The sequence below is a fragment of the Talpa europaea genome (assembly GCF_964194135.1).
Source record: "Talpa europaea genome assembly, chromosome: 9".
Classification (NCBI taxonomy): Eukaryota; Metazoa; Chordata; class Mammalia; order Eulipotyphla; family Talpidae; genus Talpa; species Talpa europaea.
This window is the reverse complement of record NC_140076.1, coordinates 5,722,229-5,790,453: the sequence shown is the minus strand read 5'-3', so window position 1 is coordinate 5,790,453 and position 68,225 is coordinate 5,722,229. Positions and strand designations below refer to the sequence as shown.

Below are 68,225 nucleotides of genomic sequence, written 5' to 3'. Positions count from 1 at the left end.
TGAGCTGTGGGGAGGACAGAGAGCCCAGGTAAGCACAAGGCTGAGTCTGTGGATTGTTCCCGCCGCTCACACAGGGACACTGCATTCATCACCACCAGCTGGGGCCAGAGGCACGGGGTGGGGACAGTGGGGGGGGGGGCACACAAGACCCAGATGGCTAGGGATGGCGTAGGGTATGGGGGCAGGCAGAGGAACAAAGCAAAGTGAAACTATCTGTATTCTCAAAGGAGCCAGTGTCCCTCCCATGACTGGGTCCCCATGATGGGAACACTACTGCCCCCCCCCATAACCGCATTCCACCAGCTTTGGGGTCATATTTTTAGGGAGTCCACCTTTGGAATTCAGGTTTATAATTTTCACGTCCCTCACCAAGCCTGTCTGTCTCTGCCAAATTTTATCCTTGGACCTTCAGCAAAGAAACTCACATGCAGAACGGAATCATTCAGCCATCCAGGGGATAGTTCCTGACACTTACTTGGGCAAACAGCCGGGAGTGGAATGACTAAATCACATGATGGGTGTAGACTGAAATTTTACAGACTTACCCAACTGTTTCGCAAGCTGTCTGTGCCATTCTGTTTTCTTTCCTTTGCAGCATTTGTCAATATCTGAACGAGGGGTCCTATGAATTGTTTAATGAGTTATTATCTGCACCCCAATCTCCCCACTAGACTGTGTGGGGTCGGTGTAGGCTTTTCTCAGTGTGTCCGGAGCAGACCCTTGTCACCTTGATTTGGGAACTAGAGGTCAGTCAAGACCCTGTGACCTTGGGAGGTCTGTTACCATCAGGTAAAGAAAGTAGATTATTTTTTGTGAGAGCCCTGAAGGCTAGGAGCAGCTTCAGGCCTCCAAATCCTGCTGGCCTCCCTCCCTAATGTCCCCCCTCAACCAAGAAGAGATACCTAGATGAATTAATTTGGGGTGGGGAGTCTTATCTACTTCTAGGTTTATCAGTGAACTGGTCCTCACTATCTAAGAATCTCTGCTCTCGGAGTGAGGATGAGTTCTCCTGCTTATCTGTCATGTGAGAGTCTCCCACTTCCTGTCCTTAATGGCCCAGTTCCTAAGATGCAGAATAAATATTCCCGATCTCCTCCATTATTCTTTAGAATTTACAACCACAGGGCCTCCCTTGTGGTGCAAGGGGGTAAGTCTCAGCACTATGAAGCTATCCACAGCCACTGCAGCACAAGCTCAATCCCCAGCCAGGGAGATACCCACATGGCGCAGCAGACCTCTCCTATCTCCCCACTGCTCCCCTCAGCAGTGTGTTTCAGTAGATCTGCCTGTTCAGCTCCCCACTCTGTCTCTGGGGAACCCTTTCACCTCGCCCCCCACACCTCTGGCCTACACCCTCGTTCTTATAGGCATAAATAAATGAATCTTTTAAAAAAAAAAAAAAAAGAATTTACAACCACATAAATTTGCCATACCTGTTATTTTCATTGCTAACCTATCTGATAAGGTTTTGATGACATGACCAGCCTGAGAAGAACCCAGAAGGGTACAGGAAGATGTCTTCCGCACCGCAACCACTGCAAGCCCCAGGAGGCTCTTGCAACTTCGGCACCTAGCCCAGTGCCTAAATGACCGACCCACCACTTCCTCCATTACAGGCACAGAGGAGACCTGCCACGACCTCCCTGCCTGCCTTCGTGGAGCAGCCAAGAGTCTAGGCTCTGCCCAAGTGGTCACTCGGTCAATGCCATTAGTTATGCAAACGGATGGTAAAGCAGCCACTGCCTTTTCTTTCCCAGGGTGACTTGTGTCCTTTTAGGTGAAGTGTGATTGTGGGGATCAGGTGAGATGCCTGGCACAGCTCCTGGCACTCCCTCAATGCACATGGGGCTAGCCATCCCTCTGCCGTGAGAAGAACCAGCTTCTTTCCACATCCTCTGCCACCTCCTGGCTTGCCATCTTGCCTGTTGGATGGAAACAGCAGCAAAAGGCCCCTTTGATGGAGAGAAGACACACACACACCCCTTTCCTACCGGCAAGACCTGGGAAACTGACCTCAGCATTTCAGCACGCTGCCTGCCTCCCTGACCTCTACCCACGCTACCACTTTGCCTCTCTGTGACCTTGTCTTAAACAGTTAATCTCTGGATTTTTTTCTGCATCTAGAAAATGCAGACAGCAATCAGCAGTCCCGGGGCTGTGAGAGCCACAAAGGAGGCACAGAATAGGAAGAGCCTTTGAAATGTCATCCTTTGGTCCACGAGCTTCTGGACACCCACCTTTCTGATGTGGTCCTGCCACTTCCTTTCCTCAAGGGGTAAGTCAAACCAGAAGAAACAGCGCAGAGGAAATAACTGACACTGTCAGGGAAAGCAGACTCTCCCCAGGAAGCAGGCCAGAGAGCATCGGAGGCAGAGCCCTGGCCCCTTGGCCACAATGGACTGTCACTGGGACACTTGGGGGCCTCCGCATTCCATGCAGCTTGTCACAAACACGCCGCCGTGGCCTCAGGCCTGGCAGGGAAGGCCTGGCATTTTGTTGGTTGGCATTTTTCTTTGTATCTGTGAAATTAACCTACTTTCTGAGAACCAGCTGCCGTGAGCAAAGACAGCGGGATATGGGGGTGGAAGAAAGTGAAGGAAGCTACTGGAACCCTTGAGGGAACCCTAGAGCTCCCAGATGTCACGGCCGGTCCAGCCCAGGCTTGAGGTCAAGATTATGAAAGTATCAGATGCCATCGCGGCTCACAGTGGCCCAAAGCCAGGAAGTAGGTGTGACCCTGGGGGAGGCCGGTGCCTGGACGGAGCCCGGGTGGGCAGCCGCGGCTTCCCGCTGGCTGGACGTTGCTGGAAGGTGTGAGAACCCTGCTCTCCAGAGGCATATTTGTTTTGTGAGTAGTCAAAACGAAGGGGGCCTGATGCTGACATATGTGTCCCAGAGGCACAGAATTCAAATTTACAGCCTCATCCATCACCGACTTTTAAAGGCCCCAGTCAGGCTCCTTAATACTCCTCCTTGGGCCTTAAAATGCAGCAAATAATTCCTAATGTTCCTATCACTTTGCCACCTCAGTGGGGCTCTATGACAATGACTGCTGTGGGACCCCCTCCTGGGAAGGCCTCACTTAGTGATATCACCCTGTCCCTCCAGGGGACCGTGAGATCCTCAGGCGTCAGAGACCCCATCCGAACACCCCAAGGGCCTGGGTGAGCGTGGACATGCAGAAAAGGGAATTTCTGTGCCCGCTGTAAGCCAGGAAACAGCCGTTGTGTTAGACAACAGCCAGAACGTGATGCAAGAGACTGTTGCCCAAGACCAAGACCAGCACCCCCTCGGGCCCGCCCCCCGAGTTCTCTGTCCTGTGCATTTCCTTCACCTCCCTTGTGCACACTCCAGCAGTGCTCTCGATGGCATTGTGTGTGCATGTGTGTGCGTGTGTGTGCGTGTGTGTGCACTCTCCTCCCGCCCCCCCATCCCTTCCAGCCCCAACTCTGAGCATGTTGTTCAGGGCCGAGCCCTGTTGCCAGAGCCAGGCCTCACTAAGTGTCTGCCTCCTGCCTCTCCTGCCCGTCCTGTTCCATCCGAGCTCAGGCCGCCGCCTCTTCTTTGGGGCCGGAATGTCACGGGAGGCTTCGAGGGCACTGACTGACTTGCAGGATTGCCCAGATGCACAAACAAGGCCAGCTCTGGGCCTTGCAGCCCCCAAGATGCCACCCTGCCGTGGGGTTACCTTGGGGTTCATTTCATCCTCTCCTTCCTGGCCGGCACATTGCCCGAGGCGTCGGGGTCTGGCTCTGGCCTGTGCAGACCCGGCCAGGTCTCATTTTCCTTGCTGGAGTCAGAGGGAACCTGTCACGGCCTTTCCCAAGATAGCATCGGAGCCTCCCCAGGCCCCTCTTTAGGCGGTAGTGCTTTGTCCTTTGCTGTTGCGCTGGGTTGGCGTCTGCTTATCTCCACACGGGGCCACCCAGGCGGGGAATGAGACCTATGGCCAACCTGGCGATCTCTCTGAGATCTTAGCCGCCCCATGGTAAAATGAGGAGAACAAAATGTGAAACTCCCGTCCACGAGGTGTGGTGAAAGGAGCCAGGATAGGGTGGAGGTGGGGGGAGATCCTGTCTGCCTATGTGCCCTGAGCTCAGCACAAACACCCAATCCCAGGGCTGGAGTGAATGAATGGGAAGTGTGGGGGCCACACTCCCAAGGGTCCCCTCCAGGTACCCTGCGGCCCTCGCCTCCTGGAGCAGCAGACAGAGACGCCAGCCAGCTCGTCACCATCACCTGTTTATTCACAGGTCAGGAGCACACGCGACACGCCCATCCCAGGACGCAGGGCATAGAACCCCTCACCCCTGCTGCACCCCTGGGAGGCTCCTGAGAGTCGGAAAACCAATGACTGAGGCCCCCAGGACCAGGGCCTCCACTGGATTTCCTCTAAAAATAAAGACCAGCTCCAGCCAGGAGGCAGCACCTGGGAGCCCACGTGGTTGGCATTGCCGGTTAAGAACTAGGTAAACTGGGTCTGGGATTTGCCAGCTCCCACCTGAACACAAGAGCCCCCAAAGCATCCAAGTGTCCCTGGCCAGCCAATGCTTCTGTGCCTGCTCGGCCTCTTAGACCTGGTCTTTCAAACTCGATCTTTAGGGTGCACATGCATGGCCTGGAGAACTTGCTAAACCCACACGGTTGGGCCCCAACCCCAGAGATTCCGTTTCAGGGTCCCACGTCTCTACCATGCCCCCCAGTGATGCCGCATGGCTGGGCCTGGACCACGCAGAGTGAAGAGGGACTCAGACGCCGGCTGCCCGGAAGAGGCCCTGCCTCTTCCACCAGACCGCGCGCCCTGCCTCCGGACTGGGGAAGGAGTGGAAGTTTCCTTCTGGTCCCCCAAGCTGCTGGTTCCTGCCGCCCCTGCCCAGCACACACGCACACGTCTTGCTGTTTCCCCTAGAGTCGTGATCTCATGGAGGTGATGGGCCCCCTCCAGCCCGGAGAACCCACAACCAGGAGCTAAATGATTTGCATCTCCCACTGTCTCTCCTGACACCTGTTTCCCCCTTACTGTTGCTGTTTTTAAAAACATGTTCCTGCGGGGTCCATGGGTGTTCACTGGCCCCCCTGGTGCAGGGAATGCCGTCCCGGGAGCTGTGTGTCCACCACCATCTGCACGTTGGGTTTCATGGGGCGTGTGGATGCTGGCGGGAGGGTCCACGGGCGGCTTGTGGTAGGGGGATTGGTGGTGTAGCTTTGGGATTTCACCTGTGGCTGCATCCATCGTCAAGGGGCTAATGAGGCTGGCCCTGGAGGCCCTCACCTGTTTCCCCCTGCTCTGACCCTCAGCCTGTTCCCAGCAGGTTGGGGAGCTGCTCTTGACACCGGCAGACAGATCCCAGAAAGGCAGCCCCGTGGGAACCCGGACCATCTCTAAGGAATGGCCAAGACTGTGGAGGAATGTGGAGGGCAGAGGGCACCTTCCCAGGAGCTATTGGCTTGCACTTGGCCTCTGCTCAGCTCTCTCCTCACACACCCCTGTCCCCCCCCCCATGCATTTTTGGAGACTTGTGAACCTGGTTTTGCAAAACCACTTCCACCGCCTGCTCTGCCTCAGTGCCCAGTATCTGTACAGAGTGCCTCGGGCTGAGTCCGGAGCCAGATTCCAAACCGCTCTGATCCTAGAGCCCTACCCCCTCCTTCCAGATGGTACCTCATATGGCCCCAGTGTTCCTGAGGACACACATTTGGGGAAGGAAGCTGAATGGTGACTGAGAAATGATCTTTGAGCAGGTGATGGATCATTGTCGAAAAGCAGAACACCTGTTAAAATTAGCCTGGAAAACAGACGCACTAACATGAGGGCTGATGATGTGCCGGGCACCCTCCTAAGCACATTCTAAGGATTTTGCATTTACTTTGGGAAATACCTTTATGAAGCATTTTCATCCTCATTTTACATGAAGAAATCAAGGCACAGAAACCTGCAGTGACTTCCCCAAGGTCACCAAGGCGGGAGAGCTGAGGCTGCACTCCCAGATTGGAGGGTGAGAACAGAGGGGCTCAGGTCTAGCTGAACAGTCATGTCCCCTGGAGAGCTTGGAAAGCCCTGGAAGCCGGGACCCAGCCCTGACTATCAGCGCCTTTGAAAGTTCCCCTGATGTGCAGCCCGGGTGGAGGCCAGAGCACCAGGCCCGGGCTCTGAAACTGGCAGCCTTGGGCCAAATCCACCTGCTGCCGCTTCCATGTAGCCTGCAAGTTAAGAGCGGTGTCTGCGTTTGTAAATACACTTTAGAACATCAGAAGAAGAATGTTTTGGTGACAGGTGGAAATTATGACATTTAAACCTGTGCCCATATTTTTATTGGCACCCAGCCACACCCATTTCCTTTGTGGGCTGTCCCTGGCTGGCTGCTGTGAGCTACACGAGGTTGTGGGCTGTGTCAGAATACACGGCCTGCAAGGCCTTACGTTTTCCTGGCCCTGGATGATAAATTTACCAAGCCCTGGATTACGGGAAAATGACTTCGGTTCCAGCAAAAGAAATTGAAACTAGATCTAAGGAAGAACTTCCTGGCAGAGAGCTGGGTTCAGCACTGAGGGGCCTTTGGGGTCCCTAAGTCTGGAGTTAAGAGGATTCTACCCTTCCTCACTGAGACAGCTGGAACAAAGGGTCAGCCCTGAATTTCCGCCCTGGAACTCTCCTGCTGGGTGATTCTTTGGGGCCTGTCACCTTTGTCCTGATCTATGTTTTCCACGACGGATGTCCTAAACCACCCTAACTGCAGCCTTTGCCCACCCCACGGCCAATGCTGGGTTCACTGTCTGCAGCCCCCCACTTAAGGTTCTACAATGTCATAACCTTGAAGCGGCCACCCCAGGTGAGCAGACGCAGCAGGGCGTTGTCTGATCTCAGCCCAAACTGCTGGTGGATTCACTTTCCAAATAGCTGACTTTGATCTCTTTCAGTTTCCCTTCCCTGCCCTCCCCCTGAGATTCCCGGGGGGGGGGGGGGGGGGGCATGGAACTTGAATAGGGAGAGAAGAACAAGCATATTTGGTTTCTCCTAGATCTGCCCACTTTCCTTGGTGCCAGACCTCTACCCCCCAGGCGGTTTCCAATGGAGTAAACAGCCCAGGCATCCCACGGGCCTGGCCCCTCAGCAGCCATCCTGGCCAGCCAGGAATTGGGATGGCGAAGGCTTTCGTCAACTGCAACCTGGTTTACCAATTGAATCAGAGGGTTGGCCAGGAGTGAGACGCCAGGTGTGGGGTTTAGAGGGCTCTCCTGGGGTGGCCCCTGGAGCCAGGTCTGCTGGGAAAGATGTTTAGGATGGCATCCTGGGTCTGGCCTGTGGGAGGCAGCTTCAGAGAGCACCTCAGCCTCAGGGGTGCCCCAATTCCTCAGTGGGCTCTGCCACAGAAAGGGTGGAGGTGTCTGGGATGGTCTTGGGAGGCCTGGGATACAGTAAGACATAGGCAAAGCGGGTGCACGTGGATGCCTTTTTTTTTTTTTTTTTTTTTGAGTCCATGCTTGCAATAGATTCTCAAAAAACATAAACTACAAAAGCTAAGGAGCCAGTGGAGTGGAAGCTCTCAGGCATCTTCAAAGTACATGTCCCAGGACTGGGCGAGCAGAGATGTAGAAATATACAGAACAGCATTAGGGGTTCCCCAAACACGCCCCATCCCAGAGCACCAGAGCCCATCTGCCCAAGTCATGCCTAATGGGCATGTAGGTGCTTAACACACATTTAGTTTCATTTATAAAGATGACACACCTTGGTCCAGGAAAGGAAGGAAACAATTATTGCGACTTCATCATAACAAAGGGCCACCGGGGAGCTTTCCCTGTCAGCCACAGAGAGCCCGGAGCAAGTCCTCAGTCTGCAGGAGCAAGAACATGGGTCTAGTGGCTTGATGGTCTTGGGGGGGTTCAGACCCCAGTTTTTCCACTTACTCCCTAGGACCTGGGTGTGCTCAGTGGGGCCCCCAGATCAGCACCAAGGGCATGACCCGGAGCCAATTAGAAATGAAGAATCAACTGGCTCAGAACCCGCACTTTAGCCTGATGCCCAGGGCATCCCTACCCTATTGAGATCTGAGGGGCATTGATCGGGACCCTGGAGGAGTCATGCAACTCAACCTGCCTCACCTGTAAAACGGTGATACCTGCTTTAAAAGGTCGCCGCGATAACTAAAGGAACTAGTGCACACCCCGTGTCTGGCGCAGGCCCGGTGCCCAGCAGGTGCTCCGCAGTTATCCTGCCCTTGGTTCTGCTCTCCCGGATTTTCCATTTCGGTTCCACTCAAGAATCTCCGCTGGGAGGTGGGGCGGGGAGGGGTGGGGGGGCTGCTGCAGTTCCAGGACTGGACAGTAGAGGGCACTCTCGCCATTTCCATCGCGGCGACCTGGGGCGCCCGGAAAGCTCAGGGCGCCAGGGTCGCCCCGGAACTGGGAGATGGGTGCAGGGGTGCCGCGGCTCCGGGGCAGGGCAGCTCGCCCCGCCGCTCCCCGTCCAGGCTGCGCGTTCTGGGCCTGAGCCTGCAGCCTCAGTCATCGGGTCCCCCACTTGATCTTCCACCGCTGGTGACAACCAAGTCGCCGGGTCCCCCAAACCTCCTCGCTCCGTGCCCAGGCGGCGGGAGGTGCCCCACGCGGGCCCTAGACGTTGATGAAGGACCCCTGGTCGCGGCTGGCCGTCTCGGGCTCCACGCAGCGTCCCTTCCTCCGGGTGACCCTCCGGTTCCGGTGGAATTTGGCGTAGCAGCGCAGGCCTGGGCAGGGGAGGCCAGGGCGTCAGGACGACCCCCCACACCCCCATGCCACCTGCACCGCTCCCCACCTCCCCAGCCCCTCCACCCGTCTTCACCTGCCTTCCCAAGCGGCTGCAGGAGGTGAAAGCGACTCCTCAGAGGGAGAAGGGAGGGGGAAGCCATGGGGCCCAGGGGAGGGTCAGGCCAGCAGCCGGTTCTCTGACAGCGGGATGGTGAGCACGTGTCATCGAGCCATTGTCCAAACCCCCAGAATGGCCAAGCCCTGATGTAACTGGCGGATCTCAGTTCATAATAATAACGTGCCAGTACTGGCACCTGGACTGCAGCAAGTGGACTCTTTTGCAAGATGCTAATACCAGGGGAAGCTGCGGGGCGGGGCGGGGGTATAGGAGAACTCTGTATTCTTTGTGATCCTAGTTTTAGTTTGCTAAAAATTTTTTGTAAGGGACACACACTCTGCCCTCCCCCACAGAACCAATCTGATCTTGCCACCTTGCCTTACAAGACCCCGGAGACCCCAGTCTCTCCTCAACTCCCACCCTTTACCCCTCTAACTCCAGGCACACCCAGTCTTACTGTTTTTCCCACGGATCCAACCATTTCCTGCCTCAGGCCCTTTGTTTTTGCTCATTTCTCAGCCAGAAATTCCTTCCCCCAAGCCTTGTCCATACTGGCTCCTACAAGGCCCTTAGGCTTCAAAGAGACCCTCCCTGATCACCCTGTGTAAGGTGGTTGTGACTCTCCTGACCCGCCAGCGTGTGTGTGTGTGTGTGTGTGTGTGTGTGTGTGTGTGTGATTTCCTGACTCTGCCTCTCTCTGTCACAGCCACAGACTTAATTTTCACAGAAGGTCACAGAAGGCCACATCCTCTGAGAGCAGGGGAAGGAGGTGTCACTGTGACCTGAGCAAGCCCTGCGTTGCAGGTTAGAAGAACGGGGAGAGAGGACATCACCATCCTAAGGCCCACGTATCAAGACAATGGGGGACCCCAGGGTCTGTGCTTAGGGGCCTAGAACTCATACCTGGGCCACTGGGCTTTCGGGGCTGTGATCACACAAGTGACACTTGCAGGCGCAGGGGACTTAGGCACACAAGTGGCTGGGAGCTGCAGAAACCCTTCTGGAACCCTGCAGAGCCCAGGCTGGCCTTGATCTCTGGCACTGGGCCCTGTGTCCAACATTCCAGGGCATCTCCCCATCCTCCTAAGGGTATCCCCAGATCCCTGGGGTGTGACATCTTGGTGTGGACCAAGCTGTCATTTCTGTTTTTCACTTTTTTTCTGGGGCCTGAGTCTCCAGGGAAGAAGCAAGAGTGTTGGTGGGACTGGCCAGCGGGGACATGGACCAGAGGGGGGGAGCAGTCAGGCTTTCAGACACCTGAATAGCTGACTCCTCCCACCTGAGGCCCAGTGGAAGAAGGAGGGACGGGCTCCTGGGCAGAGGTGCTGCTTAGTGGGTACCCAGCTGGGCATGGGGTTGGGGGCTTGGGGGGCAGACACGTGCAGCTCAGGAGAGCCACTAGCCTCACCAAGTGGTGGGCAGGGAGTAGAACTGGACCTGGGCTCAACCCCAGTGCTGGCTGTTGGGGCTCCTTGACCTTGAGTGCCCCCTGTCTGCTCTGTAACCCAGGCTCCTCTTCTGGGAAACAGGCCCCACCTGCACACAGGAACAGAAGGCAGCTTCCCAGCACCCCCACCCCCACCTCCCAGTTGGCTCTCCCTGGCACCACTCCTGTCCCCCACTTGTAAATCAACCATGTCACTCTCCTGCCTAAAACCTGCCCAGGTCCTGCCTGATCGTCCCTGCCAGCTTCTCTCCCCTCCTCTGTGCCACCTGCCCACTGTGAACCACTCAAACGCTGCCACTCGCCTGGAACTGACCCTTGTCCCATCCTCAAGTAGCTGGTTCTGCTCCTGCCCATCCTTTCTAAAACTCCTTATCTGACCACCCAGGATTAAATTCTTTACAGCACTTACTACGTTCTGAAGACATCTTATCTGTTTGTTTGCTATTGTTCGTTTATCTTACTAGAACAGTCCATGGGTGTAGAACTTTCTGTTCTTTTCACACCTGAGAATCCCCAGCCTCCAGAACAGTACCTGACACATTGTGGGCACCCAATAGCTATCGCTGGCTGACGGGCATCATTGCACCCAAGTGGCTTTGTTGCATTCACAACAGATAATTGTTTGAGGTCAGTGTGAGCAAAAAGGGGCCCTGTATCCCTGGGTGAGTAACAGAGGAACAACCCCAAATTCACCCACTCAGGAAATTCACTGGTTCATGCTGAGTAAATTTTGTTCGTTTTTGGTGTTTTTTTCAAAGGAGTATTTATCTTTGAAAGACATGTAATGAAATCTTCATAGATGAAGTTTCTGTAAACTCACCGGTGTTATTTCAAAACCACACCGGCATGGGGGAAGTGGGCGGAGAGAGACAGCACAGATCGGTTGTGGGTTGGTAATTGGTAAAACCAGGTGAGGAGGTTGTGATACTCCCCCGCCTACTCTGGTGTGTCTTTGCAATGCTCCAGGTTACAAATTTTAAATATTCCCACTTCTCTAGCTGTGCGAATTTGGGCAAGTCACTTACCTTCTGTGGGCTTCCGTTTGCTCACGGGTAAAACAGGGATCCTAGTTATTCCCTTCCTAGGATGCTCAGGAGGGTCACAGGAGATAAGGTGAGTGCTTAGTACAGAGCCAGGCACACCTGGCAGGAGACGTCCCCCTGCTGCGGGTGGGCACTCAGGGGAGTCAAAGAAGTAGCAGGCCAAATGCATCCTCCCCTGGGTGGGAGAGCCACTCCCCACCCTGTTACCCACTTGCAATCCTAGCCTGGGACAGAATCCCAGGGAGAACACGCCGGCCTTCCCGGGTTTGATCTTATTAAAGAGATGAGCTCCTCTCCCCTCCTCCCAATCAGGGGAGCTGGTGCCAGCTTGCATTCAAGAGGCAAGAAGCGCAAATCTGAGAAGTGGTGCCAGGCCTGCAGACTAAATGAGCTCACAGATTGGGGAGGCATCGAGCAAAGCTGTCCTGGCTCCTCTTCAGCTCCCGGGGGGTTCTCCCACTCCTCCTTCCCCGCCGGCCCCCGTCCGCCTTCTGCCAGGAAGCAGCGTCCCCCACTGCGTGCAGAACCAGCTTCCAGGAGAAAGGGAAGTTTGGGGGTTCTCAGAGCTCGAGGGAGCCTCACTCTCCTGTGCCCACTTCCTCCCTCCAGGGGGTCCGGACCCACCTTCCACACACATGCAGTCGTCAAAGCATTTGTTGTTAAGGCCTCGGTTGTGGGGTGTGCAGAGATGCTCCCGAAGGTCACAGCAGGTCCCTGCCCACATGGCAAGCACACGCGGTCAGCCAAGCTGAGCGGGCCCTCCCCGCCACCCTGCAGCCACCCTGGGCAGGAGATCCATCATCCGGTGGCAGGGCCACGCCCCGGTGGGGTGGGCCATCTGGCGCACCAGACTCCTGGCCAGAGGTGCCGACAGATGTCAGGGCCGAGGCCCCTGAGGGAGTGGCAGAGACCCCAGCTGCCCCAGTTGGGCAACTGATTGATCTTGGGAGGAGCAAAGACAGGGTCCGATCCCCCCCAAGAAAGAGCGGTGGGGCCGCTGGGGACTGCCAGATGTGGAGTCGGCTCCTAACCGGGAGGGCCTCTGAGCACTGACACCAGCGTCCCCTTTTGACAGATGGGCCACAAGCCCCTGGGCGTGGCAGGGCGGCCCTGGCCTTGCCTCCTCCAGCACGGAGCCGGCGCTCCAGCCCCCCTCCAGTTGGCCCAAACTCCAGCCTTTTTTTTTCCCTGCTCAGGGTGCAAACAATGGCTTGGAAAGGAACAGCCCGTCAGGGAGCTGGTGGCCTGGCTTATGCAACGCCAAACTGCGGGTTCGGCCACTGTTTTGTAGAATATTCTGGCCACTGAGTTAGCAAGCGAGGCACAGTGGAGGGGGGTGCGCCCCTCTCCCTTCAGGAAGATCCAGTTAGCTGATGGCCTCCAGCCTTCGGGGGAGACCTGGTCCATGTCACGAGCCCAGCTGACCACTGGCAGCCCAGTTGACCACTGCCCAGGCGGGGGTCTGGGACTTGGCCGTCTCTACCTAACGGGGGCCTCCTTGCGGGCTGTCTTTGCTCTGGAACTCCCAGAGCTGGGTCATGGTCCCCAGGTTTCCCGTCTAGTCCTGCTTCCCCCCCTTTAATCATTCACAGCCTTGCCCCAGCCCCCTCGGCATCCACATTAGTCAAAACGTTAGGCCTTGCTTTACACCGTCTCGGCGGGCTCAGCTGCTGAGCAGGCGAGGAGGCCATCGAAAGCATCCCCAGAAAGCCTGCCAGTGTCGAGGGCGTGAGGACGGAATTAAGCTCCGACATGTGTTAGAAGTCAGGACAATAGGGTCATCCTGACTCCTAGCAGCTTGGACAGTAGGTGAGAACTAGGCCCACCCAGGCTCCAGCCTCTTCCTTGCTGTGTGACTTCAGCCAAAACACTTAACCGCTCTGAGGCTTTATCTCCTTGCCTGAACTGTGGAGCTGTCAGGGTCTCTCTCTGGGTGGCTGTGAGGATGAAGCAACGCTCGGGGAAGGGGTAGCTGTGGCGGCTCTCCCCAAGGGTCATGGATGCGCAGCCCCGCTCACATGCCTCCGTCCCCCTCCAACCCTCACGGACTCCCCTAGCCCCAGCCAGGGCCTGGATCGGGGTGTGCTCAGTACCTGGCAGGCAGTCTTGGTGATGGGCGCATGGCCCCCCTTCTGCCGGCGATGTTTCGTTTCCATCGCTGGAGAGTTTTCCCCGGTGTTTCTCTGGGGACAAGAAGATCTGCCATTAGAGACTGAGGCCTCGAACGCCTGGAACTGCCACTCCCTCCTCTGTGTGGCTTGGAGGAGGCACACCTCCTCTCTCTGCCTCAGTCTTCTGCAAAACGTGCTCTAACAACTTTCTTTTTCTCAGGACAAAATGCGCTGCTATGCAAAGCGTTCGGCTGCTGCCAAGCCTCCGTAGCAGCGTTTCCATTTGGGGTGTCAGCGCCTGTTCAGACCGCACACCTCCGCTCCCCAACTTTGGGCATCTGTAGGTCAGCCTGGCCTCACTGGGCCCCCAGTACAACAGCCGGTGGGGGAGGCAGGGAGGCAGGCACAGGGGTAGCAGGGCAGGCGGACGCACCTTTCTTCTTGGCCGAGGGCCACACATCGGGCTTTAAGTCTTCGTAATCCGTCCAGTCGAACAAGGCCATGTCCAGGGTGGGCATCACCTCCCCGTCAGGCCTGGGCTGCGCCTGCAGAGGTGAAAAGAGAAGGGATTCTGGAGCCCAGGCAGGTGGAAGAATATGGCACCTCAAGCCAGAGGGCTTAGGAGGGGCCCTCGGAGGCCAGTGCATCCTCGATGGCAGCTTGGATCCCAGTCTGGGGATGTGGGGCGGCTGCCCGGGGCTCCTATGCTGCCAACCCACTCACCGGCCATGTCCCAAGGCTGGTGCCTATATACAGTCCATGCGGACAGGCTATCAGGCCTCTGAGCGAGGGGCTGGAAAGCCAGCCCGCCTGCCTGCTCAGGGTTTCTGCACCACACAGGGGAGCTGAATGAATCCACTCAGTTCTGCCCCAGCCCTACTCTCCCCTGCAGCAGTTATCAGCTCTCCGTGCACCATGGCGGCTACAATCACAGCTCAGTTCTACTCGCAGCCCTGGTCAGTGGCCTCAGTGCTGCAGGACATGGGTAATACTGGCACCTTCTAGGGCTGGGTTCTCAGCAGATGGACATCAGGGGCTTGCGATGGCGCAGGGAACCTTGTATTCCTAGGTGGTCTGTAGCTTTTATCAACCGTCAAGGAGAAGCAAAACCCAAAAAGAAAATAAAAAAGATCTACTGCTTAAAAAAGTTTTATTTCAGCCTCCCTGGTAGCATACGGGTTAAGTCTCAGCACTATCACTGCTAAGGCCTGAGTTTGATCCCCGGCCAGGAAGCTGACCCACATGGCATAGCAGACCTCTCCTGTCTCCCCGCTGCTCCCCTCAGCAGTGTATGTCAGTCAGTCTGCCTGTTCTGCTCCCCACTTTGTCACTGGTGAATCCTCTCACCCCCTGCACCTCTGGCCTACACCCCAGTTCTTCTACACAAATATAAAATCTTAAAAAAAAAATTTAAAAAATAAATAAGTTTTATTTCTTCTAAATGTTTCATTGATCATTTTAAATGATTTTTTTTTTATGAAAAAAATCTCAAAGCCACAAAAAAGGTGCAAGAATGAAGGACTTCTTGTTCATTGCAAGAAAAATGTGATTAACACCTAAGTAACCTTCATCCAGAACCACCAGATGGTTAGTATATTCGCCACATTTGCCAGCTTGCTCTTCCCATATCTCTTTTTAAAGATCTGAAGCACACAGGTCAAAGTATTAACTGATGCTTATTAATTCTGGATCATGGAGACACATTTTTTTACATTGTTAGTCTCGACGCTCTGATAGGTATAAAATTCTTCCACAAGCGCCTTGATCTTCCTAATGCAACACTGGTGTGCTGAGGGCATCCTTAGATGCCCTGAGAATGGGCCCCCAGCACCACTGCCAGGACAGTGACAGCCCTTTCCGGACAGGGCTCCCACCAGGCTGCAGCTGGCTGCGCCATCATGGGGGGACCTGGTTTCAACCCAGCCCTGGTGGCTTTGACCAACTCCCTCCTGTCCCTGTGCCTCAGTTTCCCTAGATGAACTAAGAGGGGGTTGCACGATCTGGTCTCAAGAACCCTCCAGCTCCAAGACTGTTCTGGGAACCCTTACCTGGGGCCACAGGGATGTGACGGGCAAGATCAGGGACTCTTCTGTGGCAGGTGCTGCCTCCAAGGTGGTTAAGTAGAATATGGTAGGGGCCAGGCTGGTGGAGGATTCCTCCATCACGTCCGGTGCCTGGTCTGGTACCTGGTCTGCTGAGAGCACAGCCTTCTTCATCAGGGAGCTGGGACCTCGGACCAGGGCTCGGCCTGAGACATGGAGCAGCAAACACAGGGGCTTGACCTTTCTGAAACCCATCTCAGCTCACAACAGAACCCACATTTCCTGCGGCAAAGGAGTCCTACCCTATGTGTGTTCTGGTACATGAATGGCGGCGACTATGTAACAAGCCGAAGACACTGGCCCAACCAACCTCCCTGCTGCTCATCCTTCTGGGGAGGCAGGAACAAGGTAGTGGTGAAATGCTTTAGATGAGCAGCTTGCCGTATTGCTGGGGAGGTAGCACAAGAATTCTCCCTCCAAAGCATCATTCCAGTAAGTAGAAGTCTGGGTTGACTATATGCAGCCGGGGATGCAAGTGCAACAGATGGAATCTAGTAGTGTTAACCATGGAAGGCTTCCTGGTGGAGGTAACATTTGAGTAAGGGAGCAACTTGATAAGACTGAGAGGCATTGCAAGGGAGAGAGGCCTTTGAGAAGGTTGGGGGCTGAGAGTCAAAGCTTATCACACACAAATGAGTTTTTTCTAGGTGACGGGTAATCATCACTGCACTTATCGAGCACCTGCTGTGTGCTGGGACCCTGATGAGCTACTTTACAAGCACTGGTTCATTTAGCCACTACAGAAGTTCTGGGAGGTGGATACTCCTTCCGCCTCATCTACAGGGATGAATCGGAAGCCCAGCAGGGTTAGGCAATTCTCCCAAGGGCACACAGCTAGTTAAGTGCAGAGCTTGGATTTAAATCCAGATCTGTCTGAAGGCAAAGCCAGGGCTTTTAACATGAAGGGCTATTTCTAAGACATGTGGGCTTAGGGTAGGGAGAGTGTGTGGGGACAGTGTAGGGGATTGCGGGGGAGTACCAGGAGGGGGTTTTGGGAGGAGTTAGGGGTCCTGGGCTCATCCTTGTCTGTTTTTCTCAGGCAAAAACTGACTTTAAGGTTGGCTGGGTCATTTGGGGTCACCCCACCCTCTGGAGGTGAGCCCCAAAGAATAAAGAGGGGTGTACAACCATTCATTTTAAAGACAAGGAAACTAAGGCACAGGGAGCCCGAGGCTTGGTCAGTAAGGCTGGGCCTGGCCTGAGACAACCCCCCATCTCTTCCTCCTTTTGTTGACAACTCTTAGGAGGGCTCCCTTGATCCACGGGTGGTAGGGGGCTGGAGCTGAGCTGCGACAAGGCCATGGCCCTTGTGTCTTCTGGTTCATCCCCACGGAGCCAGCCTCTGCTTCAATGTGGGATACTTGACCTCCAGGGGAGGATGCTGAGAGGTTAAGTGAGCTCTGCCCGCCTCTGTGTTCTGCCCACAGGGTAGGCCTGGCAGGGAAGCCAGCCCCGCTGTTGGCAGGAGAAGGGGAGCTGAGTCTCCATCACTCTTTCCCACAGAACCCCACCCCCTCCACATCGGTGGCACTGGGCCGGCCCCTGCAGGCGGTCTTGTCACTTGAAGGGACTTGGAAGTCTGCGTGGGCCCAGGGCCAGGTGGCAGGAGCCAGAAGCCATGTCGGGGGAGCTGCTGGGACCTGCTTGTTCAGAGACAGAATGGGCCAAGGAGAGGGGGCCCATGAAACAAAAGGGCAGAAGCAGGAGGGCTAAGGACGGGACCCCTCTCCTGGGTCACCTGTGTCCAGCTCAGAGGACACTGACTCAGCATCGAGAGAAAGCTAAGAAGCAGCAGCCAGCCGCTCCTCATCACCACCATCACGACCCCATGTTCTAAACGCTCTGCATGTCAAGTGTCTCTGAATCGACACTGAGGGTCGTTGGAGCCATTTATCCTCACTTTGCAGAGAGAGAAACTGAGGCATGGAAAGCGGACTTGCCCAAGGCTAGAAAGCGATGGAGCCAGGGTCTGAACTCGGGCATATCTGGCATCAGGGCAGATTACATGATGTGCTTGGAGGGCACTGACCTCTTCCATCTCTGCTGGGAGCTTACATCAGGATGGATTTAGGTCAGATGCAAAGTAAAACTTCCTGATTTAGGAGGATCAGCTATTGCTAAGCCTGAGCTTCCATTGCCACACCGCTTTCTCCTCCACCTATGCTCCACCCCCAAGCCTCTTATTTGCACACCCCTCTGAGTTTGGTGAGCTCCCCCTTTCACCAAATTTCCCTCCTTCACCTTATTCAGTCCCTGCCCCCTTTGGGGCCTCTGGATGTCTTCCCAGGGACCTTACTCCACTGACACCTCCCTCTGGCCTCCTTCCTGCCCCTGGAGTCCTTGGCCACCTGGGTCTGAGCTCTCTCCCCTCCTCTTCCCCATGCTCTCCCTCTGCAGGACACCACCCCCTTGCAGACCTCCAACTACCTCTGTGCGATTTCAACCTCTCCCTCCGCCTCCTGTGTTCCCGGCTGCGTTTCTTGGTCCTTGTTGACCCTGGAGACCGGTTCTCCTTCTCGGGGTAGGGCAGTGGTAGCCCGAGAAGCAGATCCTTATCCTGAAACAGGCCTGCAGGATTCTGCCCAGGCAGCAGCCCTCCTGTCCCTGGCAGTCTGGAGGCCTGCCTGGTGGCGGTGACCACATCCCCATTCTGGGCCCTGCTGGGCAGGCCAGGGCCCCGCTCCTTCTTGCCCAGACCCCTCCTGCGGTGGTGGCTGGCCTGCGGCATCCACAGCACTGGCCCTGGGAGGTCGATGTGATTCTCAGGGAGGTTCCGGGCAGGAGTTCCAGGTCCCAGGGAGCCTGCCGGGCTCAGCTCCAGAAACACCAGCAGGGCGAGAAAGAGCATGGGGGCAACAGAGTCTGCGGGCCCAGCCATCAGCTCCTCCCTGCAAGAAAAGCAGTGCAGTGAGGGGCAGCTTCTCGGGGTAGGCCTCACTCCCAAAGCCCTGCACACACATCCTTTTTGTTTTCAGAAGTGCGTATCTTCAGCTGCGCTCCAAACTCACAACGAACTTGCATTTTCCTCACATTCTTATAGCCTAGACTTTCTCAATAGGGGGGAGGGCGACAGGCCTGAAGGAGACAGCACTGGTTGTGGAACCTGGGGGTGGGGGCAGGATAAAGCTAAATGGACCACAGGGCCCAGGATGGGGAGCCCTGGCTTAAATAGTTGAAAGAGCAACAAGGTTCCAGACAGGCTCGAATTCCTTTCTCTGCACAAACGTCCCCAAATGAGCCGAAGGTCTCCAGGCTCAGAAACACGCCCCTTGGTCCCCCAGACTTGACTCCAAGCCTAAGTCAAGCAAACCTACTCATAGTGAGCCCGCCACAGGTGGGGGCCGTGCTAAGTCTTTGCGTGGATTTATTTCAGTCCCTCAGAAGCGACTCCTGTTATCTGAACTAAGACCAAGGGGAGGTTACCCCTGGTCGGTGGCTCCTGCATGATTCTCTGTTGTCCCGGATCCGCTGCGGGCTCTGTCAGTAGGCTCTGGCAGTCTGGAGGCCTGCCTGGTGGCGGTGACCACATCCCCATTCTGGGCCCTGCTGGGCAGGTCTGGGCCCTGCTCCTTCTTGCCCAGACCCCTCCTGTGGTGGTGGCTGGCCGGTGGCATCCACAGCGTTGGCCCTGGGAGGGGCCTTTCCTTTCCTTTCCTTCAAGGTCTCCACAGGTTCTGACACTGGACAGCCCCCCACTGTGCACCAGAAATGGGGTCTCCTGGGAGACCCATTTTCTCCCTGGAAGTAGAGGACCTGGGAGTAGAGGTTCATGAGGCCTTGGCTGGGGGCATGGTGGGGCGTTTGCTGACCTCTGGAGACCACCCCCCCACCCCTTGCCTCCCCAGCCCCCTGCCCCAGCCCTCACCTGCCTGACGCATCCCAACTGGGTGGGCTCCAGGTTGGCCAGGCTGATTGGATTTTTACGGCCTCCTCAGGCCTCCTGCTAGCCCATTAGGCTCACAAATGTGCTTACACAACCGTTTCAGGTGATTTGTGGTTGTTTCCGCTGAGGGCTGAGGAGCGGTGGCGGGTCAATCCTCGGCCTCTCCTTCCAGGCCTCTGGGCCCCCGCCCCAGGCTCCCCTGGAGCCCACCCTGAGTGAGAGGACCAGGAGGGGAGCAGGGCAGGAAGCTAGGGTCCCAGGGGGTGGCCCCTCAGAGCAGGGTGTGGTGGGGGCACAGCTCCTCCTGCTCTTGGATGAAGGCCCTTCTTCTCCCACCAGCCCAGACTGGCAAGTCTTGGTCCCAGGAGACCCAGGCCCTGGCCCCCAATTCTGCCCATCACTTCCCACCTTAGCCCCTGGGCAGGGGCCACCCGCGTATCCAGCCTGGGGGAGCTGCTGGGAGCGGCGTGTGTGACAACCCACATCCACCCATTCCTCGCCTTCCTGCCCACCCTGCCTGGCCCAGCAGCCTCCTGCCGGCCTTTCCATAAGGAGGGCTCTGGGTTGGTGCCCCTGCAGCTGGGCTGCACATTCCCCACTCCTGAGGCAGGCTCCACCCGCCCCACCCCCACCCCAAGAGGAGGGACTCATTTTAAAAGCCTGTCAGTTAAACTTTCCTGGTCTGCCCCCACCACCCCCTGGAGCCCGACTGTGGCCAGGATGGCTCTGAGCTGGTGTCAGGTGCTGTCTGACCCAGCCCTGCCCTTCTGTCCTGCAGGGATGTGGGGAGCTGAGAGAAGCCTGCGGGAGCACCCCATCAACAGCGAACCGAATTAGTGATGAATGGAAACCCCTCCCCACTGACCTGCGGGTAGAGAAGAGGGAGGTAGGACCCCCAGAAGTGCAGGCCAGAGACCAGAGGAGGCTTGGCAGAGGGGTCAGGGTGGGCAGACTCACGGGCTGGTCTCAGGGGTCAGAGTCCCCAACTCCTGCAGGGCTTGGAGATGACACCACCCCCACCCCCCCACCCCACTCTGCACGCACCCAGCAACTTCTTTTAAAGCCCGTGACTCAACAGGAAGCTCCCAGGGGTGCTATCCCACACTTCCCTCCCATCCCATCGATCCCGCAGGATCCTGCAAATAATAGACACTCTGACTGTGGTTCTGAATGGAAGTGAATCGAGTACAAACTGCAGCCTGAGCAGATAATTATAAATTTCCAGGGTATGCGTGTGTGTGTGTGTGTGTGTGTGTGTGTGTGTGTGTGTGTGTAGGGGACGACTGGGGTGGGAGTGGGTCCTGGCAAGCTTTGCTCTGAAGACTACATGGCACCCTCTCCCCAAATCCACAGGATTTCACTTGGATCTTGGCACAGCCCAGCAGCCAAGATCCAGCCTGGCCAAGAGCCATTCGAGAAACATGGGCTGTCACAGAGGGGGTGTCGAGGACCCCCATCCATCTCCGTAGCTCCGAAGCCTGTTGGAGGTGGCTTCGCCAAGCACCCAGCAGGCCAAGCAGGCGCCCCAGCTCCCCCATCCCTGCCAGCCCCGGGTTCTACCTTAGGGGAGGCTCACTAGGCCTGTTCTAGGGGCCTGGCTCAGATCCCTGCACCCCCTCCCAAGACTGGGGGTCCCAGCAGCCTGGAGTTGCTCAGACAAGAGCAGTCTAGGGGCATCGGGCCCACGGTCCACCGCCAGGAGACGGGCTGTCACAGGAGCGCGAACAGGGACTAGTGAAAAACAACCCACGGCAATTACACAGTAACCGGCACCTCCTCCCACCCGGCTCCTCCCGGAGCTACGAAGCCCAGGCTCGCACTTGGCTTCTTTTTGATTGTCTTGGGCTCCTCACGCTGGCCCTGCCCTCGGATCATTTCCCACATTTTTTAAGAGCAGGAAACTACAGCAACCACAGCCCCACGACGACTTGACGTGAGCAGCAAAGCCGGGCCTCACAGCCTGGGTTCTCTCGGCACCCCATGCAGCCTCCTGCCACCCCTGCCCCCAGCTTCATCAGCGGTTCCAGCCTGTCCCACGTCAGCTCCTGTGACGGCCAGGAAGGGGGCGAGGCACCGACAGGTGGGAACAGGAGACTGAAGGAGGTTCTAGTGGGGAGAGCTGGACTGCCCCCTCTAAGGCAAGGCTGCCAGATGCACTCACTGTCGCATGCAAATGAAAGCAATTAACGGAGCCCCTGGCCCCCCGCCAGCAACCTTGCCTTCCAGGGCCAGAGCCTGGGGGCAGGGCTTCCTGCCATACCCACCTGGCAAACAACTGTGGAGTCACTGAGAGCTTGGCTGAGAGCTCAGGGATCACTCACTGGCTGCTTGGAGGACTCAGGGGGAGGGAGGGGGGCCGGCTGAGGGGTCTGATGGAGGGAACACAGGGCCAGGGTTCAGGGGTGCTCCAGTGAGTTCCAGGGATTGTGAGGCACCCTCCAGGCTGTGAGCCTGACTGTCACCCCTCAACCCTTCCAGGGAGGTCCTGGGTCCATCACCCCCCTCCCTGACCCTCGGTGTCTCCTTGTCAGGTGTGAAAGGGATACTTCTGAGCCCCCATATTTGGTGGAGTTTTGGAGTTTCCGTAAATATTGAATTTTAACCTCACTTTAAAAAATATGTTTAGGCTATTTTGAAAACTGTGGTGTAAATAATAGGCATCCTCATATGCCTTCTCTACCCGGTTCTAACACAAGCCCCCCTGGTCAGAGGGGGGCTTCCCCTGGGTCCCTCCTGGGGAGGGTGTGAAAGAGCGTGGCCTCCAGCTCCTGGATTCTCCGGACACAAAGCACCCAAATTAGCTCCTGTGCAACCAACCTCCTTTTCGTTCATATATGTCCTTAAGAATCGCTTCTTTTTTTCTCATCGATTTACCTTCAGATAAGGTAATAGTGTAAACTGAGGCAGAACAGAGGCTGCACAGCATCTTGATGTAGGAGAGGCCAAGGGGGTTTAGTCTGATCGCTTCTGCCTTATTTATTTATGCAAGAGCTGGGGTGCAGGCCAGAGGTTCGGGAAGGTGAGAGGATTCACCAGAGATAGAGTGGGGAACAGAGCAGGCAGACTGACTGAAATACACTGCTGGGGGGAGCAGTGGGGCGAGATAGGACAGGTCTGCCGCACCATGTGAGTAGCTCCCTAGCCGACCGGGAATCGAACTCGTGCTGCAGAGGCTGTGGACAGCTGCAGAGACTGCGGATAGCTTCACAGAGCTGCACTCAACCCACTGCGCCACCCAAGAGGCCCAATATGAAGAACATTTTGATTGCAGGAAGAGGTCACCACCAGCGGTGACACGTGACACTGCTCAAAAAACACAGGCCTTGTTGGCCCAATGTCCTGGGACTGTGGGTTGGGCTGCACGGAGATGATCTGCACTGCTGAGAAACATTTTGGGTCAAGGGGAGCCGTGGGGAGGAGGGTCATGGGCCCACTGGATTAGGTGGCGTCAGGGGCCTTTATGCCCAGGGAGCCTGGGAACTTCGGGTCCACAGTGATGAGACTCCTCCATCTGTTGCCTGTCCCGGTGCCAGCCCCACGTGGGGAGGGTTGACAGATAATACCCACTAAGATGTGGACTGAGGGGCCTCCCTGGATGCGCAAGGGGTTAAGTAGCACACTATGAAGCTATCCGCAGCCACTGCAACACGAGTTCGATCCTCGGCCAGGGAGCTACCCACATGGTGCAGCAGACCTCTCCTGTCTTGCCTGCTGCACCCCCTCAGCAGTGGATTTCAGTAGATCAGCCTGATCTGCTCCCCACTCTGTCTCTGGTGAATCCTCTCACCCCCTGCACCTCTGGCCTGTACCCCAGGTTTTGTATGCATAAATAAATAAATTAAAAAAAAAAAAAGATGTGGACTGAGCTCCCAGGGCCCGGGGGTATGTATCAAAACCACAAGAACTGAAAGGAATATTTCTGAATGTTGAAAGAGAAAACAAAACGCAAGGACAGGCAGTAATGACAGCCCCGTGCTTGAGCCTCCTTCCCACTTGCCTTGCCCGCGCCTCTGAGTCCCTTGGGCAAGGGACTGCTTGGCAAGTCCCAAGCAGCTGGCGTGGGTGCCCTGAGGCCACCATGGGAGTCTCTTTGGGATGATGAGGCACTTCTGTCTTTCAAGGACTCTTCAGAAAGGGGTGCAAGGTGCTGGGGTTGAGGGGGTTGGACGGGGGGGGGGGGGTGGGGGTCCTAATTCCTGCCACTCCTCTGGCCCTGGCTCAGGTCTGAAATGATGTCTCCATGGAAACACCCCAACCTCATAAGAAACTCAAAGGCACTCACCCCTGCCAAATTTGGGGGGAGAGCTACCTCTGACGCCCGAGACGTCAAGAAATACCTGCAAAGATGTTTGATCCCTTGAGAGTAGTCAGCTGGAGCAGAACACATGGCACTCGCCCTGAACACCCCACCTGGCTCTTGGGTGCTGCGTCCTCACCCAGATGAGTCCTCCCTTCTCAAGAGGAAATGGGTCTGGGTTCCTTGGCCTATGGGCTACTCCTAGGCACCTCACAGCTCACCCTCCAGGGACCCTGGACAGGGAGGGCTGAATTCTATCCTTTTTTTTTTTTTTAAAGGGAGATCCAGGTCTGGGCTTGGAGGATTCCCAGACTGAAGAGAGACACAGCCCCAGAACTCAGGGACTCGCAGTCCGTGGGGAGAGGCCCCTGCCCTGGGACGCCTCCAGTCTAAGTCGGGGGATCAGGCGCTGCCTGTAGGGATTTCCCAGCTGATAGGAGACACAGCTCTGGCCTTGGAAGTGCCCAGCACATGGGAAAACATACCCTTCTTGGAGGGAGATTCTACTCTGCAAAGGCACAGCCCCGCCCTCCAGGTGTCCCCACTCTGACAGGAGACACAGTCCTGACAGAGGCCACAGGCCCAGTGAAAGGTCAAGGGAGGCACAGACATAGCATCACCGACTCAGACACGCAGGTGGCCACCCAAGCCCACTAAGCCGAGGTGGGGAGGGCCCCGCCGCACAGAGCGGAGGAAGCTTTGTAACCCTGGGCGAGTCATTTAGCCTCTCTGATCCTCAGTTTCCTCTCCTGTAAAATGCTGCTGGTGTGAGCCTGGGAGGGATAAAGGCGTATAGGGCGAGGGTTCGCAGGAAGGGTCTGATCAACAGTGGCGGCTGTTACTCTGGGCAAGGGCAAAAGAGGGAGTGGGCAGCGGGTTTTCTGGTAGCACTTGTGCGTCTGGGCCTGCCCGTGAGAGGGGCAGGAGCAGGTGGCCATGTCCTCAGTCCTCAGTGGGGTGATAGATGGCTTCTGTGGGGCGGGGCAGGACAGGCCCAGGCCGGCCTGGAGGGGACCATTGTCTTGGCAAATGAGGTTTGGCTTCCCTGTAGGGGTGGGCCCCATCTGCTTATATTGCTCCCCGCTACCCCCACAGCCTGGGGAATTTCTACCCCCCAAGGTCTCACACCTCAAAAAAACCTATGTTGGGGTGCGGTTGTTAAAGGGGAGGTCCTTGAAGGTCCCACCTGCCCAGAGGCTTCCAGCTTTGTGCTTCTGTCTGCTGGTCCCCCTCACCCACTCCTGGATGGAGTCCTGCCCAGTGCCGTATCACAGGTACCCACCACCCCGCACCCCTCCTCCTCACCTAAGCAATCGTCCTGGTCCCTCTAGTCCCCAAGCTTCATTATCCTGGTCCTCAAACAATTTAAAGCCATTTGCTTGCTGTTTGGTCAGCCCCATCCCTTAATTACCAAGTGACAAACCCCTGCTGCAGGGCTCCCACGCAGGGGAGGCAGGCAAGCCGGTGTGGAGGGAAAATTCACCTGAGTCAGATAAGCCTGCGCACGAATCCTGGCTTCAGCACTTAATAGCTGTGTGACCCTGGGCAAGTCAATTAACCTCTCTGGGCTACAGCCCCACATCTGAAAAATGGATGTTTGTTTGGATATCGTTTATTGGACATCCATGCTTCTAGTCCTAGAACTTTCCATGCCCGATAAGTTAGCCCTTTGAAGTGGACACTATTTTTCAGACAATAGTAATAGAACAATGGCCCAACATCAGGACAGAAATTTGCTTAACGCTACACAGTAGACTAAGGGGTAGAGCTGGGATTTGAACACATGCTCATCTGACTCCAAAGGCAGGATCCTTGATCGCTGCTCATGCTCCACTCAGCAGAAGCCGTGGCTCTCAGGTTAGGCCGTGGGGCCTTAACTGGGGCAGAGAGGGCATCTAAAGCCCCACGGGGTCACAGTTACACTAGTCCAACTGCTCTGGACTAGTAGGGGCCTCATGCCTCACGCCCCCTATGCCCCGGCAGGGATGTGTACCCAGTGGTCAGTGCCAGGCCATGAGGTGGCACAGTGGGGGAGATGGCCAAAGTGGGGGTGGAGGTGGGATGGGGATCTGGTGGCAAGGATCCAGCCACCGTCCTGTCCTCGAGGGGCAGGCCTTCATGGCATGGCCCAAGTAGCCTGCTGGGGAGGAGGGATTGAGGCGGACGAGCCGTGTGCCTGGAGCAGCAAGACAGGCGGGGCTCACCAGCATGGCTCAGAGTAGGATGCTCAGTCAGTCATGCCCCTCTTGCGAGCATGCCCAGGATCCTCTCTGGAGGGAGCTTCTGCTCTTTCCAGTCTGTGGGGTCAGGGAGGCCAGGACATAAGTCCCAGCTCCACCAGATTTGTGGAGAACTCCCTCCAGGTCGCACAGCTGCTAAGCCCTTCACTGTGACCCAGACCCGTCAGTCACACTCGGGCAGTCATTTCTGGTCTAGTGTCAGTTTCCTCTGCTAAAATCAGCGCCCAAGTCCTCTTCACTTTCCAGAGAGACGCAGCGCCCCCAACCGCAGGGGCCTGCAGGTAGCCCTTTCCCCTCCAGCTTCCCAGCCGTGCCCCTTTGCTCAGGGGTCCCCTCTGCCCTCACCCGTTGGGGCCCAAGGGTAATCTGTGACTTGCAATTTTCAGTTCATTTCTCTCCCCTTGACCAAGGATTCCATTCACCAGAACAGCCAAGCACTGAGCACCTACTGTGTGTCAGCTACGGTGACCGCAAGCGTCAGCACCACTAGGAAGTGCACACCTCAACAGCCCAGGGGGCAAAGGGTGGGTTTCCCATGGGAGGGGCCTTTGACCTTGGCCTGTGAGGAGGAGCAAGCTCCCACCAAAGACAGGGCAGGGGGAACATTCCAGATAGAGGGAAGAGCCCTAGCCAAAGTGCCAAGAAAGTCAGTGAATGGAGCTGATCAGACCCCCCCACAGCTAACACAGGCTGCAGACAGGGGTGTGGTGGGAGGCAGGCAGATCAGTTCATTTAGTGGTGACAGGGAGCCCCTGAGGTTTCAAGGCTGGGGAGAAGAGGTGGACTGGACAGTAAAGTGGGCGCCACCATTTTCATGTGGCTGCAGGGAAAGGAGGTTCTGAGTAAAGTTCCCAGGGGGTTCAATAGCTACTGAGCTGGCTCTCCTGGCAAAGGCGGGGGGCACAGATGGCAGCAAGTTCCTGGGTGGCAAAGCTGAGTCTGTTTGTCGGGCAGGATCATGTGTGTGGTTGGATGGGGTGCGTGGGTGCGTGTGTGTGGCCAGCCCCCTCCTTGCCTGTCTAAAGAGAAGGCTCTGCTTATCAGGCCGAAATGACCAAAAACAGTAACTCAGCCAGGGAGCCTGGGACTTGCCGGCTGGGAGAAGGCACCTCTCTTCCCACGCTGCCCTCGTGAACACACTCAGCCCACATCACTGCGGGTCCCCCGGCGGAGTGTGTCACCTGTGTGTCACCTGCCGTTGCGGCACAGGTGATGGTCAGAGGGTCTGGGTGCCGGCTCAGCAGGTCCAGGGCTCAGTCCCCAGAGGAAAGGGCTTGCGAGCTGGTCTTTTAAAAGGGGATGGTGCAGGACAGAGGTTCAGAACTGGACACGAGTCACATGGGCGCTCGTGATGAATGAGCAGCTGTTGGCAACATCAGCACAGCCTCACTGATCTCACTTTGAAATCAGAAACCCCTTTCACCCCGCCGTGGGAGCAGCAGGGAGGAGGGGCGAGAGAAAGGGGGGCTGCGAGCCTGTGAGCTTGGCTTGCCGGTGTGGGTGGGGAGGTGAGGCTGGGGCAGCGGGAGTCAGGTTCTGGCAGTGTCTCTCAGTCTGGGATTCTGGATCCATTTCCCCCTCTCTGCGGACACCCCGTCCCCACCCCACGAGGTGACTGTAGACCCCGGGTGGCCACCGAGTGTGTGCGCTGCCGGCATCCAACTTGTCTCTAGCGCCGACTCTGCACACAGACCATGAGGTGCTGTGACTACAGCGTGTTTTCAGAAGGGGGTCCCGGAAGCCGGAGAAGTGCATTCCTTTGTCCAAGGCCACCCCGGAGCCTCTGTCGGCCTGACCCCTGGGGTGGTGCTGAGGGACACCGGGCCACTTTTTGCATGCCACCGGCTCGGCCGCCACGGGCCAGCGACGGAGGCAGAGGCCCAGGGAGCACGCAGGGGAGGCAGGCCAGAAGACTTGGCGGGAAACCCAGGAGCTCTCTGTGCTGATGGGCGCACCGATGGGAAGGAGCCGGCAGTGGGGACAGAGGGGCTGAGCAAGAGGCCAGGGGAGGGGGCCGAGGCTCTAGGTTTTGCCGGGGCGCGGTACTGACTCAGGCGGGGATGGAGGGAGCGGAGCCGCCGCTGGACGAGGGGCGCGCCCAGAGGACCTCCATCCCCTCCCTGCCGCCCCCATCGGCCCCTTCTGAGGTTTGGAAAGGGCAGGAGGGCACCGCCGGCGGCTCTGCCGGGAGCTTGGGGAGTCTTCGAAGCTTCTTCCCATGGAAGTGGGCTGGGGGCCCCCCCCCCCCGATCTGCGAGACCACCCGGAGACTCAGAGACGCAGAGACAAAGAGAGATCGTGTTGGGAGGGAGCAGGGGACGCCGCGCCGCGCGAAGAGGGGCGCCCCCGCGAGCGGGCGGCGAGGGTGCGCACGGGGTCGGGAGTCGGAGCGCGGCCGGGCGAGCGCGCGGCGGGGGCGGGCGAAGCAGGAGGCCGGAGCGGAGCCAGGGCCGAGGGCGCCTCCGCGAGGGGCCGGCGCGGCGCACGGACGGACCGACGGGGCCGGGGCAGGGAGGGCAGGGAATAAAGCGGCGCCCTTTCCTCCAGCCTCAGTGCCGGGCAGCGCGGCCCGAGCGCGCCAGGTCGCCCACCTTTGTCCCGGCGCCGAGCCAGGTGAGGCGGGGGGCGGGGCCGGGGGCGGGCCAAAGCCAGGCCTTACCTGTCCGGCTGGCGGGGCCACGGGGCGCGGGGCCGAGCGCCTGCGGGAGCCGAGCGCCGCCGAGGGCCGAGCTGCGACGCAGGGACGGCGCGGAGAGGGGCGCGGGCGGCGGGGAGAGGTGCCCGGGCTGAGGGGGCTGGTGGGAACGCGGAGGGGGCGGGCGCCGGGGAGGGGCGGGCGCGCGGGGAGGGGCCGAGGGAGGGGCGGCGGGGCAGGCGCTCGGCGGCCCCCGGGCGCGGGGCAGCCCCTGGCCGGGCCGGGTCCCGCGCGCTCCCGGCCGGCGCGCGTCGCCAGCTGCGCTCGGCGCCCGGGGCCGCTCCCAGGAGGCCCGGCCGCCGCGGGCGCGAGGGCGCGGGGCAGACAAAGGAGGCAGACAAAGGCGGGCGCCGCCGGGCGGCCGTGCGGGCACCGGGCGAGGCGAGCCCGCGGCTCTGGGGGCGTCGGAGCCGCCGCGGCGCGGCCGGAGCCCGCGGGACAGGCGGGGCACGCGGCGGCGGCGCCTGGGGAGGCCCCGCGGAGCGGGCGACAAAGGGGCGCGGCCGGGGTCCCGGGCGGACCCCCACAACGGATCGGAGCCGGGAGCTCCGCTGCGGCCGCGCCTGGCCGGGCCGGGGTCGGCCGGTCCCCAGAAGGATTATTCCGCCCGGGCTGCCCAGGGGACGGACGCCGCGCCGAGCGGGGGGCGGGACCCGGCACCGCCGCGCCTTTGTGGCTTCGGAAAGCGCGCGGGGGGCGTGTGGAGGGCGGGGTTCTCGGGGAGGCTGCGCGGCGCTGTGAGGGTTCGGGGGAACTTCACAGCTCTACCTGGTGAGGACCTGGAGTGTGACGGCCGCACCTGCGCCCCGCGCCGCCTCCCGCCACAGACACCGGCCTGGGAGGGAGGAGAAACAGACAGTCCCCCGCCCGCCACCTGCGCGCGCCCTCGCGCGCCCCCCGCCCCCGCCCCTCGCCACGCCCCGTCCAAAGTCCCGCTGCTGCGCCCCAGCGCAGCTCCGCGCGGACAAAGCCTGCGCCCGGGACCGGCTCATTCATCACCGCGCGGGGCGCCGCGTGCTGTCGACCCCGGCAGCCCCGGAATGCTGCGTTATGGTTCCCGCGGCCCCCATAACTCACGGCGGGGTCGGCGGGGCGCTGGCGCTGCGGAGATCACAGAGCGGCGGGCGCAGGGCTCGCCCGGGGCCGTCGGTCCCCGCCGTCTCTCATCTGCAGGGCGGCGAAGGGTAGCTTGGAGGTTTCAGGGCGAGGCGCCTGGTCCTGCTCTGGTGCCATTCCCGGATCCGCGGGCAAGTCACCTAACTTGTCCCAGCCCATCGTGATCCCCGACTCCCAGGAGTTCGAGGCCTGAGGGTCAAGGCCCGGGGAAGGCGTTCTCTCGGCCCATAGGAAACGCGATAGAAAAATGAATCGCTGTTATTGTAATATTGTGAGGCCAGTGGGGGCCTGATTGGATCAGGGCAAGGTCGAAACTGTTCATTCCCTGGAAGCTTTGCTCCCCCCATCCCATAAACACTCCTGGGCAGTTCCCCGATGCACCTGCGCTGTGCTGGGGCCCCAGGAATGAACAGCATGGGCAAGAATGTCTGCTCGGTGGGGATCCCATTCCAGAGAAGATGAATGAATGAACATCTAGTTGGGGGGGGGGGTGATGTATGCCAATAAAAAAAAAAAACACATGAAGGGGAGAAGGTATGAACAGGAAGAGGTGTTATTTATATAAGGTTGCCAGGAAAGGCCTCTTGTGGCCCCCCCAACCCCCCCCCAAAGAAAATGAGGTAAAGAGCCATGTGGTGGGAAGAAAAGTGACGCAGGTGAGGGAGGAAACAGTGCGAAGGTCCTGAGGCAGGAGCGTGCTGGTGTATTTCAGGAAGAGCAAGGCCGGAATTAAGGGAGGGGGTTCAGAGGGGGACAGGCTTGTGCTGGCATGCGAAGTCCACAGGAAGGACCAGCATTTGGTGCAGTGAGAGGGACGCCACTGGAAGATTGTGAGCACAGCAGAGGCGTGGTCTGACTTAGTTTAACAAATTTACTCTGATTTAGAAAGACAAGAATAGACGGCAGTGGAACAAGGACAAAGTCAGGGGAGCAGCTAGAAGCTGTAACTGAGAAGAGGCGATGGCGTCTTAGGTCCGGAAGGGAGATTTTCCTTTTCCAGGGGCAGGTGGCAGCCTGACATTCACTGAATCGGAAACAAAGCATTGGAACTGGTTCAAGGCTTGCTATCAGGGGGATGATCTTTTTCCAGGCTTGGATTCTCTGTCCTCCAGGCTCCCCCTAGATGCAGTGGAGAGGCCTGGCCTCCTATCCCATCAGGTTGTGGTGACTTTGGACCTCAGTTTTCCCATCTATTAAATGTGGTAGTTTTATGGTCAAAGTAGAACAACTCAAATGATCATCAGCTGATGGCTAATCAAAATGTGGCCTATCCATGCAGTGGAATATTACTTGGCCACAAAAAAAGAACGACCTACCAGTACATGCCACATCTGATGATCTTGAAAACATCATCCACAGTGAAACAAGCTGGACAAGAAAGGCCATATGTTGTCAGTTGCATTTTTATGAAATGTTCAGAAAAGGCAAATCTATAGACATGGAAAGCAGACTGGGGGCAGAGAGACTGGGAAGTGACTGTTAATGTCTGTAGGATTTTTCTTTTTGGAGTGATGAAATTGCTCTGAAATTTGATCACGGTGATTGAGGCACGGCTCTGTGACTATACTAAAAACCAATGAACTGCACACTTTAAAAGGGTGCTCTCTCTGCTTTATGAACGATAGCCGCTAGCTTTTTTTTTTTTTTTTTAAAGTGCCAGTTGCAGCTGGATCTAGGGTCTGCATCTGTGGTCCAGAATGACTTTCGAGGGAACTTGTGGAAGACATTTAATATCGCTGAGGTTCAAAGTTTAAGAAGCCATGATCTGTAGGGACACCCTGATCCACTGGGTCGGCAGAACCCTGAGGAGGGAGTGACGTGTGTGGGCTCTGCCCGGGCTGAAGGGTTGGAAGCCACTCAGTGGCCTAAGTCAGGACTTTGGCTTGGGCCTGAGATCAGCAGTGGACCCTGGGATCTGAGAATACCATGTGAGGAAGGAGAGGCTCCTTTTGTGGCTGCAGCTCCTAATCTTTAGGGAGGACGCATGTCCTCCCCTAGAGCGCCTGGCCCTCTGTCTTGGGAAATGGAAACAAGGTGGATGCTCCTCAGGCTGCCATGGATGGGGATTTGAAGGTGTGATGGTTGGTCCAGAGTGCTTGCTCTCGGGACTTAAAAGGATTTGTGTTGATCTTAATATCATTGTCATAATAGCCACTAATCGAGCATGGGACCAGGCATGGGACCCTTTATATTTTTACCAACATCTCACTTCTTCCGTGCTCAAACCTATGGAACTGGTGTTACCATGTGCCCATTTTACAGATGAGGATGCTGAGATTCACTGAGGGAAGGACCAGCCTTGCAACTGGTTAAGGGGTAGTGGTGGGGAAAGAAGCAGCAGGCTGGGCAAGTAGCCATGAGTCACTGTCCACTTCCTTGTATTCCTCTACTCTTTCATTCATTCTTTTAATGCACACTCATTGAGAACCTGGATTTGGATAGGCACTGGGTGAGGTGCTGCAGTAACTGCCTGGGTCCCTGGGCATCAGGACATCAGTGGGATATCGCCAGGTTACAGGTAGCTAATTCCCAGGCCCTGTGTTGGGCAACTCCTCCCACACCCTGTGTTTGGTGGGCTTACTCAGGGTGGGGTCCCTGATATGGCCTGTGACCAGTCTGGGGGGGTATGAGTGGGGGCTCTGGAAGCATCTTTGGGGCCTGGACAACTGATTGCCTGTTGTTTCACCCAGTTCATTCAATTCGTGTTTGTTCAGCAAACCCCAGAATTTTCCTTTCCTGTGCCAGCCTCCCTCTGCTCCAGGAGTGTAAAGATTGTATGCAGATCTTGCCTTTCTTGGCAAGACTTTGTTGCATCTTGGTTTCTCTTCGTTTCAATTTAACTATCTCCTGGGAGTGATTTTCTCTCTTTCCCCATTGCAGACCCTCCGGGACCTGCTCCAGTTGGCAAATAAGCTCTTTCTCCTTCTAAACATCCATCCTTCCCTCCCAGATTCCCTCCTACATATTGTCGTCTAGTGATGAAAAATATGCAAATAACTTTGAAAAACAGCCTCCCAGCAAATGGGTATTCAAAAATGTAATAAATTAACCCCATAATGAAATCTGGGTCCCCCCACCACCATCCATCATGCTGATGCGATTAAGATATGAAAAACCAGATGCCGCAGAGCCCCCTGGATGCAAATGACAGATGAGGTTTCACTGAGCTCCCCCACGGGCCCCATGCTGATTCAGTGCCCTAGCCTGGCCCCAGCCCCACCCCCAGAATCTTGGCTCCCATAGGCCCAGACGCCATCAGAAGTTTAGGGAACATCTGTCCAGTCTGTTTATTTCACAAATGAGGAGATGGAGGTCTTTTGGGGGTCGGGGATCAGATCCATTTAGCTCCATCTCCACTTGCCCCCTGTTCCTCCTCTTCCTGTTTATAGCTCACTCTGAATTTAAGGCTCCAAACCCAGGCATTTTTATCCACAGGTTTCTGGTTGGCAAGAGGGTACCCCAGTGTCACACAAAGATTGACTTCAGTTTCCCCATCAGAAAAATGTGACCATTGGATGTATGTCCTGGAAGCTTTCTCTGAAGACCTTTAGTTGGTGTGGCTTAACCAACATATGGCTTGCGCCGTGGCAGGGGGCTGAGACTGGGGGCACACAGAAAGAGTGCCTGGTATGAGTCCATGTCACGCATGCTGAGCCCCAGAGGTCACCCCCCAGGGATAGCTGGGCTCTGAGCTTCATCACCAGGCTCAATCCTAGGGACCCTCTACAAAGAATTGTGTCCCTCCCCAGCCCCCCACTTCCAACCAAGATAGCCACTTCCTATTACTAATGAAAAAGCTGCTTGAACAGCCTCCAGAGAGGGGCAAAGAAGGACCCTGGCTTGTCCCTAGGGTAAGGGCACCCCCAATGAGCAGGGGATTCTATTGTAAGTCACTGAGCTGCTCAGCTGGCCCTGTGTGTAAATGGTCATCTCCTGCATGATGTGGGCAGGGTCCCCACATTTTGATAAGGTTGCAGTACCTAAAAATGTGCTGCCAGGTACATCAATTTCTGAAATGAAATCACCCATCCCTTTGGGTTAAGCATTGCAATTTTATGAAATGCAGGTTTCCTCTAGGGACACCCAACCCACCACAGTGATCCCCACACATTCCAGGCATCAGGGCCCTAGAGGAGCTTGTTAAAGAGCCAGTACCCACTCTAATATGCTAGGTCAGGGGGGCTGGGAATCTGGCTCTTTAATGGCTCCCCAGGGGATTCTGATACAGAGTTCTTAGGACCACTTTTGAGAAATGCTCCTGCTGCATTCCTGGCTTAATGGCTATTTTTTCAGTCCCTTGCCACCCCCACCCCCTACTCAGAAGTGTGTAAATCCGTGTTTGCAGGCCTTGGGGTTGAAGGAGGGAGGGTGAGGCTCACTACTGAGCTGTAAATGGTAAACGTTCCTGGTTGGGTCTGCATACCAAGAGATGGATGTGACAGCTAGCCAGCAAGGTGAGAGGCAGGTTCCCTGGTTTCTGGTCCTGATTTGTTGTCTGTAACTCCGCAGCCACTTCTCTGACCTTAGTTTTTCCACCTGTAAAATAAAAGGGTTGAAGCCCTGGAGGCAGAATGGAATCAAATTGAAACCCTGGATGCAGAGGAGTGGACATAACTGGGTCTGTTCCAACTGCGTGGTTTGGGAAACGAAGGAACGCGCCTGAGGCTGTTTTCCCATCTGTCAGAGGGGCTGTAAAATGGGTGCTTTGCTCAGAGTCAAGAGGAGATTTTTAAAAATCAATGCTTGACACTTTAATAAATGCTCAGCCCATGTCAGTAGTTATTTTAATATTAATAGTTATCTCCCGGGGATGGTTCAGTCTTTCTGGGGTCCGGGCCTCTGGAGGGCCAGAACTGTAGAGTGTAGTGACAGAAATACCCCCCGCCCCCGCCCCCCCAGCCTGCTGAACCTCCTTCACTTCATTTGTAAAATGGGGCAGAATCTGAGGATTTAGACAGATAACCCAGGGCCGCACTCGGCCCGGGGGCCGGCTCGCAGCTGGGGCTCTAGAAAGCCGGTTACTGTCGCGGAGTCCCGGCCACGGGAAGTCCGCCGGGCCGCATCAGGGTCGGGGTGGGGGGGGGAGTGGGGGGCCTTCCGGGGGCGCCCCGTCCCCCCCCCGCCCCGCCCCGGGGGCGCTTTCCGTGGGGCCGCCAGGGTCGGGGCCGGGACTCCGGCGCGGGCGACGGACGCGCCGCCTTCTGACCCCGCGGTGCCCCCGCGCGCTCTCACCCCCGCACCTGCCCGCCCGCCAGCTCCTCCGGAGCCAGAGCAGCGCCCCGGGCGGGAAAGCACCCGGCCCCGGCGCGGAGACCAGGCTGTCGCTGGGGACGCCCACCGGAAGCGGAGGGGCGGGGCGGCGGGTGAGACCAGGCCCCGCCCCCGCCCCGCCCCCGGTGGCTCCGGCCCCGCCCCTGCGGCGCCCGCGGCTGGCGGGGGGCGTGGCCAGCGGCGCCGGGGCCCGGCGGAGCGCTGCGGACGTCACGGCGCGGCGCCCGGCCGCGGGCTGAGCGGGAGGCGCGAGCGGCCGGGTCGGTGGCTCCCCGCGCCGCGCCGGGGCCGGACCCCGAGCGGGGAACCGAGGCCGGAGCCGGCACCGGGGGCGGGGGCTAGGATCGGGGTTCTCTTCCGGGAGGAAGCCCGCCAGGTGGGGGCGGAGCCTGAGTCCAGTCTCGTTTCGCTTTCCTCGTGTCCCGCGCCGGCGCCCGGCCCTGCGCGCCCCGCGCCCCCCCGCGCCCGCGGCCCTGCCCTTCGCGGCCCCCGGGGCGCGGGCGGGGGGCCACGGGCCGGCGGTGGGCAGAGGCCGGTCGCGGCGCAGCCTGTGCCGCTAAGCTCAGCCGCCAGTGTGTGCTGGGGGTGTCCACCCCAGATGCCCTGATTCTGTGTAAAGGGGGGAGCTCCTGCCCGGGTTCCCCCAAACGGAGGGGAGGGGCGGGGGACGCTGGCGGGCCCGGCGTCTCCCTGGGCCTGCGGAGCTACCCCACTCCTGTCCCACCCCTAGGTGTCGAGAAGGATGACCACGCTCACGCGACAGGACCTGAACTTTGGCCAGGGTAGGAAGGCGGGCCCAGCGGACCGGGCGGGGGCGCGGGGGGCCGGGCCGGCGGGCCTCCCGGCACTCGCGGGCCTCTCCCTCCCGCAGTGGTGGCCGACGTGCTCTGCGAGTTCCTGGAGGTGGCGGTGCACCTGATCCTGTACGTGCGCGAGGTCTACCCGGTGGGCATCTTCCAGAAGCGTAAGAAGTACAACGTGCCGGTCCAGGTGAGCCTCCAGGGCGGGGTGGGGGACACTGGGGCACATGGGGGAGGGGTGGAATTTTTTTTAACTCTTTTCCACCTTGGGGCCCAGCTTCCTCATTCCCCATGGCCTTGACCTGGTCTTGGCCATGCCCCACCCATCACTGCAGCAGCCCTACCTCCCATCCCCTCAGAGCTGGGAGCTCCCCTCGCCCAAAGTTAGGGACCAGGACATGGTTGTACTTTAAAAGAGCTCCTGAAATTGGGCATCCTTTGGAGAGGGGATTCCTGTAAGCCTCTGGCACCCTCTCCCTCCCCTTATTTCTATTAATTGTAAGGGGTTGTTTTAGGTTAAAAGGCAGACAAAGCAGGGACAACTCCACCCCAAGTCTCTGGAATTGTCTGCCCCTTAGAAGGTTCAGTAAACTCTAGAATAAACGACTGAAGAATACCAGAAGGAGGTGGAAATTTAAAGAATATACAGGGAAATGGAAAAAAGATTCAGCACTGTGTTCCCATGGTGTAGTAGGTCTTTATCTTCCTTAATCTTAATGTTTTCTCTAGGAACTGTTCATAGGTCCTGTCATCGAAGCTCAGAGAAGTAATTTGTCTGAGGCCACACAGCTCGATTTTTAATTTTTGAAACTTGATTAAATGTGTGCACATATGCACAAACACGCACAACTCTACAATTTAGGGAATTTTCAGACTCTGGAGGAGGCCATGAGCCCACATTAGGAACCCCTGATGTTATGCTAATGTTGAGATTGAATTTTTGATCTTGTAACTTATCTTCCCTTGTGACTTATTCATAGTTTTCATAGTCCTTAGCCCCAGGGTGGGAATTTGGTCTGTGTTGTGGGCACAGGAACCGCTGGGCCCCTTTGCAAAGGCACAGGGCCTTGGGCTCCTGGAGCGGATGCAGGTGGGTGGCTCCCCTGTAAGTGTAGGAGTAGGACTGGCTGCCGAGTCCTCACCTGCATCATGGGGCTGTGTGCAGATGTCCTGCCACCCGGAGCTGAACCAGTACATCCAGGACACGCTGCACTGCGTCAAGCCGCTCCTGGAGAAGGTGAGGCACCACCTCCCACCCCCAAACCCCTAGCCTGCTTCCCCTCAGTGTATTCCTCTGTTCTCCCGACCCCACTCCAAATCGGGACCATGCTGGATCCCATGACTCCTCATACCCATAAGCATGTTTCCTGCAACCCCCACCTTTACCCCACACCGGCCCCAGGCTAATGGGTTGAGGTCAGGGGGGGCTGGGCCCAGGAACCCCACTTAGTGGAATTGGCCTGCCCTGGAAGATTCTGGATTTTTCTCACATCTGTTTCTCTTCCTCATCCTGCACTCCCAAGTTATCTCTGGACTTGACCTCTCAGGGTCTCCTATTTTGTCTTGTTCTCTCAGACTTTGGGGACCTCCATGGGGCCCAAGTATCTTTTCCTCAGTCTGTACAAGTCATGTTGAGGGGTGGTTACTTGAACTTCTCAAACCTGCTTTCTAGGCTCTCAGGGATCCTGTGTGTGTGCCTTTCTCACGCTTTCTTGGGAGGGAGTGGGTACAGGCTGGGTGGGATGCCTTGTTCTGGAGTTTTGGGTTCCTGTCCTTGCAGAATGATGTGGAGAAGGTGGTGGTGGTAATTTTGGACAAAGAACACCGCCCAGTGGAGAAATTTGTCTTTGAAATCACCCAGCCGCCGTTGCTGTCCATCAAGTGAGCTTTCCCCAACCACCCCCACCCCCGTTTCTTCCCTCTCTATCTGCTACCCTGCCTGGTATGAGGTTCTGGGCAATACCCCCTTCCTATCCCTTTGGGGCAGCCCTTGGTAAAGCTAAGCCCCTGGTAAAGGTCTGAGACGAGACATGGCAAGTCACGCCAACCTCACATAGCCCGTTAGCTGCCCAAGTCAACCCAGGTCACACAGAGGTCCTCCTGTCTCACCCTGCACAGTCGTAGCACTGGTGAATGGCTAGCCCCAAACTCATGTTACAGACAGAGGAACCCAGGTCCAGAGAGATGACAGGTTTCCTAGTCCGGTGTCATGCTTACTCAACTAGAAGTTGACCTTGCGCAGGTGATAGCTGGTTAGCCTTGGCCTTCCTCTGGTGAGCTCAGGGCACCACAGTTTGTCCCCATGTACTGTGTGGCCTCTGGCAAGCCCTTTCCTCCCTTCGTGTCCTGGGGTCTAAAGAGCCTCCGGCTGTGTGCTGGTTCTCAGACCAGCTGCACATTAGAACCACTTATGGGGGGCTCCCTACACCTGCTCCTCCGTCCCCCTGCCTTCTGACTTACTGAGTCTGGGGTGGCGCTCAGCATTGGTGTTGAACTCTTAGGAGGACTTTAACTGCAGCTGATACAGGTAGCTGGGCCTTTAGAAGCCAGCACTCTCAGCAGCTCCAAAGGGACCCTCGACCCTCGGGTCAGCTTCCAGGGCTGCATGAATACCTGCTGGTGAGAATGGGGTACCAGTGTGATGGGAGAACCTCCCCCTCTTCTCTTCCCAGCTCAGACTCCTTGCTGTCACATGTGGAGCAGCTGCTCCGAGCCTTCATCCTGAAGATCAGCGTGTGTGACGCTGTGCTGGACCACAACCCCCCAGGTGTGCTCAGCCCCCAGCCCCTCTTCCCTGAGGTTTCCACAGCCTCCTTGGGTTAGTCTGTTCTCAGCCCCTATTTGGCTGCATGGAGCTTTGTCCCTTCCTTTCTGCCTTAGAGCCCCTGTGACAGTCCTCCTCCTCCAGGAAGCTACCCTGGTTGACTCTCTAGCTTCAGGCTCTCTGTTGACCAAGTCTTATCTCAGCTGCATCGTACTCTCTGTTCTGTGGGGAGCCAAGCTGGCCAGGGGAAGCGGGCGGAGACTCTGCCCAGTGCAGACATGGGATGGCCCAGCCTTGACCAAACTCTTGCCTCTTCAGGCTGTACATTCACAGTCTTAGTGCACACGCGAGAAGCTGCCACTCGCAACATGGAGAAGATCCAGGTCATCAAGGTGAGAGGAGCCTGTGCTGTTCGGAGCGGGCAGGGGTCTTGCCTAGGTCCAGAGCAGTCACCGTTTCCGACAGTGCTGGGCACCCGGGGGTTCTCGTCTCGTGTAACTATGTGGCCACGTGCCTGTCCTTGTTCCCCCCGACTCAGCAGTGGGAGGAGGGTGGGGCCGCAGGCTGGCGCCCCCTGTTCAGTGGGGGGTTCTCAAGGGAGGGTGTCCTTGCCCACCTGTTCAGTCACTCGGGCTCCCGGTCCAGCTCTGACCTGCGGACCTGGCCTCTGGTGGAGGAGCCTGGGACTCTGCTCTGCCAGCGGCTCCCTAGTGACTCTTCGTTCTCTCCAGCCCGAGAGCCCCAGCTCTGGAGGGGGAGGGGGATACAAAGTGAGGGCAGGCCGGGGTGCAGCCTCCTGCGAGCCCCTCACTTCTGCCCCCTCCCCAGGACTTCCCCTGGATCCTGGCAGATGAGCAGGATGTCCACATGCATGACCCCCGACTCATACCCCTAAAAACTATGACGTCAGACATTTTAAAGGTGAGCTGCATGGGGACCCGCAAACCTTTATTTAGGGTATGTTGAGGCCCTGCCAAAGGCTGGTTGATCAAGGCTTAGGGGAGTCGACTGGGAAGGCCTGTGTAAATGGGCTCCTCCCATCTCTATCCTTCCCCTTCCTCCCTGGCTGTGGCCACACAACCCCACTCTTGATGGGGCACTGCCTGCCGGGGCTCACGGGACCTCTTGAGTCCGTGCCCTGGCTGCCCGCCTCACCGTGCTGTTTGTCCCTGTCCCCTAGATGCAGCTGTACGTGGAAGAGAGAGCTCATAAAAGCAGCTGAGGGTGTGCCTGTCCCCCTGCTGATGCTACACCCATCGGACTTTGGGGGGGCGCCGACCTAGGGCCGCACTGCAGGGCCACCCTGATTCCAAGTGCTCTTATTGCCTCTGTGTGTGGACCACCCGCCCTCCAGCTGGGGATGCGCAGGCGTGGTCACCTCCATGGAGGAATTCTCCCCAGGAGGGCAGTGAAGGGTGTTGGGACCCCAATTTCTCAGCCTCCTGGGGTTCAGCCGGCCAACACTGTCTGTCTCAAATACTGTGCTGTGAATTGTTTCAATAAAGGGGCCCCAAGGGCTGAGCCAGGCTGTCACTTACTGGAGCGGAGGAACGGGGTAGCCTGCTTCCCTGCAGGGAGGCTGCTTCTCTACCTGTGCCAGGGACCCGGGCCGCCACAGGCTGGTTTTACTGAAAACATTTATTATGACAAAAATGACAGAAGGCTACCCAAAATGGCAGGTGTGCTGAGGTCAGAGAGGAGACAGGAGTTCCTGGGGCAGGGACGGCTGGTGGCCATCAGGTGGTGGATGATCAGAAGGCCACGTGGGGTCCAAAGGACACGTAGCGGGGTACAGAGGGCATGTGGACATCCTCTGCCCTCTGCGTGGTCTCGGGCTGAGGCTCGGAGGGGGCCGGGTTCCTGGTCATCTTAGGGTTGATGGTGATGCTGCTGTTGGTGACCCGGGGTCCGTACCAGCCCGCCCAGAACTGGGTGTCGTGGCCCCCGTGCTGGAAGTGGATGTGGCGGACGCCCGGGGGGTAATCAGAGAAGGTGTGGGAGACCTGGGAGGAGGGAGGAGAAAGTGATCACTGGGGTGGGGAGGGGGCCACAGGGGTGACCCCTCAATTGGAGATGGGAGGAGCTAGGCCCTGCAAGGGAGCCCTTTAGGCCAGAAGGCAGGAGCTCCAGACGGAAGTGCTAGGGGTGTTCTGGGCCCTAGTGAGGCCCTGTGTTTCTTGCATCCTGGCTCTGGGACGGGCAAGCGGGTGAGGCCTCACCTCTCTCCATCTGGCATCACTCCACTGTTCGATGGTCACAGGCGGGGGCTCATAGGAGGCCAAGACGATATAGTCGGCCGAGGTCAGCTGTATACGGATTTTGTAGGTGCAGCCACAGTCAGCTCTGGCAGCAAACCTGGGGGATGGAGGGGCTCAGGCTGTGCACTCCAAGACTGAGGGGACCCTGGAGGCCAGCAGGTGCAGGCCCAGCGGCTGGAGCACTGACTTTTATTTCCCTTCTCAGCCCAACTGGATTTGATGTTTCCTGTGTCCCCAGACAAGCAGTGTCTGCACTGAGGCTCAGTTATCCCACCTAAGAAAAGGGGTAACCCTCTGGAATGTGCCACTGAAGATGTCACCTTAAAAACTAAAAGGCCCTTTGCAGAGATAAAGGCCTGGGCTCTTGGGGTGGCCGCACCTGAATGTTATAATGAACTAAGGTGGATTCAATGGGAGAGTCAAGGGGTCCTGGATGATGCGGGCTGGCAGGGCTTACCCTCTGCTCAGCCCTGCTGCACCCCACTCCTCTGGACGCAGCTCTGCATCCTCCTCAAGCTCTACCCCTCCCCCCTCAGTGTAGTGGCTTGGGGTCTGGCTGGGACTGGGGTCCTGCTTTAGCCATGTGCTGAGCCTGAGCCTGGCATGGCGCTGCAGAGGCGTGTGGGGGAAAGGCGCTGTGGGCTGAATCGCAGGGGAAGGCCAGGAGGCAGAGGGCAAAGGAATCTTGTGAGCATCTGAGATCCAGGGAGGCTGGGTTCTGGGGTCGCTCCAGGACTTCTGTGACAACTCATCTGTGAGCCTCAGTTTCCCCATCTGCAAACTGGCTAATATCTGCTGATGCAGGGGGTGGGGAGGCCTGGAGGTGCTGCTGAATGAGCAAGTGGTCAGTCTTTCTTTGGGGGTTTGGGGCCCCAGACACTCCCAGAAACAGAGTGGGCTCTCTATGAGTGTTCTCAGGAAAAAAAGGAGGGACGCCATGGGCCCCACTCACCAGTCCTTAACCACGATGTCAGGCCGGTATGTGTCCAGCAGCTCCTCCCAGTAGCCCTCAGCTTTGAGGTTCACCATCTGGGACTTGAGGCACATCCTAGGGAGCAGGAGAGGGTTGCATTCTCAGGCATGCTCTGCATGGCCCAGACCCAGCAGTGACCCCTGACCACAGCAGCACAGTCCCTGCCAGGGGCTGACTCTGGTTCCCACCACACTGGCAGGGAGTTTAGCCCACTTGTGGCTGGGTGGCATCTGGTCCCAGTTGGGGGCCCTAGGGAGGCACCTCCATCAACTTATTCCCAGATTAGGGCCGGCCTCTAGATACTCCTGACTTAGCCTAACTGCCTCATGGACTCCCAGCCTCCTTAAATGCTCCCTCCGCCCCCCCCCCGCCCCCACCCCCACTGCCTATGAACCCAGCCACTGATCTGACTCCAGAGCAGCTGACTCTGAGCCAGTTTTGGGGCCACCTCCCTGGAGCTTCACAGAGAGGCCCTCACTCAGGCTTGGCACTTGGCAGACCTGACCCTCCTCCCCCTCAACACAGCCTGCCTTTCTGGTGGGCCTTACTCATAGGATGTGACAAAGTACTTCTTGACACTGGAGTCATGAAACTCTGTCCCGTGCGCTCCGGGGATGCTCTCCACGTTCCAATTATCCCCCCCATTCATGTCAAGCTGCCAGAATCTCGTACCCTCTAGGAAAATGGAAGCGGAGGTCAGATTCCCCATGGGAACGTTAGTCCAGCCCCTCCCCACCTGGTCCAGGAAAGCAGGGCTGGCTGAGGCCTCAAGGAATGCTCCCCATCTGTGCTTTGGTGTGCCCCTTCAGAATTCCCCTCCCCAGCAAACCCCCTCCCCCCCACCATAGCAGCTCTGATCTGGGACTCTCTCTGCCCCACTTTGTCCCTAACTAGCTCAACTTCTAACATGAAGCTGGAAAAAAGAACATTACCAGAAATTATAAACCAGACCTTTCCCCACTTTGGTGGGGCTCTGGGAACTACCCAAGCTCCAGTCATGAAAACATTCCCGTACGAAGGGCCTGGGATGGCACTTCTGTTCTCAGTGGCCTTGGGGACACTACTTGATGACTGGCATTGTCCCCGACATCCAGTGGCTAGTTATAGACCCTCCTGAGGACCCTGAAAGCACCGATCTGTGGGTTTGTGGGTAGGAAGTGGGGACCTCCTACCCTAAGTTGGCTCCCCTCTGTCTAGGGTAGGAGGGGTAGCCTGGAAGACAGGTAGCTTCTGGCATGGTGGCATGTGGTGACCCCTTATTTATGGAAGTCTTCCCACCAGACTGGCTTAGCAGGGCCAGAGGCACCTTTAGCAAATAAGGCATTCCAGAACAATCAGCAGAAGAGCTTTTCCAAATTACTCCCTTGCTCCCTCTACAAGGGGCCCGTATCTATACTCCCCAGAGTGCTTTGGGAGCCCCCCAGTAGAGAACCAGATGAGTAATGCGGAAACGCAGGAGCTGGGCTATAGCCAAGAGTAGGTCCAAGAGGAGATCCAAGCAAAGCTGGGCTGCTGGGGCCAGACTGGGGTCAGACTGGGGTCCAGGGCGAGTCAGGGCAGGGCTGCTCTGTAGGGCAGTGAGTTGGGCTGGCAGCCCGCTGGGCAGCTTCCAAGTGAGATCTGGGGCAGGTGGAGAGACTGAGTGTCTGAGAGCTATCTATGGGGCCTCTGAGAGGGACCTGAGGACCTCTGGCAGTCAGGACGTCACAGTCAGGCGTCAGAGCTAGAGTGGGGCAGTGCTGAATCTTTGGGAGAAGACACTCATCTTGAGGCCCACTGGCACCCCCAAAACCCCCATAAATTGAGCCAACCCCTGGGATCCTCAGTGAGGCCACAGAGAGAAAGTAGACTTGAAAAGATTCTAAGGGCACAAATGATGTCTCTTAATCATTTCTGCTGGAGCCACGGCAAGAAGCAGGCCTGTTCTGAGCAGGTGCCAAAGGAAGGGCAGAACCCCTAATGAAAAGCGAACACTAAGCTGATCAGGGGCCTGAGGCTATGTGTTCACCCCTCAAAACCTGCCTTCTCTTCATCTTGTACAGTGGGGATAATGGGAGGGCAGTTATATTTGTACAGAACCGAGGCGAGTGCCTGGCACAGAGGGAGCCCGCCACACACAGGTGCTTGGATTTAACTCCAGGGGAGGTGGTTCAGCTGTGGACCAAATGGCATGACCCATCAGGCCCCTGGAATATGAAGTTTGTGGCAGAGAAAACAGGTAAGGAGATAAATAAGTCAATTACAGCTTATGAAAAGTGCCACGAAGGGGTGGCATGAGAGAAGTGGGGAGCACTGTGTGTAGAAAGAGGTGCAGGGTCAGGCTCTGAACAGAGACCGAGAAGGAATCAAGGGCTCGTGGTAGGTGTTAGGAATGTGTGAGAATATGGCAAGTGGTGTGGGGATAGCAAGTGCAAAGGCCCTGTGGTTAGGGGGAAGGGAGGGAATAAGCCCAGTGGCCCCACCTTCAGCACATGGGTTGCGCAGGAGGTTTCTGCGGAGGATGTGGAGGAAATAGAAGATCTTCCAGTCAGCCACAGGCTGGTCCCAGTCTGCAGTGATGAAGCCCTCCCGCAGGCACTTGCTCTTCCAGAGGGTCACCACATCGATAAGGTCGCGCCACAGGCTGCAGACCGGGCGGCAGCACAGCAGCAGCTGGCGGGCTGGCACGTGAGTGAAAATCTCCAGCAGGATGTTCTCAGGCAGCTCGTTGATGCTGACATGGGCCATGGCTCGGGTGGGGTGAGGTGCACACAGGCCTGTGGGGGGCAAGGCGCTATGAACCATGACCAGAGAAGCCAGAAGATTCCCAGGGACCTAGGCCAGGCCACCTCTGATGCTATTTCCTCTTCCATGCACCCAGGGTTAGATGGGGAGCACTTGAGCCCCTCCCAGTACAGAGTAGACCCTCAAAATATGAAACAATCGTATGTTATACACAATTGAGAGAACACAAAAATATTAATAAAGTCTTTAGGGACTAATTTTTTAAAAGGCCCCTCCCTGCCTTTAGAAAACGTTGCTTCAGTTTAAGTTGGGGGGCCTGGTCAGCTGTAAGGTGGTGTGCGGCTCCCCTGCTTGGGGCTCCACCAGGATCTGCAGTGATACTTCAGTGCTGAGAACTGAAAATTATTCATCGTTCCAGAAAAAAAAGAGGGTTGGCTCACACCGGCTCCTGCCCTGGAGAAACATTTTATCACGGCAGGGAAAAAACATAAGGAACCTGTGCCTTGTGCAGAAGACTGATGGCTGCGTGGCCCCGTCCTCTCAGTTCCCAAGAGGAACCCTAAACATTTCTTGAAGTAGGAAACCTGCCTATTAAAAAATGTTGGTGGTTTCTAAAAGCACGGTCTGGGCCAAGGTCTGGGCCAAGGAGCCGCTGGGCTGCGAGTCGGGGGAGTCGCTGGGGGGGCGAACTGCTCCTCACCTGGCTGCACGTGCTCGCGTCCCGCCCCCCCCCGCCACTCGGTCGGTCGTCAGCCCCGGCGGAAGGGGACCGGCAGGGGCGGGAGGGGTGAGGCCCCCGCGGCGCGACGGGCTTCCCGGGGCAGGCCCGGGGTCACGCGGCGCGGGCTTCTCCCCGCGGCCCTCCCGGAGCCCCCAGAGGCACCATCGCTAGCCCAAGTCCCCGACAGCAGAAGCTAAGGAAGGCTGGTGCCCGGCGAAGGAGGTCGGGGAGACGCCGCGAGGGGCGGACGGGCGGCTGCAGACGCTGAGCCTGGTCCGGAGCCGCCGGCGCGGCCGCGAGGAGGCCCGACAAGGGCCCGGGAAGCGCCGCGATCCGCAGAGAGAGAGAGACGGGACCTCGGCGGCAGGCCCCGCCCCACCCCGCCCTCAGGCCCCGCCCCGGCCCCAGGCCCCGCCCCGCCCCGGCCCCGCCCCGCTTCAAGGCCCCGCCCCGGCCCCAGGCCCGGCCCCGCCGCCACACACGGAACCCTAAATCGGTGCGACGGCGGCCGCGGGCTAACGCCCCGCCGCCCCACACCCAACCCCCCTCCCGCGCCTGTCGCCCCTCTACCCTCGCCCCCTGCCCGTCCCCCGACGGGGCCGCGACCTGGGCGCCGGGCAGGGCGCCCCGGCGGGACCGGAGCTCCGGGTCAAGCTGGAGCCGGAGGCCGCGGCTGCGCCATCCGCTCGCGCCCCGCCCCGCCCCGCGCGTCACGCGCCGCGCCCGCCCCGCCCCCCCGCCCCCCCGCCCCCGGGCCTCGCCCCTCCGGCGAGCCGGGGAGGCCCTCGGGGCCGGGGTGCGCTCGGGGGGACCCGGCCTTGCTCTCCCGAGCCGCGGTCCTCCCCGGCGGGCGGCGGCGGCCGGGACCCAGCGCGTCCCTGACCAAGTCCCGGCCCGGCGCGGGCCGCTCCGCACCGCCCTCCGGGTCCTACCTGTTCGCTCCGCACCTGGGAGGAAGTGGGGCCCCTCCCAACCCCTCCCCCCCACCCGGAGGGTTTGATCCCAGGGTGGACCTCGGCAGACTGGCGGGCGGGGGCAGAAACCTCTCAGCGTTTACGTCAAGATGAAGTTCATCCATTCCTCTCCCCGGCGGGAATGGGGGGGAGGGGGGAATGTGGCCGGCACCTGCTCCAGGCTAGTGCAAAGGTGGTGCAGGCCGTGCTCCGCGCGAGCGCGCCTGCCTCCGGCCAGCGTTCACCCTGGCAGGCTGCGTCGTCCTCAGGGGTGTCTTTGGCCAGCTTGCTATACAGCGGGCGAGTGGTGCTCCTCTGATCTGGCTCACTGTGGAAGGAGCTGATTACATCTAACAATACTTACTGAGTACCCACTGTGTGCCAGGCACCACTCTAAGTGCTTTGGTTTCATCTAAGGTCATCAGGCTCTTGGCAGTGTTACCCCAATAAGAGGTGTTCACAAAGGTATTCGCAAGGGCTGGCCAGAGATAGCCACACACCTGCCCCCCGCCCTGTGGCCAGGTCTTTAGGGGAAACTGGCAGCCCTAAGGGGCTGCTGGGGTGAGGTTTTTGCAGCTCAGCAAGGGTTTGTCCCCATACCCAGGTTCTGTGGTGGGCGGGCCTCTGAGGTGTCATCACTCTCCGTACCTGGCACTGAAGCCCCTCATGTTGCCCCTTCTGCAGTTCCATTCCAGGACCTCCCATAAGTTTGCCTTTGCTCCCAGAAACCACAGGGTGCGGGTTGGGCTGGGAACACCTTTTATTTGGCCGCATGCAGGACGGGCAGATCAGAGCACTGCTGTCCTTCCAGCAGGAGGGAGAGGCAGGAACGTGGCCGGGCAGGGTGGGGAATCCTGGGAATGGCAGTTCCAAGGGTGGGGTAGGGGCTTGGAATGCTCTCCAAGACACAGGGAGCCTGGCCTAGGCCTGGAGGTAGACAGGTGGTCCTTGAAAACCTCCTACCCCCTCATCCAGGGCTCACATGTCTCAGCTCTTAGAATCAGGGCCCAAGTCTGCCCCCTCCCCCTGCCCTGGGTTACCAGGGGCAGGATTCTGGGGGGGTCTTTTGGGAAGCCTCACCTCCACCTGGTTGCTATCTGGCTTCTGGGCTTCAGTGACAGTGAGGATAATCTCATACCAGACCTAGGTCTTTCTCCTGGGCCCCTAAGCCTGCCATCTCAGAACAGACTTGAACCTCTGGGCTAAGCCACCTCTGAGCACGGGGGCAGAGCAAGAGAACTTGGCAGTGGTGGACCTGAGCAGAGGACGACCAGCAGAGCCCTCCTTCCCAGATCTGTCTGAGCTACACAGCCACCTCGCAGCATCTGTGCTGTCCAGGGCTGCCAGATGTCCAACTGCCCCTGCTTCAGGGCCCTCAAAGATTGCGAGGGCCCAGGAGATGAAGGTAGAGACACAGGTCTAGGCTGCCAGCTGAGCTTGGAGACCCACTCTCGGAGGAGCCTAGGGGATGAGCCTAGGGAATACCTTGTACCTGCCTAACCTCAGGAGCCCCATCTCTTAAAGAGCTCATGTGTGCCTTCCTGGCCATCATTCAGGTTGAGATCTTGGGTGCACAACTGGACCCCCCAGCATTTGAGGGCTGTACAGACTGAGAGGCTCCACAAAGAAAGGGAGAGGAAAGGATGAACTAGGAGGTCTGGGGGAGCCTGGCCTCCACCCTCCTTTTCCCAAGCCCAGCCTTTTATTCTGATAGTAGTTTACCAGTCAGGGGTTCGATGATTGGGGGTTCGGGGGCATCAGGGCAGCGGGGGCCCGATGGTGATGCTGCTGTTGGTGACTCTCGGGCCGTACCAGCCGGCCCAGTAGTGAGTGTCCACGCCGCCGTGCTGAAACCAGATGTAGCGGACGCCGGGCGGATAGTTGGAGAACGTGTGGGAGACCTGGGGGGGAATGAGGGGGACAAAGGTGGCAGCAAGGTCAGGGGAGCTCCCCCTGAGTGGGCAGGTGGGCCAGGAGCAGGCTGAAGTTTTAGTGCTGGACCAGGAGATGGTAGAACTTGATTCTAGTCCTGTGATTTGGGGCAGACCCCCTCCCCACTGAAACTCCCCTCAGCTTCCTCACCTGTAAAATGGACCAAATCCTGTTGGGCCCACTCCGTGGGTTTATGGTACAAATCCTTCGAAGGAACTGAAGGAAACGCTTTGCAAACTGTCCATTACTATCCCATATGGTCTTCATTGGGCATGTGTGACTATTTGAGTTAAAATTATATCCAATTAGGGGCTCCCCTGGCGGCGCAGGCGGTTGAGTGCTGCACTGCGAAGCTGTCCGCAGCCTCTGCAGTGCAGGTTCGATCCCGGATGGCCGGTGAGATACCCACATACCCTCCTGTCACACCCTGCTGCTCCCCTCAGCAATGTATTTCAGTCAATCTGCCTGTTCTGTTCCCCACTCTATCTCTGGTGAATCCTCTCACCTTCCTGCACATCTGGCCCATACTCTGATTCTTGTATAAATAAATAAACCTTTTAAAAAAATTATATCCAATCAACTCAGTTCCTTAGTCCTATTTGTCACACGAGCCTACTGGCTACTGTACTGGACAGAGCAGACCATTTCTGTCACTGTGGAAAATTCTACTGGACAGCACTGGTCTAGATCAGGAGTTGGCAAACTAGCCTATGGGCCCGTTGCTTGTTTTTGTAGCTGAAGTTTTTCAACATCCATTTGGTTACACCTTGTCTGAAGTTGCATTCACAAGACTGGAGTAGGTCGACAGAGACAGGCGTGGCCTGCAAATCTACAATATTTGTATCTGGCCTTTAAAGTCAACATTTGCTGACCCCTGGTGGAGATAATTGCAGGAACCTACATCAGGAAGTGGTAAGAGTCAACCTTTTGAACACTGCTTGAATGTGGCTTTACCAGAACCATCTCACCCGCCGCTCTCAGTGCTCAGCGCGGCTGAAGCCCAGGTACGCAGAGGCAGAGTGGGGATGGGAACCCAGGCTTGTCTGTGTGCAGGTGCAGCTTTGGGATGTCGCCCGTCCCCTTCCCGGACCACATACCTCCCTCCATTTGGCATCGCTCTTCTTCTGGATCGTTGCTGGGTCTGGCTGGAAGGTCCCCAGAGGAGCGTGCGCTGACGACAGGAGCTGAACGCACAGCTGGTACTTGGACCCGCAGTCTGGCCTGGCTGCGAACCTGTAGGCAGAGGGAAGGCCCATCAGGGCCTCGCAGGTAGGGGGCAGGGTGGGGGTGGGGCGCCTGAGTGGCAGGCCCCCCACCCAGACCCTCGCCCCAGGCACTCACCAGTCCTTGACCTCGATGTCCGGACGTGTGGTGTCCATCAGCTCCTCCCAATACCCTTCGGCCTTGAGGTCCACCACCTGGGACTTGAGGCAGGTGCTGGGGGAGCAGGTGCAGGTGGAGGGGTGGGAGGGGCTGGGGCTCACCACTTAGGGCACTGGGGGTCTAGAACTGCCCCTCCAAGAGCAGAAGTCCCACGATGAAGTACCTTGGGCTTCCCCCCATCCAAGATCATCTGCTGTTCCCCCCCACTCACCCATCACCCCCTGCCTTGGATCTTACTAATAAGAAGTCACGAAGTATTTCTTGACCTGCTCATTGGGGAATTCCTTCCTCTGGTCTCCAGAGAGATCCTCCACCTTCCACTCGTCGCCTCCATTCACATCCAGGCTCCAGAATTCAAATCCCTCTGGTGGAAGACCAGAATTCACATCAAAAGGAAGCCCCTCGGGGATCACCTTCTCCCAAGTGCTCCTTGCCCCTGGCTCATCTCCCTGGATCTCGGCAGCTACCCTCCAGCCCTGTGCCCTGTGCTGTGGGGCACTGCAGATCAACAGTGTCCACCTGGTAATGGGCACTGCTTGTGCCCCCTCTCTGTGATGGGGACAGTCTAGTCCCAGTTCTAACATTACTGGGCTGTGTAACCTTTGACAAGTTGCTTTTCCTCTCTGAGGCTTGGTTTTGTCCTCTGTAAAATGGGATCAAGAATAGAGGCGGGGGCCTCCCCTGGTGGTGCAGGCGGTTGAACGCCATGCTGTGAAGCTGTCCCACAGCCTTTGCAGTATGGTTTCGATCCCGGCCGGCCGGGGAGACACCCACATGGCGCGGCAGACCTCTCCTGTCTCGCTCACTGCTCCCCTCAGCAGTGTGTTTCCGTCAGTCTGCCTGTTCTGCTCCCCACTCTGTCTCTGGTGAATCCTCTCACCCTCCTGCACATCTGGCCTGTACCCCATTCTTGGATGCATGAATAAATAAATGTTAAAAAAAATCTTAAAAAAAAAATAGAGGCGGGCCAACCACTCTGTCTCTGGTGAATCCTCTCACCCCCCCCATACCTCTGGCCTGTGGCCCAGTTCTTGTTTGAATAAATAAACAAATCTTTAAAAAAAATAGATGCTGCCAATTATGGAAAACAGTATAGAAATTTGTCAAAGAAAAAAATAAAAACAGAACTACGATATGTTCCAATAATTCCAGTTCTGGGTACTTACCCGAGGAATATGGAAACACTAACTTGAAACAAATATGCACCCCATGTTCATTGCAGTACTACATACAACAGTCAAGATACAGAAACCCCCAAGTGCCCAGTGACAGAGGAATGGATAAAGATGGACTGCACATACACAATGGAATACTACTCAGCCATAAAAAGAGGAACCCTTGCCATTTGTGAAAACATGAATAGACCTTGATGATACTGTGTAAATGAAATAGATTAGAAGAAGACAAATTCTGTATGATTTCACTCATTTGTGGGCTATAAAGAAGACAAAACCAAAACAAACCTTTAAACTCTGACTACAGGGACCTCCCTGGTGGCGCAAGGGGTTAAGCACCACACTATAAAGCAATCCGCAGCCTCTGCAGCACGAGTTTGATCCCCAGTCAGCCAGGAAGCAACTGACATGGTGAGGTGGGCCTCTCCTGTATCACCCGCTGCTCCCCTCAGCAGTGTATTTCAGTCAGTCTGCCTGTTCTGTTCCCCGCTCTGTCTCTGGTAAATCCTCTCACCCCCACACCTCTGACCTGTACCCCATCTCTTGTATGCATAAATAAATAAATCTTTTTCAAAAATAAGCAAAAATAAACTCTAACTACAGGATGATGGTTACCAGAGAGGACAGAAGGGAGAGACTCAGTAGAAGGGGCAGATTGGTTGGCGGTGGATGGTGACTGGACATTTGGTGGTAGGCTTGGGGAGAAGATGTAATTTGGAACCTATATAGTGCTGAAAACAAATGGTGCTTCAATTAAAAGAAAAAAATATTGTAGATCTATACTGCATGACATGGAAATATGATAAACTAAAAGAAAAAAAGTTACTAGACTCTGTACAGCCCAGTACCATTTCTGAAGAAATATGGGTTTAAAAAAAAAAAAAAAAGACACTCAGGAGGGAAGGGAGAGAAAAGGGGGGAGTAGAGAATGGGGAAGAGGAGGCGCAATGGAGGGTGGTGGAGGACTGTGAGCACTTTGTGGCGGGAAAACTATGGCGACTGTACTTAAAGGAAGAAATCTTATATTGTGAAAAAAATAAGAAGGCAGTTTAAAAACTAAAATTAAATTAAAAAGAAAAAGACACATCACAGCGATTATCTTTGGATGGTTGAATGAAAGATTTTAGATCTATATAAAAGTTAGTTTGTATTTCACTTAGCTTGTATTTTCTCCATTCATACAATGAATATTACATCTGTAGGATAATTTTTTAAAAGAAAAATCAGGCTGGAAAACGTTTTATGTAAAGGGCCAAAAGTATTTTAGGATTAGTAAACTGCTGACTATCTTTGTCATATACATTACATATATAATTGATCTACTTTTTTTTCTAAAAAAAAAAAAAAAAACCCTTGGGCCTCCCCGGTGCCTCAGCGGGTTGAGCGCAGTGCTGTGAAGCTGTCTGCAGCCTCTGCAGCGTGGGTTCCATTCTCGGCCGGCCAGGGAGATTCCCACATGGCACGGCAGACCTCTCCTTTCACGCCCACTGCTCCCCTCAGCAGTGTGTTTCAGTTGTCTGCCTGTTCTGTTCCCCACTCTATCTCTGGTGAATCCTCTCACCCTCCTGTGCCTCTGGCCTGTACCCCAGCTCTTATATAAAAATAAATAAATCTTTTTAAAAAAAAACCCCTTTATAACAATAAAAACTGTCTTAGCTCCCAGGTCTGATTTGGTGTAACTGCTGGTCAAGGGAGTGGAGTGAGGGGTCACCTAAAAGCTTGGTGTTGTCTGATCATTGTTTTGCTCAAAACTTGGCCCCATGATGGAGAATGAGGAAGAGAGTTCTAGAAGACTATAGAAACCTTGTTTTACCTCTTGTAACATGCTTGGAAAGAAGCCCAGATCTCCCATTTTTCCACAAGCAAAGCCCTCTTTGCCCTCTGGGACAGGCCCAGATAGTTCTGGGCCTGAGTCTGGCAATTAGACCCACAAACACCCCCTGACTTCCTGGTCTGGAGCCCCAGGCACAATTAGTCCCAACTGGCTAACACTGTCATTCTTGGGAAAGATCACGGCGGGAATAATCTGAAGAGCGGAATACGAAATGCCACCCTCGGTGTCATCTGCCCACCCGAGAAACAGGTGCCGTCCCCACCTCTTAGGATTACTGTGAGGATTAAAGGACTTCAGTTATGAGCCCCACTCACAGTAAGTGCTTAATGCATGTCAGCTGGTGTCATGACAGTGCGTGTGTTGGGGGAACCCCAGCCCCCTCTGACCCCACCTTCGGCACATGGGTTGTGCAGGAGGTTCCTGCGGAGGCTGCGGAGGAAGTAGAAGATCTTCCAGTCGGCCACAGGCTGGTCCCAGTCCGCCGTGATGAAGCCCTCCCGCAGGCACTTGCGCTTCCAGAGGGTCACCAGGTCGATGAGGTCGCGCCATAGGCTGCAGACCAGGCGGCAGCGCAGCAGCAGCTGGCGGGCAGGCACATGGGTGAACAGCTCCAGCAGGATGTTCTCAGGCAGCTCATTGATGTTCCCCACGGCCATGGCTGGACTCCTGCTGGGGTGACCACACAGTGCTGCTACAGGGGCCTGTCCACCCCCTGTCTCCAGCGGGGTGCTGGAGGTCACTTACTATCTCAGGAAAGTCCCCGGGACCTGTCTGAGCCTCAGTTTCCTCCTCTGTAAAATGGGGCCAGGTACAGTGCTGACCTGGGGGGGAGGGGGCTTCAGAGCCAGTGACACTGCAGATGCTCTACAGAAGGTGTTTTTTTCCTTCCTGCCCTACAGTCTCCACAGGAGGCCCGAGGAGGTGCAAAGACCTGCCCGAGGTTACACAGACAGGGGTGAGGCCCGGAGGACCCCATGTTCTGATTCTGGAGCCAGTCCTTTCCCAGGGCCAGTCTTGAGAACGAGCTGGACAGGGCCTGCAGGTGCCTCCTGGAATGGCCTCTCCTCCGGAGAAGGGGGCAGGGATGACCGTCACTGCCTTGGACAGAAGGCCAAAGGCTCAAGATTCTGCAGGGGAAACCATCTGCCTCGCTAGGCCCAGAAAGGGGGTGCGCCGGGGAAAGGCCTTTCCTGCGCCCCCCGCCCGCGGGCTGAGCTCCGGCCCCTGATCCCCGCCCCCTCCCGGCGCGCCCACGGCTCTTCACCCCACTCCTCCGCTGTGGGTTCAGCATCTCCCCCAGCCGGGCACGGGCCCTGCGCGGCGATGGCGACCCCACTCCGGGTGCCGCCCGCTGCGCTGCCCCCGCGGCCTGGGCCCTGCTCGCGCGGCGCGGCCGGGAACCGAGGGGGTCGCCTCCCCGCCCGCCGGGCCCGGGCCTGCCCTCGGCGCCCCGCGCCCCGCCCGCGCCCCGCGCCCCTCCCGCCGCTCCCGCCGCTCCCCTGCGCCCCGCGCCCCCCCACCCCCGCCGGTCACCTGCGCCCCGCGCCCCCCCCCCCCCCGCCGGTCACCTGCGCCCGGCCGCGGCTGCGGGGCTCGCTCGCTCGCCGTGGGGTGCGCCGCCGCGGCCTGCAGAGGCTGGTGGGTGCGCCCCGCCCCGGCCCCGCCCCCGCCCCGCCCCCTGCGGGCCTCCCCGCGCCCGCGGGCCCCGGGGACGCGCCCCCCGCGCCACAGAGGAAAATAACCAGCGCGGGGTGCGGGGGGAGCCTCCTGCCCCTCCCCCGCCCGGGCCGGCGGCCCCGCACCCCGCCTGACCCAGACTCTCCCCGCTCGCTCCCCGCCTCCCCTTCCCGCGGCCCCCCAGAAAGGAGACGCTCCCATCCCGGGCCCCCCATTAAAAAACCCACCACCACGACAAACCCGGCTCCTGACCTTCCCGGCCGCCCGGGCGCGCCGCGGAGCCGGCAGCTCAGCCCCGGCCGGGCCGACCTCCCCGCCTGCGGGGCGCCCGGGCGCGGGGCCAAAGGCGGGGCGGGGCGGGGGCCTTTAAGAGGCGGCGCGGCCGGACCCGGCTCCGCTGGGCCGCGCCTGGACTCGCCGCCGGACGGGCCGCCGCTCCTGCTCCTCCGCCTCCCGCGACCGCCCTCTGCAGCGATGGACGGAGACGGCGACCCAGGTAGCCGCCGGCGGCAGCCCGGGAGGGGACCCGGGGCCGGCGGGCGAGCGCCACGAAGAGGGGGCGCGGGGAGCCGCGGCTCCCACCCCGCGCGCAAACTTTCACCCGAGCAAAACCCTGGAGGCGGCTCCAAAGAGCACAGTCCCTGCATCTCGGCCTCGCAGGAGGCCCGGAGAGGGGACAGGCAGGGAGGGCGGCTCCTGGGGCCTCTTCAGCCGGAGCCGTCAGGGGAGTAACCCCACGACTCTGCTGACCTCCTCCCGAGGGGCCCCCGTTTGGGACGCGTCTGGACGGAGGAGGCCACAAGCCTTTTTCTTCCACCAACTTCTGTTTGGCCAAGAGCTGCTTGAAACCCCGCGGATTTCTTGGGGTTCCTGATTTCTCCCCAACCCATCCTAGCCTTCGTTGTGGGCTTCCTTGTCTGGAGGTGGCTGGGTGAAGGGGATCAAGCCAGCGGTGAGGAAGAGTTGGGGTGCCAGCCTTATGCTCAGGGCCCTCAGAGACTGCCCAGTCATCATGTCTGGCACCAAAGCCCCTTCCCCCCCAATTCCTCTAACTCTCTGCTGGGCCTCTGGGGGTTGCCTGCTGAGTCAGGGTGGGAGCAACCTGCCTGCTGATGGCCCCACCTGCCCGCCCCAGGACTTTCTGGAGTGGGCATTGCTGGGGGAATGCAGTGGAAATGGATGCTCACGCAGGTCGCCAACTCCCCCTCTCCCAGCCCTGAAAAATCACAGCTTCTTGAGCCCCACTTCCATCTGTGGCCCCCTCGCCACACCCTTTATAGGGCAAATGGGTTCCTGCTTTTTCCCAGGGCCCAGCTATTCCCTGGACTCCGGGGCCCAATCCAGGTGAGTGAATCAGCCTCAGCGGCAGCTTCCAGAAGCCAGATAACTTTCCGACAGCAACAATGTGGGGAGTTGTGTGTGCTCAATAGGGGGTGGGGGGCCTGTAATCAGATCTGGGGCCTCAAGTGCCAGGCCTGGGGCCAGGAGGGGGGACCCTGCGAGGTGCACCTTTCGGAGGAGCATCAGGTGTCCACGGGGCCAGGGCAGGGCAGAGGGAGGGGTGGAGAGGTGAGGGCATTGGGCCCAGCTCCCCAGAGAGCTGTGGGCAGCAGAGGAGGCGCCGGGGCCCCAGGGCCTGGCATTTTCCTCTCTGCCTTCCCACTGTTCTTTTGGGGTGATTTGGGATAAACTAGCAAGCCTCTCTGGGCCTCGGTTTCCTCTTTGCCAGAAGGGCGGGGGTAAATACCCCATCATTACGATGGAGCAGGGGGGCAGGAAAAAATACAGTAGTAATGAAGGGAAAGGCTGTGTTGATAAGACTCACCAGATAAGATTTACCGAGGCCTCGCTGTGAGCCCTGAGGTCCAAAGAGGTAAGCCCTGGTTCACTCAGGGTGGGACTGCCTGGGAGGGGGACAAATACTGTGTGTGCAGGTGAAAGGCTGGGAGGCTGAGGCCCTGGCAACACCCAGATTTGGGTCTAGGCCTGTCACCTCCCCCAGTGCCCAGCCCATTTCCACCACCACCCTGGCTTTCCAGCTGCCTGCCCCAGAAAACCTGTCCGGGGTCTGAAAGCCCGGCCTCCCCATCATCAGATGGCTCCAGCTCCTCCCTGCTGGCTCTCCCTCCTCCACGGCCGCTGGGCACTCGGTCTCTCCTTACTCCAGGGTGCTGTAGCCCAGCTGAGGCCAGCTGGGGTCCAACAGAAGTCCAACCTGCAGCTCCTGACTCTCCCTCCCTCCTTACAGTTTCCATGGCCTGGCCCATCCTCAGCACCGGCTGAATGGATTACCCCATTTTATAGATGAGGAGACTGAGCCAGGGATGGGAAAAGAAGGGGTGAAGATACCTGCCTATTTGATAGATGGGGTCTCTTTTAAGTTGCCCCTCCAGGCTCCCCGAGTCACACAACTGTGGCTGGCTGGGGACAGCTGGGCCCCCAGCCGTTCTAATACTAGCCTCAGCCTGCCCTAATACTGGCCGTGTGACCTTTGGGAAGTCCTTTCACATCTCTGAGCCTGCATTTTCATCTGCAAAATCAAAATCCCAAGAGGCCTCCTCAATCAATGACACGGAGGCTGTGGAGGTGGAAGGTGGTGCTGGCGCTGGACCGCCTGGGTTCAACTCCAGGCTCCAGCCACTAATTTGCTGTGTGATTCTGAGCTTTTTCACCACCGTGTGCCTCAGTTTCCCATCCATAAAATAGAGATATAGCAAAAGGAACAACCTCCAGGGGTGCTGTGAGGATTTACAGCACCTAAAATGAAAATGCTCAGAACAGCCCTCAACACTTGCTCAGTGCCCGGTAAACATTTAGTGTGCCAGGCAGGGTGCCAGAGGCCAGGCACCGGGGATGACATAGTTCCTCCCGGGCCAGTTCCTGCCCTCATGCTCTCAGTCTCATCCTGAGACAGGCATTTTTCAAACCATCACACCCTAGAGCCAAAGCTGGATGGAGACAGGAACTCTGGCTGTGAGTGTAAAGGGGGTGATCTCCGGGGGGCTTCCTGGAGGAGGTGAAAGCAGCAGGGATTTCAGAGGTGGTTGGGAGGACTGACGGTGTTCACCGTTAGGGATGCCACGAATAATACCAGTTGCTGTTCTCTGCTCAGGTATGGAGTTGACTGCCCTGCAGGGGAAACGGAGGCTGCTCCCTCTTCTGAGGGCCTGGCCTGCGGCCTCGGGCCCCCGGGGCTCCTCTGGGCGCAGTCTCGGGTCACAGCACCTGCAGCTCCAGCTGCGAGTGGTCCGAGGGTGGGTGGGCACGGCTACTGCACACGCCGCGGTGCTGCGGCGAGGCGGGGAGGGGACCCTTCTGGAGGGAGTCACAGCAACCCCTGCCCCCCTAGAGAGCGTGGGCCAGCCGGAGGAGGCGAGCCCGGAGGAGCAGCCGGAGGGGGCGTGCGCGGAGCCGGCCGGCGCCGAGGAGCCGGGGCCGGAGGAGCCGGAGGGCGAGGGGCCGGCGCAGCTGGACGAGCTGCCCGAGCCGCTGCTGCTGCGCGTGCTGGCCGAGCTGCCGGCCGCCGAGCTGGTGCGCGCCTGCCGCCTGGTGTGCCTGCGCTGGAAGGAGCTGGTGGACGGCGCCCCGCTGTGGCTGCTCAAGTGCCAGCAGGAGGGGCTGGTGCCCGGGGGCGGCGCGGAGGACGAGCGCGACCACTGGCAGCAGTTCTACTTCCTGAGCAAGCGGCGCCGCAACCTGCTGCGCAACCCGTGCGGGGAAGGTGAGGGGCCTGCGGGCGAGCTCAGCTTCCCCTGCAGTAAATGGGCCCTGACAGCGCCGGCCTGCTTTGAGGGTTAAATGAGAGAAAGGGCTTGGCACGGTGCCCCCACAGTTACCCCAATAAACACTGTGCAGCTGATCCTTGAACGCTTGGGGGTGAGGGGCGCCCGCATTGCTGTACCCCAGGCCCCCAGTCGAAAACCCGCAGCTGGCTCTCCATATACACGGTCCCGCATTTGCAAATTCCACGAACTGGCATCCCTGAAGGCTGAGCCACTGGAAGGGGAAAAATCCGACTGTAGAGGCCCCAGCACGGCCCAAACCCCGGCTGTTCAAGGACCAGCTGTTACTGGTATCGCCCCAGCTGCCTGTGCCCTGGGGGCCTCCTTCCCAGGTCTTCCCACCCGCCCCCCATGAGCTGGGACAGGCCAGGCCCCAGGGGGACAAACAGGTGCCCACCCCTCAGTCCCACCACGATCTGCCCGCGCTGGCACCATCAAGGCACCACGTGCATCCCTCCCCCACTGCAGGGGCGAGGGCCGCAGGCCTGGGTGACCTGGGGGGCCTGTCCTGTCCCTGCAGAGGACTTGGAGGGCTGGTGCGATGTGGAGCACGGCGGCGACGGCTGGCGAGTGGAGGAGCTGCCTGGAGACTGCGGGGTGGAATTCGTCCACGACGAGACTGTCAAGAAGTGCTTTGCCTCCTCCTTTGAGTAAGGAGCAGAGGGGTGGGGAGGAGGGGGGAGGGGGGTCCCCACTCCGTCCTGACGCCGGTCCCCCTAGGTGGTGTCGCAAAGCGCAGGTCATTGATCTGCAGGCCGAGGGCTACTGGGAGGAGCTGCTGGACACCACCCAGCCGGCCATCGTGGTGAAGGACTGGTGAGCGGCCAAGGCCCGGGCCAGGCCGGGGGTGGGTGGAGGCCGGCTGGAGCCCACTCTCCAGCCCCGGGCGCGCCCCCCAGAGCGGTGGCGGCACGCGGGCCACCGGTTTACAGTAGGTGGAAATCCGCCTCCTGTTCTGAATTTCAAATGTGAGCAAAGTTTATTTTTTTAAACGTATCTGCGGCCCAAACAAAACGCGTCCCCGGGCTGGCTTTGGCTCCAGCTCTGGGTCTAGCTGAGCTGGGGCTCAGACCTTGGGCTTGCACTTGGCTCTCTGGCTTCAGTTTCTTTAACTGTGAAGCGAGGACACGGGTGGCGGGGCGGGCGGGGTTCGGAGGCGTCCCTGAGAGCTGCGGAAGACCTGGCCTGCTCGCCTGCTCGGCAGGGCTGAGGCCAGCCGGGTCGCGCTTCCTCCCTGGGGGCAGGTATTCGGGTCGCAGCGACGCGGGCTGCCTGTATGAGCTCACGGTGAAGCTGCTGTCCGAGCACGAGGACGTGCTGGCCGAGTTCAACAGCGGGCAGGTGGCTGTGCCGCAGGACGACGACGCGGGCTGGGTGGAGGTGAGCTCGCGGGGGCGGGGCCTGCGCTCCGGGGGCGGGGCCTGCTCTCCGGGGGCGGGGCCTGCTCTCCGGGGGCGGAGCAGGTGGAGGCCCCGCCCACCGCGCGGGGCGGGGCCAGGGCTGGCGGGGTTGAGCGGTGGGCAGGAGGGGCGCTGCGCTGAGAAATGGAGGGGGGCGAGTCGCGGGTCAGCGCGCAGGTGTGGTGGGGCGACGGGAGAGGGGCGGGGTGGAGGCCTCAGAGCCCCGAGCCTGACCCTTCCTCCTCCCCGCCCCCCACCCCCGCCCCCCAGATCTCCCACACCTTCACCGACTATGGGCCCGGCGTCCGCTTCATTCGCTTCGAGCATGCGGGACAGGACTCGGTCTACTGGAAGGGCTGGTTCGGGGCCCGGGTGACCAACTGCAGCGTGTGGGTGGAGCCCTGAATGGCCCCACCTCCAGCTTCCCCGCCGCCCGCCCTCGAGGCGGGTACACTGGCCTTAGCGGTAGCAGCCTCACCTGCCCCACCCCCACACGCCCCTCTCCTCTCCAGGCCCAGCCCTCGCGCCAGGGGTTTGCTGGCATATGTTTGCGTCTAGGACATGAGATGGGAGAAGGCATGGGCTTGGCCTGGGCCCACCACAGAAATCCCTGCACCTCGTACTGCGCCTGCCACAAAGTGGGCGCTCAATAAATATTATTTGCCCGAGGAAGGAATGAATGAACAAACGGACGAATGAACTCCCCTGCCCCCTGCCCCTCGCACGCATCCTTCTCTGTCTCCTGACGGCCCCTGGCCCAGTCTGGAAAAATACTTGGTGAGGCGCCAGCTGCTCTGGTTTCCAGGGGCCCTTGGCCTGGTGGGAGCCAGCCAGACCTGGGCCGGCACACAAAGGCTGGGATTGTGAGGGCAAGGAGTGGGGAGCCAGGCCTGGCGCCTGACTGACACCCTAGCTGCCCAGGGACCAGGGCCCGGCGTGGGGTGGGAGCTGCCCTCCCCAATCCCTCCATCCCTTTCTGAAGCCAGGATGATGGGTGAGGGGGGCAGCATCTTATCTGGGGTAGGAATCCCCCTACCCTCCCCCCGCCATGGATGCCAGTGCTTGGGGTGAGGGTAGAAGGCGGTGGGGGGAGCACAGACAGGGTCAGCTTCATGTCCCTCTTCAGTTCCCAGGCACGTCACGCTGTCCTTGGTCTGCTATTGGATTCCATGGGTGTCATTAACATCTGGTCCCTTTGGTCATTTTCCATGCCCTGCCTGGAGGCTGGCCCTGGCACTGCTCTGCTGATGTGGTGCCAGACTCTGTGCCAGGCACACTCTAGACTTCCCACCAGTTCTCAAACCCAGTTCCTCCCCAGGACACTCAGCTGCTGATCCAGGGGGTCATGGATCTCCAAACAGCACCCCTTCCCCTCCAGTCAAACTCCATGCTTTTCACCTGCTGGTCACGGGGAGGCCAGGGTCTGAGCTGGGGCCTGCCTGCACTTCTCCATTGGTTCATTCTTTCATTGGTTCATTCTTTCACCCATTCATTCATGAGTCCTGAAGCCCCCAACCCCCACCTGGCCCTGAAGTTACAGGGGTGAGCAAGACAGTCCTAGTCCCGGGAGATGTCAGGTGCCTGGCCACGTCAAGGATGAGGCATGCTGGGAAGGGACAAATCCTACATCCTGGGGGGCCTCCAGTCTAAGAGTAGAGGCACTGTAGCTACACTGGAGCACCCCATCAGCCTGACTGGGGAGACAAGCCCTGAACTCAGAGACTCCCAGCCTGAAGGTGGAGGCACAGCCTCTGCTCACGGGCACCCTTGGGTCTTTGTAGGGGATTTCAGTCTAGTGGGTAAGGCCATCCACACCCCCATGAGTTGCTCACTCCCCCCTGCCCCGCGCTGAGCTTCCTGGTTTAAGTGAAGGAGTAACAGGAAGGCCATGTTTAGGGGTGAGAGGCCAAGATGGGCCTGTGAGAGCCACATGGGGATGTTAGGAGGGGATGGAAACCCCATGGGGTCTACAGGAGGAGGTTGGAAGGGATGAAGGCCAGGACCCGGGGCCAGGTGTCTGTGAGGACTGGATGGCAGGGCAGGAATATGGGGGGGCATGGAGGGTGCTGAGCTCCACCCAGGAAAGGAGCCCAGGAGGGGCCCTGGCTGTGCGCTGCAGAGTCAGGTATTGAAGGGGGGCCAACAGCCAAAGCCAAGGGCACTGGTGAGGGCCAGGAGCAGGCATACAATGAGGCAGGAGAGGGCCCAGAGAAACCTCTACCTTTGGGGCCACGAGGGGGGAGACAGAGCAGTCAGGGAGGTGGGGCAGCTGGCAAGCACAGGGATCCGATGCCAGCTCACTGCAGGCTCGCAGAAGAGGAGCCAGAAGCTCAGAGGCCAGATTCTCTGCCCTGAGGCACTATGGTCTCTCCCCAGGGTGTGGGGCCCACAGAGAAGACTTCAGCTCAGCTAATGGGGTGCCTCTCGCTGGGGGGGACAATTGGATGCACCACTTTTTTAGCTCAGGAGGGTGAGACAACTGCTCCAGAGTTATCAAAAGGCAGAAGCAGCGGGAGGAGGTGGGCCCGCCAGGCTTACAGGGCACAGGCCGGCCCTGTGCGACCACCCCCATATCCCAGAGGAGAGGGGACAGGAGAAGAGGACATTGTTACTCCCTTCTGCATGGGAGAATGAAAGACTTTCCTGGCACGTAACACATGAAAACTGGAGAAGTTCAAGTTTCAACGCAGGTGCACCTGGCCCTAAAGTGTGTGCTCTAATGTCTCGGCATCATCACCCCGCACTCCAGAGAGCAGAGCCCCCACCACAGGAGAAAGCTATTAGTTTCCTTCAAGGAGAAACCTACACATGCCCAGCAGGGGCACTCAGACCCCGTGTGCTCTCTCCTAAGAGCCTTTGTAATCAATCTATATTTATTGAGCAACTACTATCTGTCAGGCAGGGATAAAACAGACAAGAACTCTGCCCTCCTGGAATATACATTCTAGCTAATGAAACATAAACACAAACAGCTAACTAGAAGAATAAAATAATTACTAACATGATATTTCACAATAACCTTATAAAGTGAAACTATTATTACTTCCATTTGTATAGAAGAGAAAACAAGGAAAGCAAGGTTAAACCGCTTGCCTGAGGCCATGCAGCTAGTAAGTGGTGGAGCTGGAGTTCTACCCAGCCAGCTAGGCATTTGACCTTTGTATTATAGTAAACAAAGTAGAGAGTGAGGACTGAAGTGCTACTTTGGTCAAAATGATCTCGGAGGACTTCTCACTTGGATGTGAGGAGAAACCAGCCGCACAGATCTCTGGGGGAAAAGTGCTGCAGGGACAGCAAGTGCAAATGTCCTGAGGTGGGAATGAACCGACATACACATCAGAAAAGCAGTCAGCCTGACTGGAGCTCATGAGTAAGTGGGAAGTAGCTTGATATGAGGTTGGAGGTGTAGGCAGGCTATTCTGGAGAAGACCTTCTGTGTGCTCTGCCCTAGAGGGTACAGACAGTACAGGCAGCAGGTATATCGGTTTCCTTTAGGAGAAACATTTCCTGTTTAGCAGGAGCTGGGGGCAGTTAGCAGCAGCAGCAGCAGCATCTTAGTCTAATTGCTGAAAACAAGTTTCTCAAGAGTAACAGGATGATCTGGACGACGACAACACGATGATGATTTGATGCGGCTGTGACAGACATGTGCGAATACTGGCTCATTTATTCTGCTCAAAGTCCCCTCTGGTAGATACAGACACCCCCACTTTACAGATGAAAAAGCTAAGGCCCGGAGAAGTTGAGTCACTCCTCAGGGTCATTCAATGAATGAGTGATGGAGGCTCTTCAACCCAGCTGAGCTGAATTTCCAGCTCATGTTCTAGCTGCTTCAGTGTGGCACAGGATCAGAGGTGGGCACAGGGCACCCACTAGGGGACAGAGCAGAACCCAGGGACTCTGGAGTTGAAGATGATCAGGCCTTGGGGCTCCAGGGCTCTCTCCCGTTGCTCCAGGCAGGAGGAGGGGGTGCTAAGTCTTTCTGGGCCATTTTGGTTAAGGGATCTGGGGAGGTAAGATGATTTTTTGAGATTTCATGGTGGAGCCCTCTGTTTAAGCATTTTCCAGTGGAGCAAATTGCTCCTTCAACTTTCTGATTTATTTACTTTTTCCAGCTGGGTTTTGAGCACCTCAGATGGCTGAGGACATAGGCGGGCAGCGTTCCTCCAAGCACCACTAGGTGTCGGCATTGTCAAGGGAGTCCCCACCTCCAGGCAGAGGAAGGGGCCGCAGAAGTGGGGTTCGAATCCCAAACCCTATTTCTTTCCATTTCCTGGAGCTGAGTCTGGGTAAGGATCTGAGCTTCCTGCTTCATTTGGGGGCTGCTCTTACATAGAGGCTGGGTCCTTTCAGACCTAATTCCTATAAGTCTAGAATGAGCTGGTTGTCTCCAGGAACCCAGACCCAGCTAAGTCCAGGAGCCTAGACCCTGGCCCTCCACCCCAGTAAGGCCCCCACCTGCGATGAGCCCTGCAGGCCTTTCTCGTGGCCTCCTGCCTGCAGTGAACACAACACCCAGGCCGAGGTGATCTTGATCGCCTGGTGAGTAATGACTTTCCTATTGCCACCCCCCCCCTGTAAATTAAACCTAATCTTGTGTTGACTCTGCTGAACAAGGAGAATAATGAAGAAGATTAAGATGAGATGGTATGCATGCTCCTCCAACAAGAGCCAATTAATTGTCAGCGGGATTACCGCCCTGTGCCGGAGCAGCCACCAGCTCTGCAGATGGGTGGGCAGGGCCGTGGCGGGCTCCGCGCTCTTCCATCAGGGGCTGCTGGGGATGCAGCAGGAAAGATTTCAGCTAGACGCAAGGTAGAACTGCCGGGGTGCGGGAGGAGGCCAGGTCACCGAGGGGGATGTGGAGTGCGTGGAATCGCACACGTGAAGTCTGTAAGACACAAAGGTGGTTCTCTGGGAACTCCTAGACCCCTGTGCAGTCTGGACATTTGCTTCCTGAAACTCTGGACTCCATGTCCATCTCCAGTCCAGGCCACCTGGCCCTCTCCTCCGTCAAGGGCTCTCTCTGTGACAGGTCCATTCTAGGGGTTGCCTTTGATAAATGAACCTGCGGGGTCTCGGCACCCTCCCCACTCTGCTTTCCCTCTTTCTCTCCCAGAAATTGGTGGGGGTCACTTTTCCAGGGTGAAGAGCATGGATGCAGAGGAACATCTGGGTCTCGCGCTGGCTTTGCCCGTGCCCTCATCTGCAAAAACAGGGCCTGCAACCCCATCTGCCAACTTTGCTTTGCTGCTCCAAGGGGCTAATGCCCCCAAGGTCCCCTCCCAGCTCCTAGCACCCACTGGGTCTCTGCAACAGAGAACACACTGAAGCTTGGTCAACTGCTAAGATGAGGCCGCTGTGATGGAGGCCGGCGGGAAGCAACATCTGTTAATCTCCTTCCTGTCTATATCTTCTTGTCTGTTCCCTACCGCAACCCTCTGGGGGAGGCTTCATTTCAATCCCCTAATTATAGTAGAGGAAGCCACGGCCCTGCGAGGTGGGCCTCATGTTGGGGGTCACAGTTGTAACTGCAGTGCTGGCTGGGGTGGGCCGGGGCCCCAGGGACCCCAAAGCTTGTGCCCCTCTCCCCAAGGCCACTTTGCTTCATGACGTGACAGCAGTCGGCCCAGACTTGGTGAATGAAGGAAACACGCTTCAAGTGCTAATTCTGGTCCAGCAAGTCCCCTGTCATATCCTCTCACATCTTGGTAACTCCCAGAAGCAAATAGATTGTGTGTGATTTGCAAAATTCTTGGCAACTTACCCATCTTCCTGCTACTATTAACAAAAAACCCATCCTTCCATTGGCGTCTTAGAACTTGCTTCATTACTTGGGTGGCTCAGGTTTTATTTTCTGAGGCTGAAGTATCCCCCAAAATCCACAGTTTAGTCAGTGATAGTTTATACCTGCTGAGTACTCACTACGTGCTGGATGTGTTCAAAACACCCTTCCTAAGTGGTTTTATTTAATCCACCCAGCACACGGGGGTACTATTTTCACCCCCACGTGAGAGACTGTGATAACAGGGAGGCTCAGAGGACTGTGGTCTTGTCCAAGGTCACACAGCTTGGCTGGATTCCAGCTGAGGTCCGTCTCAGCCACACCCGGGGGCTAGCGCCTGTGATGTGACTTTCAAGGGGGGATTCCAGTCCTGTAGGTGCTGGGATGGGGGAGGGCAGGGTCCAGGGAGGTCCTTCCTTGTCCTCTGGGAGCTCACCCAGTTCCCCAGACCTTACTCTCCCTGCCTGCGTGGCCCTGGCCAAGTCATTTAACCACTTGGTGCCTCAGTTTCCTCATTTGTAAAATGAGGCTGTTCCTACCTCATGGAATTGTTATGAAGATCAAATAAATTAAAATTTGAAAAGCTTTTAGCTTAGAACCTGCACATCAAGTGTTATATACAAGTTTGTTAGATTAATAATATGAACTGGCAACTGCAGCTGATAATAAAATTATCAGCTGCAGTTGATAATATGAGGGGGATGCTCTTGCCTTTTGCATTTAGGAGCCTGGAGATCAAGCATCTAACCAGGGCCTTAATCCAGGGAGCCTTCCTGGAGGAGGCAGTGAGCGGACTCGATCTGAGAGTAGCAGGAAGGTCAATTTAAGCACAGGATCTTGGAGACTGGATCTTGGAGACTGCAATTTTAAACAAAACAATGTATATAATGAAACCAGGTCTTCTTTTCTGCTCATCAGTGTTAAAGAAACAATGTTGAAAGAAACCACTTGAATCTTGATCTATGAAGACCTCCTGTCCTTTTCCAGCCAGGGCTTCGCTTCCTGTCCCCCAGCCAAACCTGTGGGACCAACTTGTCTATTCTTGGGACTTACTATCGTAGTTGATCAACGTGCTAACCACCACGTGGCATCCGAATATGAATAAAAACCTCCGTCCTTGGGGACCCATGAATGAGGAAAATGAACAGAGGGTCCTGAATCTTCTTGAGACAGGATTAGGGGTCCCCCGATGGAGGGCAGGTGCGGGAGGGAGGTCTCTGGGGATGGAGGGTGTGGAGAGGCCCCCGAACTTGCAGAAAGGCAAAGATGACTTTGGAAAAAAGAAAAAGAAAAAAAGAAAAAAAAAAAGGAAGTGGGAGAGCAGGCAGGGAAGTGATTTTCTCTGCTGGCATTTCTTGGGGAATTAAATCTTGTTTTTCGTCATCACCGAGTGGAATAATCCAATATATTAAAGCAGAAGCCCCCCCCTCCTCGTTATTGCTGTGACTTTGACCTAACAGTCTCGGCTGCATTTGGAATTAGATGGTCCCAGGGAGGGAGAGAGCGAGGGAGGGAGGGAGGCGTCAGCCCCCTGGATCAATTACTCTCCTCTCCGACACCAGAAAAATGAATTATTCCCCCCAAAGCAGGCTCCTCGTCCGATGAATTCTGCACTGCAGTGCTGGCGGAGTTATACAAAATTGAATTTGGTCTTTGAGAGACATTTAGAACCAGGTGGAGTGTGTGTGTTGGGGGGGGTGTCTGACTGCCACTGGGGCCTCTCATCTGGCTGGGGACACCCCTGCTCACAGTCCTTGGGTTGGGGGCCAAGAGGAAGCCTCCCACCTGTCCTGGAGTCCACCTACACACTGCAGGGGTGAGACATTGTTGTTCCCTGCTGGAGGCTCGGAGAGATGAGTTTGCTTGCCTGAGGACACACAGCAAACAGGTAACCGTGGCAACCTGCTATCTATTTGCCCCTGGTCCTCGGTCCTGATGAAAATGGCCTCAGAGTCTCCACCTTTTCCCTCTGCCCCACCTGCTGTGGGGGTACAATTTGGGGTTGGGAGGCTTTTGCTCCGGGGCACTAGTTGTGCCTATCCGTAGCTGTGTGACCTGGGCCAAGTAGCTCAACCTCTCTGATGCCAAAAAATGGGGCTCACTAAAATCCTTGTATGGTTGCTGCTCTGTCAGCAGCAAATGACAGGGCTGCAATTCAGTGTGGTCCAATTAAAAAACAAATTTGGGGCTTCACGCCACAGAAAGGCCGGGAGAGATTCCTCTCAGGCAGAGCTGGATCCGGAGCACCCTCGGCTCTGGGTGGCTTCATCCCAGTCAGTCACCTCCACTCACTGGGCACCCCCAGTCCTGCCTCTTCCAGCATGGAGTCCAGCAGGGCCACAGACTCCCCTCCCAGTCAGTTACTGTGCCCAGAGGAAGGCCCCCTGCGGGCAGGCCTGGGTGGAGCCACCCAATGAGGCCTGCGAGGCTGAGGCTGCGCTGAGGGGGTGGTGGACGCTGTGGCACTAGCTGGGGGACTGCGAGCTGTGATGAAATATAACATCAGTCCCAGCCTCACAGCCCCCGCAGATGGGTGGGCATTGCTTGGGGGCAGGCGCTCAGCCAGCTGCAGCTCTGAGGACAGGGATTGCTTCTGATTTTTCACTGAAGGGGATGCTTCACAGAAGCATCCTCCTGGGTGGGGTGTGAGGGGCCCGCCTGGATTCCCCAAGCCCCCCTCAAGGTCTCCTACTCCATCTGCTCCCTCAGCCCAAACCTCACCCAGATCCCAGCCTTGGAGGCTCTGCCTGGCCAAGTGTCCCCAAAGAAGGGGCATGAGCCTCACCCCACACAGCCCGGGAGCTGCAGAGGCTGCGTTTCCACTAATGATGTGGGGCCGAGAGGAAAACACTAGCCTGAGGGGGAGCTATTTTAGCTCCCCCTGGATTTGAGCAGGTTTTTCAGGCTAATGAGCTGGGGTGGAGGGACTCGTTGGGGAAGTGGGGGCTTCTGGTCCAGAGGCTGTTTCCATGGGGCTGGAGGCCTGGCCAGGGAGAGGGGAGAGGCCCTGGGGG

General features: G+C 57.7%; 5 protein-coding genes across 5 annotated transcripts; 2 read left to right on the top strand and 3 right to left on the bottom strand.

Annotated features, from left to right (window-relative positions):
- Positions 1 to 8,613: 8,613 nt before the first annotated feature.
- On the bottom strand, positions 8,614 to 18,445 carry DRAXIN (dorsal inhibitory axon guidance protein; the record flags this gene model as incomplete). The annotated part of the gene is made up of 6 exons (XM_084243122.1): positions 17,976 to 18,445; positions 15,495 to 15,694; positions 13,880 to 13,991; positions 13,429 to 13,518; positions 11,960 to 12,049; positions 8,614 to 8,726 (listed from the first exon to the last, which is right to left on the bottom strand). Exons 1-6 carry the CDS (start codon positions 18,424 to 18,426, stop codon positions 8,614 to 8,616), a joined length of 1,056 nt encoding a protein of 351 aa, XP_084099248.1. The 5' UTR covers positions 18,427 to 18,445.
- A 17,347-nt stretch (positions 18,446 to 35,792) lies between these two features.
- MAD2L2 (mitotic arrest deficient 2 like 2) lies at positions 35,793 to 39,978 on the top strand (the record flags this gene model as incomplete). Its single annotated transcript, XM_084244246.1, has 8 exons — positions 35,793 to 35,832; positions 35,922 to 36,040; positions 37,016 to 37,087; positions 37,631 to 37,731; positions 38,523 to 38,617; positions 38,933 to 39,006; positions 39,443 to 39,535; positions 39,795 to 39,978. 8 exons carry the CDS (start codon positions 35,793 to 35,795, stop codon positions 39,834 to 39,836), a joined length of 636 nt encoding a protein of 211 aa, XP_084100372.1. The 3' UTR covers positions 39,837 to 39,978.
- A 323-nt stretch (positions 39,979 to 40,301) lies between these two features.
- On the bottom strand, positions 40,302 to 44,572 carry LOC311177483 (F-box only protein 6-like; the record flags this gene model as incomplete). Its single annotated transcript, XM_084243552.1, has 5 exons — positions 40,302 to 40,617; positions 40,834 to 40,969; positions 41,825 to 41,920; positions 42,394 to 42,520; positions 44,308 to 44,572. The coding sequence occupies 5 exons, from the start codon at positions 44,570 to 44,572 to the stop codon at positions 40,366 to 40,368; spliced, it is 876 nt and encodes a 291-aa protein (XP_084099678.1). The 3' UTR covers positions 40,302 to 40,365.
- Positions 44,573 to 46,995: 2,423 nt separating this feature from the next.
- Positions 46,996 to 54,498, bottom strand: LOC311177557 (F-box only protein 44). The gene is made up of 7 exons (XM_084243704.1): positions 54,472 to 54,498; positions 52,959 to 53,233; positions 49,796 to 49,922; positions 49,517 to 49,612; positions 49,273 to 49,408; positions 47,966 to 48,144; positions 46,996 to 47,170 (listed from the first exon to the last, which is right to left on the bottom strand). Exons 2-6 carry the CDS (start codon positions 53,221 to 53,223, stop codon positions 48,001 to 48,003), a joined length of 768 nt encoding a protein of 255 aa, XP_084099830.1. The 5' UTR covers positions 53,224 to 53,233; positions 54,472 to 54,498; the 3' UTR covers positions 46,996 to 47,170; positions 47,966 to 48,000.
- A 220-nt stretch (positions 54,499 to 54,718) lies between these two features.
- On the top strand, positions 54,719 to 60,051 carry FBXO2 (F-box protein 2; the record flags this gene model as incomplete). Its single annotated transcript, XM_084243301.1, has 6 exons — positions 54,719 to 54,740; positions 57,594 to 57,965; positions 58,547 to 58,676; positions 58,747 to 58,842; positions 59,271 to 59,406; positions 59,697 to 60,051. 6 exons carry the CDS (start codon positions 54,719 to 54,721, stop codon positions 59,829 to 59,831), a joined length of 891 nt encoding a protein of 296 aa, XP_084099427.1. The 3' UTR covers positions 59,832 to 60,051.
- Between the last annotated feature and the right edge of the window lie 8,174 nt (positions 60,052 to 68,225).

Excerpts from the sequence above, each read along its gene's own strand:
- LOC311177557 (XM_084243704.1), bottom strand. The coding sequence starts at position 53,223 with ATGGCCGTGGGGAACATCAATGAGCTGCCTGAGAACATCCTGCTGGAG. Across the intron at positions 49,409-49,516 it reads GACATCGAGGTCAAGGACTG|GTTCGCAGCCAGGCCAGACT; the intron begins GTGAGTGCCTGG and ends CTCTGCCTACAG. Across the intron at positions 48,145-49,272 it reads GCGATGCCAAATGGAGGGAG|GTCTCCCACACGTTCTCCAA; the intron begins GTATGTGGTCCG and ends ATTCCCCCCCAG.